Source organism: Alligator mississippiensis, chromosome 4, assembly GCF_030867095.1.
Source record: "Alligator mississippiensis isolate rAllMis1 chromosome 4, rAllMis1, whole genome shotgun sequence".
In the NCBI taxonomy this organism is placed as follows: domain Eukaryota; kingdom Metazoa; phylum Chordata; order Crocodylia; family Alligatoridae; genus Alligator; species Alligator mississippiensis.
The window spans coordinates 121,092,495-121,164,583 of record NC_081827.1 but is presented as its reverse complement, the minus strand read 5'-3'; positions in this window follow the sequence as shown (position 1 = coordinate 121,164,583).

Here is a 72,089-nt window from a genome sequence, read left to right as displayed (position 1 = left end):
GTAACTGAAAAATTAAGAAACTTTTCAGTTCTTTAACAATTCAAAGAATTGTCAAAATTTCAAATCTGGACAATTCAATGAACTGGTGTAGACATAGCAAAAGAGCAAAACAAAAAAGGCAAAATCTCATGTCTTATTTTTAAGATTTATTTCAGAACTACAGACACACTTCAAAGTTTACTTTTCAAAATGATAGTTAATTTGTATAAATAATTTCATTTTAATTAATAGTCAAACAACATTAGCCCTAAAAGTTTATTTTATACATAATTTCTCAAACAAGTGCATTTAGGTTACCCTTTATATGGAATATACAATACTATTATTAAATAAACAACAACCCCTCTGAAACCTACTGTTTCTACAGCTTTACTTGTAAAAGAATAATTTGTGTATACATGACACCTTTTGTATCAGAATAGTAAGCTTCTTTTTAAGTGAGTACCAAGTATGTTACACAAATTATCTGTAAAGGAAATTGCCCATTACAAGTTGATATCAAGGATAAATAGATGGTAGCTATAAAATTTATTTAAGTCCACAACAGGTGTAAACCAAGACACAAGAAAATATGCTTTTGAGAGAAATTACACTAAATATTTATGCCACAATGACCTACCTACAGTTATGCATGAATGGCACAGAGCCTGAAAAACAGACAGAAAAAATTGGAAGTCTTTGCACAGTCATGAAACTATTATGTAACTGGCATAACACAGAATTGGTGAGATAGCTCACAGGACTGGAGTACTGTTATGGATGGGTAGAAACTGTTCAGGAAAGATAGGTGGGGAGAAGAGGAGGAGGAATTGCACTTCATGTAAAAGAGGCATGTGATTGCTCAGAGCTCCAGTATGAAACTGGAGATAAGCATGTTGAATGTCTCTGGGTTAAGCTCAGAGGAGAGAGCAACAAGAGTGATGTGGTGTTAGGTGTCTGGTATGGACCACCAGACCAGGAGGATGAGGTGCAGTAGACAGCTAGCTAGCAGAAGTTTCTAGATCACAGGACCTGGTTCTCATGGGCAACTTCAATCACCCTGACATATGGTGGGAGGGCAATACAGCAGTGCGCAGACAATCCAGGAAATTTTTGGAGAACTTTGGGGACAACTTCCTGGTGCAAATGCTGAAGAGGCCAACTAGGAGCCTTGCTCATCTTGACCTGCTGCTCGCAATAAGGAAAGAATAGGCAGAGAATGTACTAGTGGATAGTAACGTGGGCAGCAGGGACTACAAGATGGAGTTCAGGATACTGAGAAAAGGAAGGAAGGAGGGCAGCAGAGTAAGGACCCTGGACTTCAGAAAAGCAGACTCAGGAAATTCATGGGCAGGATCCCCTGGGAGGCCAGGCTGAAGGGGAAAGGAGTCCAGAAGAGATGGTTGTATTCTAAAGAAACCTTACTGAGGGCACAGGAATTAACCATCTCGATGCACAGGAAGACTAGCAGCTATGGCAAAAGACCTGGCTTAGCAGGGAATTCTTCAATGAGCTAGAACACAAAAAGTGAGCTTACACAAAGTAGAAACTTAGACAAATAATAAGGGAAGAGTATAAAAGCACTTTTTGGGATGAAATCAGGAAAGCCAAAGCTCAACTGGAGTTGCAGCTAGCAAGGGATGTGAAGGGTAACAAGAAGGGATTCTACAAGTATGTCAGAAACAAGAGGAAGAACAGGGAAAATGTGGGTCCCTTACTCACAGAGCAGTCAGCCTAGAGGAGTCAGTCTAGTGACAGATCATGTGGAAAAGGCTGAAGTATTTACTACTTTTTTACCTCAGTTTTCACAGGTAAGGTCAGTCCCAGACTACTACACTTGGCAGCACATTTTGAGGAGAAGATGAGCTATCAACAATGGTGACAGAACAGGTCAGGGACAATTTAGAAAAGCTGAATGTGTACAAGTCCATAGGGCCAGACCTGCGGGTGCTGAGGGAGTTGGCTGATGCGATTGTAGAGCCACTGGCCATTATCTTTGAAAACTCCTGGTGATGAGGACAATTCCCAGACAATTGGGAAAGGGCAAATAGTGCCTATCTTTAAGAAAGGGAAGCAGGAGGATCCAGGGAACTACAGACTGTTCAGCCTCACTTCAATCCCTGGAAAAATCATAGATCAGGTTCTCACGGAATCCATTTCTAAGCACTTGGAAGAGAAGACGGTGATTAGGAACAGTCAGCATGGATTCACCAAAGGCAAGTCATGCCTGACAAACCTGATTGCCTTCTATGACAAGATGACTGGCTCTGTGGGCATGGGGAGACCAGTGGGCATGATATACCTTGACTTTAACAAGGCTTTTGATATGGTCTCCCACCATGTTATCACAAGCAAGCTAAGGAAGTACAGGTTGAATGAATGAACTGTAAAGTGCATAGAAAACTGCCTGGATTGTGAGACTCAAAGAGTAGCAATCAATGGCTTGATGTCTAGCTGACAGCCATTATCAAGTGGAGTGCTCCAGGAGTTGGTTCTGGGGCTGTTTTGTTCAATATCTTTATCAACAATCTGGAAGATGGGATGGAGTGCACCCTCAGCAAGCCTGCAGATGACACCAAGCTGGGCAGAGTAGTAGATATGCTGGGGAGTATGGCTAGGATTCAGAGAAACCTAGACAAAATTGGAGGATTCGACCAAAAGAAATCTCATGAAATTCAGTAAAAACAAGTACAAAGTCCTAAAAGTCCTAATTCAGGACAGAACAATCCCATGCACTGCCATAGGCTGGAGACTGACTTGCTAAGCAACAGCTTTGCAAAAAATGTACTGGGGGCTTCAATGGACAATAAGCAGAATATGAGATATCAGTGTGCCCTTGTTGCCAAAAAAGGCCAACAGCATACTGGGCTGCATTAATAGCAGTGTTGCCAGCAGATTCAGAAAAGTGATTATTCCCCTCTCTTCAGTACTAGTGAGGCCACATCTGGAGTACTGTGTCCAGTTTTGGGCCCCCCATTACAAAAAGGATGTGGATGTGAGGGAACTGGGATTATTTAGTCTGGAGAAGAGAAGACAGAGGGGGATTTAACATCAGCTTTCAGCTACCTGAAGGGTGGTTATGAAAAGGATGGAGCTAGACTACTTTCAGTGGTGGCAGATGACAGAACAAGGAGCAAAGGTCAAGGTGCAGCAAGGGAAGTTTAGGTTAGATATTAGGAACACTTTTCCACTAGGAGGGTAGTAAAGCACTGGAACAGGTTACCCAGAGAGGTTGTGGAATCTCCATCCTCAGAGGTTTTTAAGACAAAGTTAGACAAAGACTTGGCTGGGGTGATCTAGTTAGGGATGGTCCTGCTTTGAGGAGGGGGTTGGACTAGATGACCTCCTGAGGTCTCTTCCAATCCTAATTTTCTATAATTCTATGGGTGCATCTACATGTGCAATTAATGTGTTGCAATAAATGCCAATGCCATTTGAACCGTAGATACTGCTCCTGGATGCAGCATCTACACATACACCTGGGGCAGCAGCAGTTTGAGCCAGGGTGTAGCAGGTCCCCTGCTGGCTGGGCTGACTGGGCACACTTAATACCCATAGTCAGTGCCTACACGTGCATTTCAGCATAGTAAATTACTCTGCTGTAAGATAGTATTGTCAGGGATAGTACTGTTAGGGCACAGTAAATTAACTCCATCCTATCAGTACTAGTTTATGGCAGAGTTAATTAATTTACTGCACCCTAATACCATTGCCTGTGTGGACAGTGACACTTTACTGCAGAGCTAAGTAGTCTACTCTGTAGCAAAGCACACATGTAGATGCTACCTATGATTCTATACTTCATGGTTTGCAGTATCATGGTCTCTTTAGGTATTGTGCTGGGGTTTTTTTTTATAGGAAGAGCCAGGTTACACGTGGTTGATCCAGCCAAATTTCAGTCTGTGTAATTGCATTCCATTTACCCAAATTCCTCCTTTCATTACATCTGTAGATAATATTATTCTTGAGCCCAAAGCTGCAAGGTTACAGTGTCATGAACTCGTATTGATTTTAAGAGGATCATTGGGTACTTCACAACTTTAAGAATCAAGTCACTTCTGTAGTTGCCTAACTATGAATGTAGATGTCTATATATAGATAGCCAAGCTAAAAACATTCTTGGGAGTTTATAGACTGTTTGGGGATGTAGGGTCAGTTTGAAAACAAATTGCCCAGCCAAGATGAAATAGAATATTCTAAATGTTAACATACTGAATCTGTCTCTCCAAGGTATGTTCCTGGTAGAATGGGATATATAACAGAAATAGCAACTAGAGTATTTTAATTTATAGGCATACCTATACTACTTGTTGTAATAATATTCCAGCACCTCATAAACTCTAATGAATTAAGCTTCATGATACTGTACTTTAACAAAACATGTAAAACCTGTCAACTCATCTCTACTGCCACAACAATCAATCAGAATCCACCGATTCTACCCATGTGTCCTGGAATGTAATATACCTCATCCAATTCACCAAATGCCCTCATGGAAACTATGTGGGTAGAAGTGGATTAAAAAATATGCACCAGAAAGATCACAAGAAAAAGATAAAGGGCAAGCACACTGGAAAGCAGGTGGGAGAATATTTCTCACAGAAACCATAACAAACAAACAAACAAACAAACTCCTTTTCTGATTTCACAGTCCTCATACTCAAAGGAAATTTACAAAACTCCTTCAAAAATGGGCCTTGAAACCAAAAGTCATTAGCTTGCTGGCCACTAAAACCCACAGACTTAGCAGACATTGAGTTCATGGCCTGTTATAACTATACCGGATGCTTACTAATCTCTCTGTACTCCAAGTGATAACAACTTTCGTGGTCTTGCTTTTCCACTTTTCAGGTGATCCTTTCTATTGGATTCCACACTTCTGTCAACTAGCTGACAGATGTCTCTCATATCCTGTTTTTACTTATATATGGTATTTTGCACAGGCTTTTGTTCTGCCTCCTTTATAACAGGTCGTGTCTGCTTTCTACTCAGACCTGCATCTGGTACCCAAAAGTCCCTAAGTTCATCCTGGCCATGCAGCTAGTCCAATAAAAGGTATTACCCACAAGTATCCTTGCCATTTCACAACACTCCTATTTGTAGAGAATTTTTACTCCCATTTTTTGACTGGGAAACTGAGGCCCAGAGAGATCAATTTACTTAATCAAGGTCACAAAGGGAGCATGTAGCAGAGATGGATATAGAATCCAGTCACCCAATTGCCAAGCTGGGCTCTGTTTTCCTCTTAACATCATAGTTTACTACCTTTGTTGTGTGCTACAAAAAAGAACAAGCTTTAAAAGCATTTCTTATTTAAAAATAGGCAAAAAGCTCATGGTTTGAATCCACATAAAACAAGTCTAAGAGGGTTTTTTTTTTCCCTTTTGTGATGTAACAGAGAAGAGAAAGAAGGAAACTTGTATATTAAAGGATATAATATAGCACATAATAATAAAAAAAATAACCTATTGTCAAGTAAATTTTAAGCCCCTGACTGCAGAACCAGCTTCCACAATTCCTCAATATTGTAATTGCCAGCTTTATTTTCTTATGCTTGAGCAAAAGACTGCATCTTTGGGAAATTTACAATTTGCACTATTTATTGAGACAGTTCCAATTCCTTTTTTATTTGTTTTCCAAAAGTACCTATTTTTTACCTCTGCTGACCAGTGCAAAATCATGCCTGCTAATGTTTATAAAATACCACATTATTGTTAGATATCGAATCCAAATGCAAGCACTGCAGCTTCTAACCGATAGGAGCTTGATGGAATCTGTCTTGAGATTGCTGCTGTCCAGATTGTCTCTGCACCTATTCTGGTAATAGCCCCTGACACAGAAGTGGAAAAGAGCTCACCATTTTCTAAAAAACTTTCAGAAGCTTTGCCTTTAGTTTTCAGATTCATTATATGCTTGATATTGCACACACACAAGAAAAAAATACATTAGTTATCTACCATATACCTCAGATGGGGCAGAAGAACTATTCACCACCTGCTCCATAATGTTAGTCCATGTTTTAATACAGTACCTCAAACAATCACTGAGTTTGAAACTACTCAGCCAGGCACAAAAAGCTTTCACAAGGCCCTTCATTTGTACCACATAAATAATGTTATACGTAATAATAAATTCATCATTCCTGTAGGGCCATTTTCATCGGTACGTCTCAAACTGGTTTACAAAGGCAATAAATATTATTGTCACTATTTCACAGATAGGGAAACTAACCCAGAGAAGTGAAGGGACTTGCCTCAGTTCATCCAGTGAGTTAGTGGAAGATCTCCAGACCTTCTGGGTACAAGCTTGGTGCTCTGTTATTTAGGTCACAGCGCCGCCTCTCTTATGTAGCTGTGCTAGGAAGAAGGCAAGTGGATTAATCAGAGACAAAGTACTTCACCACTTTCTAAAGGCTATTGATGATGTTCAGCAGATGGCTGGAAAAGGAACAGAGTGAGGGCTGGGATGAAGACCTGTGAACTGTTAATATGTTGACAGAGTGAACCTCGTCTCAAAGGCTGCAGATTTTCTTACACCAATCTCAATTACCTTAGCTTGGTGGGAGAAGAGGGAATGAGGGGAAGGTGAACTTCTTCCTCATTGCTGAGCTGAAAAGCAATAGCTCTTCTGGCTATGTTAAAAAATAAATTTTCTTCTTACTTAAAGATTCATAACCTTAAGAAAAGTTGCTGTGCATGCGCTTTCCTACTCCCAAGTAAACACCATACAACAGGCTTCTCTGTTAGATTCACTCAAGGTCAGAAAGGTATGTACAGTACTCTAACTTTCTTCTTTTACAGATATATTATTCTATTCAATGGAAATAGTACCGGGGCAATTCACCCCCTCCTGGCTCATCTATCTATGTGAGAGCATCTTTGAGAAGTGGGATTAGAGAGAAACCTGCAGGTATATTAATAAATAAACTTCACATGCTGTTAGATATTAAGTAAACATACAACTAAATATTTCTCAAGGGGTTTGTGATCTCATAACCTGTGGACTTCTAATTTGGTTACCTGTGACATTCAGTTCCTGCCCCTGGGGTTCTGCAATAAATTAATTTTAATATGTTGTTAAACTTTCACACAGAGAAAAATAAGCAAATTTGTATTCTTCAAATCTTAGTTTGCTTTTCTTTCAAGCTCACATTAAATCTTAACTCTGGAAAAATAAAAGCTATAAAAAACTGGTGCATTACAGGTACTGCTGATTTAAAGTTTATATGATATAATGAACTTTGGGACAAGGAGCTGGTTCCACACAATTTCAGTTCCTTTCCCTGTAGTGTCTCTTTGCCAAATTGGGTGGGCAGGTCTGAGGCCACTCTTGGATCAAGGTGTTGATCAGGTTCAGGGTGGGTGAGTAGAATCCAGGGACAGGCTAAGACAGGGAGCAGAAAGATCAATCGGAGAGTGGAGTCTAGAATCAAGCTGAGTTGAGGGCACCAAAAGAATGGACAAAGAGCAAGATTACCAACAAGCCAATTCAGGAAGCTGCGAGATCAGTCAGCGAGCAGTCTAGGGGCAAGACAGGACTATCAGCAGAGCAGACATGGATCAAGTAAAGCACTGTTACCTGGACACTTCCTGTTGTGGCTCAGGAGCTCATAGAGGAGAAGTGGAGGGTCAGCTAACCCCCGCTGGAGGGTTAGGCCCTGCAGGAGACTTAGGCCATCATTGATCAGCCTGGCCTGAAGGGTGGCAGGCCAAGATAAGCTGTCCAGGCCGAGGCTGCAGCCTAACACTGTAGTGACCTGGATTTATAGAATAAAAATGCAACAATCCATGTATATACATGTCCATATGCTGTGTATCTTTTGTCAGTACTCTTCGTCTAGTCCTGTCTCTGCCCTGAGCTCTGTATTTCCCCAATAAAAATGATTGAAAATTTTCCATCAAAACTGCGTGGAAAATTGGTGAAAGTTAAATATGTTTTCAAGACAGCATGTTTGCCATGAAAAATTGAGTGAAAAGCTAAAATTTCAGCCACTCTCTGACATGGACCAAAATCTTTAGCTAAACCACATCTCCTATAAAACACAATGGCCCCCATTGATGTCCTATCTCCTTTCACCAAGATGGAATAGCATAGTAGACCATGGGAAATGCAGTCCAACCAGAAAAATATGAAATATGATTTCTCAAGGAGAATTGGAACATGAGGCCCCTGCACCACCATTCCCAAGAATTACAATGGCAACACTGACAAATAAAAAGCTTTATTAAAATAAAACAGCAAACCTATCATATTTCAATCATCTCTTTTCCCACATTGTCTCCTATACAGGGAGCTACTTTTGGTACATTCCTCCAACTGAACAGGAAGGAATTGGCAGATGTCCTTTACATCCATGTCACGTGTTTGATGTCTGTTTAGAAGGAGCTCTGTTTCTACCTCTTTCTGAGTACCTACTAGGAGGAAGAAGTGGACCCTTCCCTTTCATTCCTCTGCCTGACTGGGTGGGAGCTGCTGAGTTGCTCTTAACATTGCTTTTCAGTAGGGGTGCACCGATAGAGATTTTGGGGGCTGATACTGATAGCCAATTTTTAAGAAGGCATATTAGCTGATACCAATCTGATACGACTGTGTGCAAGTAGTAAGTCCATTGTGGTGGAAGGGGAGTGGGGAAGGAAGGGGCGTGTGGGGGGGGTGCAGATCAACGCCCCTTATGGTAAGGGAGGGAGTAGGGCAGGGGTAGATTGCCTAGCCAGGGTGGGGGAGGCAGGGCCCAGGACAGAGCTGCAGCTTGTCAGGAGTGGAAGGTGGGGGGCAGCTCACGCTGCTGCGTGCACCCCAGGAGGGCATGGTGGGGGGGGTGTCCCTTGATCTGCACAGGGTGGAGTGGGCAGGATGCAGCTGCAAGCTGGAGCTGGGGCTGCACCAGGCTCTTCTCAGTGGGGGCTGGGCTCAGGGCAAGAGGTGGTGGAGCTGAAAAGGGGGGCTATGGCTAAATTTGACGTGGCTGCAGCCCCCCCCCCCCCCAGCACCTCTGCCACTCACCCCCACCAAGAAGAGCCTGGCACAGCCCTGGTTTCAGCCCACAGCTGCAGCATACCCACCCTGTCCTGCACAGATCCAGAGGCACATGCCCCCCCAAGCTCTTCCAGAGTGCGTGCAGCAGCAGGAGCCACCCCCCACGCCCTGTCCCACTCCCTCCCTACCTCACTATGGGGGGCGTTGATCTGCCCCCTCCATGCCTCTTCTCTTCCCCTATCCCCTTCCACCACAGTGGACCTACCAGCTGCTCACAGCTCTCCAGGCTGCTGGGCTCTGCTCCTCACTGCCTATGTGCTGCACTGTGGCTGCCAAATTATTGGTCTCATCAGGCCAATTTCCAATGCAGCCAATTTTCTTTATATTGGTGCCAATCTAATATTGGACTGATGTATCAGTGCACCTCTACTTATCAGCTGTCTGGTAACTAGAAAGGGGGACACAAGGAAAAAAAACCTGGGTAACTAAAATACAATATAGTATATTCACAGACAAAGTTGGATAGAAGCCATAAATACAGTCCATATAGAATATCATTTTGCTACAACCCCAGCTACATGCTCTCACCCTTCTTGGGAAGGAGTAGTAGGCACCCACACAAGCACTCTTTGCTGGGAGCCCACCATACCTTGGCAGAAGCCAGACCATTTGGAGGTTGTTGTTTTTTTGTTGGGTTTTTTTTTGGTTGGGGGGGGCAGGAAAGAGGGTGTTAAATTACTCTCAGACAGTTTAGGATTTTCCAAAAAAAGAAATACCTCCACTCCAGAAGAAACATTCTCCTGAGAGTTTACTACTGAGATAGTGTTAAAGGGAACTCTTTATGGCATCCACTTTACCACCTCTAAGATGAATACCAGAATAAATCCTGTTCAAAGCTATTGCTCAAAAAAGATATCACGAATAAGTGCATAGCCTAGAAAGAATGGAAAAAAGAAATGATCAGCAAAATAAAACTATGTCTTGGAGGTCATTAAGTATAAGGATAAAGTGAGAATCAACAAAAGTCATGTTGAGGTAGACCTTGCAAAAAGAAATTCAATTAAATAGCAAAAGGTTCTTCAGCTGTATAAAAGAACACAGAAACAAGTTAGGATGCTACACCACAAGACTGGGTCAGACAGAAACAAACTAGGTTTTACCTTAAAATTAAGTAAATACTTTGCTTACTATCCACAAAGGCATAGGCACTGGGTATATGGGGGTCTGAGGGCCCTGCCTTCACTTGGGGAGAGGGTAGGGTGACCACCCATCCCTAATTAGGTGGGACAGTGCTGAAATGGGAACATCAAATCCTGGTCCTGGACTGCATGACTCAGGTACAGCCTTTGTCATAGATTCTCAGTATCATGCAGGGATCTGGCCTGCAAAAGGTTATGGGGAGTGGGGCACAGAGGGTGCTACATACATATGAGCATCTGCACAGATGTACATGGCCAGGAATACAGCCCCAGGCAGCAGTAGAGAGCATCTCCCCCAGATGCCTGCAGGTAGGTTTATGGGGGGGGGGGGGCAGATTAAGGCCGCCACAGTGAGAGATGGAGTGGAGCAGGGACTGAGGCTGGTCCTGGGATCACTGCCCAGTCAGGGTGGTGCATAGGACCTAAAGCCAGGCTGGGAAGCAGGACAAAACCATGCACAGCTTGTCTGGGGAAGGGCGCCTCCCTGCTTCTGCACGCACCCCCAGGGAAGGGGGCATGAGGGGGCACATACCCCCCAGATTTGTGTGCAAGATGTGGAAAGATGCCTTGGGGCTCCCCACCCTGTTGGCCTCCCCCTGAGAGCCATGCATCAGCTGTGCCACCATGACAAGGTGCCCCCTGCCTGCCCAGGGGCAGCAACAAAGAGTTTGCCCCCTGCTGTTGCCACGCAGGCAGGGGCCACCTCACCATGTCAGCATGGGGCTCCTGGGGGAGAGCAGCAGGGGGGGGAGCCCTGAGCCCACAGCCTACATCTGCCCACCCCCCCCACCACATGGGCTCTGCTCACCTCTGCTGTAGCCATGCCATTTTAGTCCTGTCCCCCCCTCCGCCCCCCGTAAAAATAAAAGTCAGCACCTATGCACAAGGGTGGTGATGGTACACATGGGGGTGAAGGCAGAGTAGCTTATAATAATAAGTATGTGGAAATGAATACTACTACAACTGAGGTAACACACTAAAGGGGGAGGAGAAAGAAGAATAATCTCAATTCCAAAATACTGAAAGAACTGGTACATGAAAATCATAGGGTGAATAGCATGAGATTTTAAGACATTATCAACTGAAGGATAGTGCCCTATGACTAGAGAATTGTAAATATCTATCTATGTTTAAGGAAGGGGAAAAATCATCTGGGCAACTATAAACCCATTAGTCTAACCTCAATAGTATGCATGACTTTAGGACAAGTTTTAAAAGAAAACTAATTAAAGATATGGAGGCAAATGGAAAATGGGATAAAATGCAACAGTATACCAAAGGCAGATCATGCCAGACTAACCTGATATCTTTATTTAATAGAATAATTGATTTACTAGACAATGGAAATGAAGTAGATTTAATCTATCTGGACTTCAGTAAAGCATTTGATTCAGTATCACATGGGAAATTATTAGTTGAACTGGAGAACATGGAGATTAATACAAGGCTTGTGAGGTAGGTAAGAAACTGGCAAAAAGGAGGATAAAAACAAATAGCATTGAAAGGGTAATGATTGAATTGAAGTGAACCTAACAACAGAATTCTTAAGTATTGGTTTCTGGACTTGTTTCTTATTTTATTAATGTCCTTGCCATGAAAAGTAGAATTGTGCTAATGACATTAGCTGATCACACAAAGTTGGGAGATGACATCAGTACAGAGGATAATTGGGATATAATACAGGATGAATTGGATGATGTAGAAGAGTGGAGTTATACAATGAAATTAAACTATCAGGTCACGTACTCGAGTATGAGCAACAAGCTGTAAGTAGGGAGCTTATCAGTTGGAAATGACTAGGGGAGAGAAACACCTGGGTATGCAAGTTAACCACAAGATAACTATGAGTTGCCAGCATGATACAAAAGGCAAATGTGAGCTTAGGTATATTAGAAAAGATATTTTCAGTGGAGATGGGGAAATATTAACTGTATTGCACCTAGCCTGTGGAGGTCTAATTTGGAATATTTGGTACAACTTGGCTCATTTAAATGTGTCATGCCACAATGTGCGTGGCTGGGTCTGGGACCACTCAGGGATCACACTGACCAGGGTCAGGATGGGTGAACAGAATCCAAGGACAAGCCATCTCAGGAAGCCAGGAAGTCAATGCAAAAGCAGGGTCTAGGACCAAGTTAACTCAAAAAACGGGGAAATCAAACAGAAAGTAGAGTGAAGGAGCAAGCCAGAGGAACCAGCAAATCAGTCTTGAATTAAATTAAGCTCTACTACCCAAAACACTTTCTGTTCCTGTGCAGGGTTTTATATAGGGAAAACAGACAGTCAGCTGAAGCTGCTCTAGTGACAGGGAGTGGGCAAAGGGTTAGGTCCTGCTGGAGGCTTCAGGCCAGCCTGAATCATTTTGTGCAATCAGCTAGAGGGTGGCAGGCCAATTGTGTTGGCTAAGCCAAGACCCCATGTTTGAGGCCATGGCCTGACAACATGCAGTTCTTACTGGCCCTCAGCATTAAAAATCATGAGTCAAACCCAGTCTCAATAGCTATGATGGCTATAATTCATATAAAAGCTAAATAAAATCATATATAAGCTACAAGTGAAAAAAGAGTTCCCATGTAATCAAATTATTTCAGGAGCTGATACTTAAATAAAACATTAAGTAACATTGCCTATTGACTTATAAGTCTGAGAGGGATCTCGTGAACTAGCTACTAGCTTCAAAACTGATCATTACAAGGTAAAAAATAAATAAAAATAAAAAAATAATTAGAACTCATCATCAGAAGATTCTTTCTCTGGAAACCTTCTATTTATCTTAATTGAAGTGCTTAGTACAGTTGTGCAAAGCTTCAGTCACTGATTCAATTCTGTGGAGATTCAGCCCAATTCGACGGAAGAATCTTGGAATCCAAATTGAATCAGGAGACCCTTTAATCTCTCTGAATTGAATCGGAAACCTCTGATATTCAGACACAGACACAGCTTTAAATGTATTATATTAATACATAAAATGTATATATTAATTATGTACCTCAAGGAACCAGGCAGCTCATGAATGCTGAGATGCTGGGGCGGATGGAGCATCCCAGGGGAGCATGGGGGGTCCTCAGCGTGTTTGACAGTGGACCCCAAAGTGGACCAGAAGCACTTCCAGTCCACTTCTGGGTCCATCGTGGAGCACATGGGGGACATCCCCCCCGAGCTTGGTGACTAGTGTCCCCCGGGTCTGGGAGGGCACCCAGGGTCCCCCCATGGCCAATTACCAAGCTGAGGGGGGCACAGGGGGAGTCCCCCCGTGCTCAGTGGCAGACCTGGTAATAGATCAGAAGTACTTCTAAGTCCACCAGTGAGCATGGGGGAGGGAGCCCCCCACACTCCTGTGGGACGCTCAATCTGCCCCACCATCTCAGCATTCATAAGCTGTACCTGGTACCTCGAGGTATGTAGAAAAAATATTTAAAGCTGTGTCTATGGCCAAATCACTGATTCTCAAAAGCAACAATGAATCTTCAGATTTGGATTTGGCCAAATCAAATAAGGACAGTGATCTGAAGCAACTAATCAAATCACTGTCCTCCGAATTAGGCTGAATCCAAATTGAATACAGCCCACTTTGCACACCCCTAGTGCTTAGGTACTAGGGTGACCAGCAGACCTGTACAAAATTTTGATGGATATTTCATTTCAAAAGGTATTCCAACATATTTCAAGCTTGAAACAGCAAAATTGAAGCTAAAAAGAAAGAGTTTGGAACAGCTTCAAAATGAAACAAGGACACTCAAAATATTTTGAAAGTTTCAAAATGGTTCAAGTTTTGAAGCCAGGCTTGCTTACAACTAAACAGAAAATAAGGAGAGGGAGGGGATAGAGGGGGAAGGACTGCACTGATATTGACATGTGTAGCTGGCCAGTGACTGTGATCCTTCCCTGAGGTCCCTTCCAATCCCAGTGCTCTGAGGGAGGGATAGAAAAACAGCATAGAGCAGCATTGTTTGAACTGAGCTTTCTCTGTGCCTTGAGGTAAGCTTCCTGAGCTATGCCTTTCAGCAGCTCAGCAGCATCAGAAAGGCTATCACTTCCTACTTGCTAGTCTGTTCCTAGCAAGTGGAATCCAATACTTTTTTCTTTTCTAATACCCTTTATTATTATATTCATTCCTTTCAATTTGTTTCTCACCCAAAATCCTCTTTTTGTATTTGGCAGCAAGGATAAGGGAGCGGTGCCAGTGCCTGAGTCTGCATCCCCTACAATAGAACCAGCCATAATCCCCCAGCACCACCATGACAACAAGCAGCACCAGTATGGCAGCCTCCTCCACCCCCATTTCACTTCCCAGCCTGAGCCTTCCAGTGCCAAAGGAAGAGCTGGAGCTGGATCTGAGTGCCATAGTGAAAAAAATTCTGGGAAACAAGGGGGAATCATCTCAGTTTGTGCCCTACACCCCTCAAGTTTTCCCTACAGCCAGGTCTCCTTCCCCAGAAGGCACTTTGGAGGAGGTTGAGGTAGAAGTTATAGAGGCAAGTGGCTCAGCTGAGTCCACTCTTCTTGTTGCTGTGCATCTGCCTGTTGAGAAGGGGGAAAAGGCAGCATCTGCACATGCACCAGCACTCCAGAAGTGAGGGGGTAGCATGGTCTGGGATTGTTTTGAGCAGGCAGATGATTCCACATATACTATCTTCCTGAACTGCTGAGCCAAAACCAGCCAGGGCAAGGGAATGAAACACATGAGCATCACAGGGATGCTAATACATCTCCACAGGCACCATCCCACCCTTGCTCCTCCTCAGCCTGGCACCAGTGGGAGCATGCCCAAAAAGAAGTCCCTCTCTCACTCAAAAGCCCCCATCCCTCCAAAGCAAAGGCAAGCCACTCTGGAACAGTGGGGGAAAGGTGGGTACACAGGGGGGGCACATTCCCACGGCAAGCAAGGTCACCCAGAGCACTTGAAAGATGCTTGCTCTGGATGGCCAGCCATTATCTTTTGTTGAGTGCCCAGAGTTCAGGCAGCTCATGGCACTCATGGCCTCATTGTACAGAGTGCCCACATGCACCACCTTCAGCAGGACAGTGGTGCCCTCCCTGTATGAGTCATGCAGGGAGTACTTGAGGGAGGATCTGTGCAAGGCAGGTCCACAAACAGCCTTATACTTCACCTCAGACATCTGGAGCAACTGGGGTGGATATCACACCTACCTCTCCCTCACAGGGCACTGGTGCAACCAGTCAGGCCATTGGTGGGGTCTCCTTCAAGTCAAGGTGATGGATGAGTCCCACACAGCAATGAAGTTGGTATCACAGACTGCCTTGACCATATTGGCCCCATTGTCGCGACCACAAGTCGGCAAGTGAGCTTGCCCTGCCCAATGAGCCACCCCTACACCAGGCAGTTCATGGCCCCCATGATCTTGGTTGATCTCAGTTGCTGTGGACCTCTTTGCATCTATATGTGCATCCCTATTAGACTGGAGTAAACTAATTTACTCTACAACAGGATAGTACTTGTAAATATAAGTACTATCCTCCTGCAGACTAAAAAAATACAGCAGCGCACATGTGGATGCTACCTGGCTGGCTGGGGCAGAAGGGTGTGCCAGTATGAGTGCTGCCTGCTGGCTAGCCCTGTGCTAAAGTTTCCTCATGACACAGCCACCCCCTCCACAGCATGCTGAGCTGGGGAGGGCAACCCCAGGCTGGCAGGCTGAATTTTGGAGCCCCCTGCCGTCCAGGGATGCTCTGACCCAGCTCAATGTGCTGCACCTGAATAAACTGTGGAGCTTATTGCTCTGGTGTTAGTTGCTCCTGGGCATGTGTTCAAATGGCACACCCAGAAACAATCAACTCCAAAGCAATAAGCGCCACAGTTTATTTGGGTGCGTAATTACACGTGTAGAATAACCCATTGACAAGGAACTAACTTAAGAGCCCTACAATTTCATTTTCTGAGTCATTTTAACCACCAGGAGAGAGGTGAGTGTGGTTAAATTCTGATCTACCTTTCTATAGTTCCACTGAAGTTAATGGCATGTGAATATGCACCGTTTGGTTTTTGTTCAACTTTTTTTTCATTTGAAAAGCACATAAGTAAAAAAAAAAAAAATGCATTTCTTTTCCTTCCTCCCCCACCTAGTCACTTCCCTGTTCTTTAAGCTCTTCAATACTCTTCATTCACAGGGCAGTAGAATGATATTCCAATAATTTCCCTTCAGCAGCAGGAGACATACTGCTGTATATTATGCCCTTTAGCTAAAAGAAAAATTGATTCTGTCATGTATACATTTATATCTCATCTATTTTTTTAAGGAAATTTTTAACACTTCTTACAAGACCAGGATAGGAAATAATAAGCTACTGACACACATGACATGATTCTACCATCTCAGGAAGATTGTCCATCTTGGGCAAACAGGAAATTCATAAGCAAATCTAAACAATAGTTAAGCACTGTTTCTTTTTTTCCCTTTGTTTTGTTAGTGTTTTTCTTTTTCTAACTAGACCTAGTACAGTGGCAACACAGTATGGAGACAAATGCAAGAGAGCTAAATCAAGGGTCTGAAGCACCAGCTTTTCTGAACTCCTTTCTGAACCCCTTGAGTTCTCTATAAAGGGCCAAATGCTGGGTCCAGTTCATAAGAGATTCAAATGGCAATGCATTCTCTCCAGATGGATATTATTTTGGTAAAGTAACTGGACCCATCAAGCTACCATAGTTTTGTTTCTGACATTTCTTAGGTAATACTGGTTCTCTGAATTAATCTTAGTGCCTTAATCCTTACTCTGAAGAACTACAATAGTACTTATTTTATCTCACTAGGGTGATGTGAAAACAATTTTTTTAATGTTTGGGAGGCTGAGAATGATCAGAAATATAGTAAAAGCTATATTTCATTTGCTATATTTAAATGCTATATTTAAAGCTATTACAGTGTGGTCCACGTAAGGGTCTGTTAAAACAAAGAAACACAATAATCATCAAAACGTTTTTTATTAATAGAACATTCAATATTTACAAATACTATCCTGCTGCAGAGTAAATTAGTTTATTCTGGCCTAATAGGGATGCACATATAGATGCTGAGCTGTTTACTGTGCAGCTAATTAGTCATCCACACAGTACAAGTCTCATGTAGACATGCCCAATGATTTCTAGATCAAGCTTGCTTACCAACTCAGCCTTGATTCTAAGGCTAGAGGCAGACATTCAAAAAGTCTGAGCCTGAATTGATTCAGTCTTTGCAGGTTAGTCTACTTAGTTAGGCTGAATAACTTTGTAACTGTTCAGACAACCCAGAAATGCAGACACGCCTGCAAGGCTCAGGCTAGAAGCCGGAGGGCACTAAAGCAGCCGTCCCTTCCCTTCCACAAGGCTGAGCTTAAGCAGGTGTGGCCAGGCCCCGGCAGGATTAGGGAGAGGTTCCCCCCCCCGCCCCGTCCCCCTTGATAATAGAGCATTTATCAGCTCTGTTATGAGCATTTATCACTCCATCAGAAAACAAACCACCTCTCTCATTAGTTCAAGCTCTTCTTAAACAAATGAATGGAGGGACATTACCAGCTGAGCTGTTGATTAGCTCCAAAAGCCCTAAACTGACACTGATGTTCAGGCCATAGTGAGCATGTGGGCTGCTAGCTAATGCTCAGGTGTCTGTGTAAGGCAGAGGGGACAGTGAATTCCTGCTTACCAGGATAGACACTGCATAAACTAGTTTGAGTGAAATCAGTTAACTCTGATACTGCATTCAACCAGGTTTATCCCAAACCAGTTTCAGCCATTTTCAAATCAGTTTATGTGCACTGAACATCTGTTCTGTAACAGGTATAAACCAGTTTCTGATCCTTAAACTGGTTTATGTGTAATGTCTATCCCTGGTCCAAGGAGTCAAGCATGGGCTCAAGCCACTTTGTGCACCATAACTTGTAATAAAAAAATCTACAGACCAAATGTGATTTATAGGAACACTCATCTTACTCTAGTGTCTCTGCTAGGGATGCCCAGTTGTAACTTGTTGTAGCTTCATAAACAATTATGTTCATGCACAAGAATTTGCTTCTCCTTTGCTCTTAGACTGTTAAATCTGCAGGGTTGAAAAGAGTGAAGAGCCATAGAAACTTAATTTTTTTTTAGGACAGGTGACAACTATGACTCTACACAAAGAGAGCAAAGATGGTGCTATCCTGACATAGTTAATTTCAGGGCACAACATAACTTTAAGGATACAACAAGTACATAGAAACAGAATCAAAGAAAAGATGAAAAGTTTAAGTCCATTAACAATAAGAACCAAACTATATACAAATGGATCTATATCTATAAGGATGGTCTAAAATACTTTAACTTGCCCCAATGATGTACAGAATTTAGGGCTATTATTTGTTTTAGAACCCCATAACTTCCTTCCTTTTGTTGAGGGGATTAAACAGAGCCATAACATCCTTTCAGTATTTGTGGGAGAAGGTAGGGTAGGCTGGCACTGCATAGATTAACAGGTTCAGAGAGACACAAGCTTTGGTAGGCAGCCACCTTCTTAATTGGATGCTATCAGTTAAAATAGTGTCATCCTAGGTCTCACACAACAAATAAATAAATGCTTTAGCATCTGACCAAGTAGATGGTTTCCTAAGAAAATTCATGCCCCCCTGAACCAGTTAGTCTAGGAGGGTGCATGCAGACAAGCACTCATGTGTGGTTTGTGGCACCTCAAACCTGTTTCTGGCACCGCAAATCACACACAGAAAATGTGGCACCAAAACTTGATACTGGGAACTCCCAGTATCACCAAAAACATTTTTAAAAAGTGCCCCAGATTTTTTTTTCAATTAGCTGTATGGCATACCCTCCAAGAGCATGCACTGGAGCAGTTACAGGCTGGGTCCTCCAGGGAGATGTTCTGGCTGCTGTCCAGAACATATCCCCTCCTCTAGGTCTGCCCTGGCTCCTCCGGCATGCCAGGAACTAGGAGAAGCAGAGAACAGGGAATTTGCCTGGAGCCAGGCATTTTCTCCTGTACTGGAGTACAAATGCAGGGGCATGTGCGGCAGCAAAAAGTAGCAGCACAAATTTGTGCTGCTACTTTTTGTGCAACTGCAAGCACATGCCCCTGCATGTGTGGATGTGGCCTAAGATGCCACGCTAGCCTACCTCTAGGCTAACATAGCTAACCACATTTGTGTTAAATATTTATGTAAATATCTAGCAGGTTAGATCTAAACATGTTAATGACAAAATTTATGGTAAAACTTCACAAATTCTAGTGGTATTAATTTAATACGTTTATATTAAGAAAGGATTTTGAAAATTTCAACCACTGAAACACATATAAGTGAGCTGCTATTGGGGTAGATATCAGGGGTATGTGAAACAGGCTGTATTCAATTCGTATTCAGATTCGGCCTGAATCGGCAGACAGTGATTCAATTTGTTGATTCAGATTGCTGTCCCAACTCGATTCAGCCAAATCCGAATCTGAAGAATCGATGCTGATTTGGAGAATCAGCGATTTAGCCATAGACACAGCTTTTAATGTTTCTTCTACATACCTCGGGGTACCAGGCATGGCTCGTGAACTCTGAGATGGTGGGGCAGATGGAGTGTCTCACAGGAGTGCAGGGGGGCCCCCCTGAGTGCTTGGGGACAAACCCAGAAGTGGACCGGTAGTACTTCTGGTCCATTTCTGGGTCTGCCACTGAGCACGCAGGGGACACTCCTTGTGTCCCCCTGGCTCAGCAATTGGTTGTGGGGGGACCACGGGTGTGACCCCAGGCCCCAGGAGGCACCAGTCGCTGAGCCGTGGGATGGGGTGGGGAGTGATCCCCTGCACGCTCCACAGAAGACCCAGAAGTGGACTAGAAGTGCTTCTGGTCCACTTCTGGGTCCACTGCTGAACGTGCTAGGGGCTCCCCTGTGGGATGCTTCATCTGCTCCAGCATCTCAGCATTCACAAGCTTCCTGGTACCTTCAGGTATGTAGAAAAAACATTTAAATTTCTGTCTATGTCTGAATCATCGAATCTCTCCAAATCGATTTGGAGTGTTCCAATTCGATTTGAAGAGATTAAAGGGTCTGCTGATCCTATTCAGACTCAGAGATTTCACAAACCTGTGCTGAACAAAATCAGCAACCAAAGCTTTGCACAGCCCTAGTAGATATATAATTTGAAAAATCAATGTGTATATACACTGGAACATATTTTAATATGCACAGGATTCAGAAGATAGCATAAGTATGCATGCAAATCATATCAAAATATGGAAACTTTTGAACACAGAAAATTTGGTACACCTTTAGGCTGTGCAGACCAGATGAATGGCATGGGACCCATTTATGGGCTGGATCAGACCCTGGGACCTGGCACTGACCCCTCCCTGCCCCACACAATGGGATTGGGTCCTGGGGGCCCAGCACCACTCCCTTATACCCCATGTATGCCAGAATTGGCTGTCAGGGGTCTGTCACTGCTCTCTCCTGCTAGAATTATGTCCTGGGGGCCAGCACCATTCTCACATAGTCCCCCCACACTGGGATTGGACCTTGGGAACCAGCACCACCCTCACCCAGCCTTGTGCACTGGGAATGAAGCACTAGATCCAGCATGAAGGGCTTATGTGGGGAGTCCTGCAAGCTGGATGACATAGCTGGAAGTTGAATATTCCTGAATAATTGCAATAGCTTATAAGAGGTGGCAGCAGCACTGTTTCTGCCAAGTGAAAATTGCTGAGAGTAAAATAATAGCTAGTTATCAGATATTGCTTTACACGTTCAACATGATCTACAAACAGAACATAAGTAATCCTAAACACCCCTGTGACATAAACTACAGTTATGAACCTTCTTTCTCTGATAGGAAACTAAGGAAAAGAAATGAAGGGACTTTCCTCAAATTATACTAGACTATACATAAGCAACAGGGAAGAGATACAAACATTTTCCATTTAAATACTCTTTTTCAATGGTGGGGGCAGAAGTAGAAGGATGAGTTTCATTCCCACCCCCCACCCCCCGCCCTCCATGGTTACAATAGGCTTTTTTATACCTTCCTTTGTCCCCCTACCCTTTCTTTTTTTTAAACTAATGTTGATTTCCCCAGATCCACACACAATAGTGTCTTCTGACTGTTTTCAATATATTACTGGAACTAGATGAAGAAAAAGAGCCAAAAAAATATTAATTCTGTCAAAACATTTAAACAAAGATCTATTCACCTTATGCTCTGTTTTGTCACATTGCCCCCTAACTTTAGTAAAAGCACACTGGTGGAGGGGGATGAAATTTTCCCAGGGAAATCAGGAGGATATTTGCCTTTGGCTTTACTGGGAACAAAACTTGTCACTATATCATTGTAAAAGATACCAAGTCAAACTTCAAGTCGCCATGCCTCTGCTCACTAGGGGAAAGAGAGATTTTGGCACAACTTCATGGCCTCCATTTTTATAATGAGCTTAAGGAAAACCTCAGATCCCAGCATTTTAGGAAAGTTCAGCTCTACTAATGAACTTATACCTCCAGTTCTTCTCTAAATAGCAGGTTTAATAATGCCCCCCATTTAGCATTGCAATTCTTTCAGTTTCAAGGGACAATTCAGAAGAAATAAAATTTAATGAATCTCCAAAGCTGCACTTTGACTTATTACATTAGCAGACCCTCTCATCTGATTGGGAATTTTGAGAGAATCGCAGAATTCATTAAAGCAATTTACTGTATAATGCTAGATGGCTAAGATAGAGCCCTACTAATGAGATGAAGAGCATTAATTAAATAAATTGTAGGGTGGAAGTGAGCTGTTTTGCTGACTTACAAAAGCCTGACAAACAACCCTCTCAAAGTCTGTAAGTTACACTTCCATTCACCCAGAGTATGTGCTAGTTTGCCTTTTTCATGAGAATGGGAGTGAAGCCATTAGGTTTGCAATGGAGACCCATGTAAACATGAAATCTGAAATGTCTTATCAAATGAATAGAATGTACACATCTTTCTAACTAAAAATCTAAAAGGATTCATGTTGGAAAACAACAACTGCAAACACAAGTGAAGATTCAGGCCCTGGACTTTTGAAGTGCTTCAAAAGGTTAGTGGAAAGTTGTGTACAATGCATAAAGCACTCAAAAAATTATCCTACCTCCTTTCCTCCAAAGTAACTCAGGATCAAACAGCAGCTTCTTTCAAATGCTTAATTTAGCAGCACTTTCAGTTAACAGACTACACAGATCAAGAAAAGAAGTTGCACAGTTCTGAGGGATAACACAGTGCTGCAGTTGCACCTTACCTCCCTATAGAGGAGAGGGAAAGCAAGGCAGACAGCCAATGAGTGCTCTCTTGTGCATTTGGTCACCCTCAGCAATTTCCAGAACCTGAGATCCATGCAAAAAAACATTCACTCCGGCCCCAGGGCTGGAAAGTGGGATTCCGTGCCTGCCACCTTCTCTGCCTCCAGTCTCATTGTTAAAGTAGATGGCACAGTGTCTGCCATGTCCCAGAGGGAAAATGAGAATTCAAGCCTCCTGGCTCAGAGGGGCACTCTGCTGTCCTTGGCAATCCCCAGAGCCCAAGAGTCATTCAAAGAATCCTTTTCTTCAGTCCCAGGCCTGGAGAAAACAATTCCTTGCATAGTTCTAGAGCTCCAGAACCCAACCAGAGTGTGAGTACACATGAGAGCTTTCCTGGGTTGTCTGTTCTGCTTTACCCATTTCCCAGTTGGTGGAGTGGGGAATTAAGCAGAGCCACAGAACCAAGCAACCCCTTATGTGCCCTGGCTGAAAAGCACACTACTGCATGCTGTCATGGGAGTTTTGAAGTGCTCCATGGGGAGGATAAGGAGTCCAGTTGGGGGCTACACATATGTCCATGACCTGAAGTGCTTTCAGATGCATGTCTTTCCATGCTGTTAGTCCTGATGTGATATCTGTGGTCCCTAAACCTGCATATCCTTAAACACTGAAAATCCAAACTATACAATTTTGTCCTACATTGTATGTGTGTGTTTTTAACTCCCAAGTAATGACAACCATGAAGAAAAGGGAAAGAAAATACTGATATCTAACTTTTAAAACATATCTTAGTTTTACATTGTTGATGTTGTTTCCAAAACCATTTATTCATTAGCTGTTAACCATTAACTGTGTATTTGGCACTCTACAAGACACAAAGATAATCCCTTCCTTGGAGAGCTTACAAACTGAAAGACAAATGGTAGACAAGATCTCTTAAGAGACTTAAAACATGGTGCTAATTTAGTTTTTCTAAGGGATTTGAAGAAGATAGTGAAGATTTGATAGATATTTTATCAACTACAGCTTGGTAGACTGGAGGGTGCTGGGATGTTGAAAATGAGAGAGGGGAAAATACTTCAGTAAATGAGGGTAACAGTATCCTTTGGATAGAAAGGAAGGTTGAGTTTTCAAGATATTGTAGTTGGCTGGAGGGCTGCACCCAGAAAGTGGTGGTGGATGGGTCATTTTCAACCTGGAGGGATGCAGGCAGTGGGGTTCTGCAGGGCTCAGTCCTCGGGCACACACTGTTCAACATCTTCATTGGCGACTTGGACAGGGGTGTAAAAAGCACCCTGTTCAAATTTGCAGATGACACTAAGATGTGGGGAGAAGTGGGCATGCTAAAAGGGAGGAATAGGCTGCAATCAGACCTAGACAGGTTACAGGGGTGGGCGGATGAGAACAGGATGGGTTTCAACACTGATAAGTGCAGGGTACTGTACGTGGGGAGGAAGAACCAGCAGCATGCCTACAGGCTGGGGAGCTCCCTTCTTGTCAGTGCAGAGGCAGAAAAGGATCTTGGAGTCATTATTAATGCCAAAATGAACATGGGCCGACAGTGTTGGGATGCAGTCAGGAAGGCCAACCACATCTTGTCATGCACCCACAGATGCATCTCAAGCAGGTCCAAGGAGGTGATCCTCCCCCTCTATGCGACACTGGTAAGGCCACAGTTGGAGGACTGTGTCCAGTTCTGGGCACCGCACTTCAGGAGGGATGTGGACAGCATCGAGAGGGTCCAGAGGAGGACCACCCTCCTGTGGTCAGGAGTCAGCAGGGCAGGCCCTACAAGGAGAGGCTATGGGACCTGAACCTGTTCAGCCTCCACAAGAGAAGGCTGAGGGGGGATCTAGTGTCTGTTTACAAACTAGTCGGGGGGAGCAGCAGGCATTGGGGGAGTCCCTGTTCCCCCGAGCACTACCAGGAGCGACAAGAAATAATGGTCACAAACTGGCACAAGGCTAGATACCAGGAGGTGCTACTTAACCGTCAGGGCGGCTAGGATCTGGAACCAACTTCCAAGAGAAGTGATGATGGCTCCTACCCTGGGTGTCTTTAAGAGAAGGCTGGATGAACACCTCGCCAGGGTCGTTTGACCCCAGTACTCTTTCCTGCCATGGCAGAGGGTTGGACTTGATGATCTGCTCAGGTCCCTTCCGACCCTATCAACTATGAAACTATGAAGAAGCAGCAAGACTTGGGAACAGTGAGGATGTAGACAAAATGGAAAACTGAGGAACCAAAGGTGGCCCTGAGAGAGCAATCATGAAAACTCATGAAAGACATGGAGGGTGACTGTACCGCCAAAAGCAGTGGAGAATAAAAAATTCTGGAAAGAAGATTAGGGAGGTCATGTTTAGTCACTTTGAGGATAAGCTGGTGGCCAGCCATTCAAGATTACGAGATATTAGGAAGACATGTGGGACTGTATAGCAGAAGACAGAACAGGTGTGCTGATGTACATTTGCCAGTCATCAGCATGGAAATGATAGATGAGGCAAAACTATTCAGGAAAAGCAAAAGTTGTCCACTCAAAGGCAATCACAAACTATATTTTAAAACAAGCCAGCACTATGGATTAAAAGGCTTTTAAGAATGTAGGAATGTAGCCCCGGAGCCACTCTAATTAAAGCGTCCTGCCCCCCTGCCCCAAAACACATATATAAAAGCCCTGATTTTGGAGTTACTAAATTTAATGCGTATTAGGAAAAGTGACTTAATACACGTGTAGATGTGCCCACAGTTTCTTTAAGAAGAGAGTTAGTTAAATGTATGTTTCAACCCAAATTGCCATTGAGTCAATCAGAATGTTCCATTTTGATAAGCTCAAACTCATTCCAATTTTGACTTTCTGAAATTTTATCTAATTCATAATAGAGGACACATTTTAAAGGCATCTGAAATAAACAAACAGGTGTCCAAATGAAAAAATACAAAATGTTTTCTTTTAGACTTAATCAAAACATTGATCTTTTCCACTTAATCAAAATTAATGTGTTCCCACAAAGTTTCAGTTTCAAAGGGCATTTTTTAACAGAAAAGCAGTCTGTCCAAAAATATTTGACCAGTTTTAGTATTATGTAACATAAAGACTGAAGAATCAAGTGCTCTGTATACCACATATTTCCAACTACTTGTATTATCCACATAATTTGTGATGTGTCAGTTGCTTCACTTAAGATAAAAGAGAACAATAAGGGTAAAATATTCCAAAGCACTAACAGTTAACTAACACATTTATTTCAAATGTTCCCTTTGATTTTAAAAGCATATTTAATCAATTCCTTCACCTTCCAAAAAACCCCAAAACAAAACAACCCCCACCGCCCCCCCAGTTTATTAGCATATGAGCAAGCTTGGAAAAGACTACCTGTATAATGTCCTATTCTTCAGTTTATATCTCTAGAGAATGTATATTTGAGGTGTTGACAGTTCCAAGGATTTGTAATGCATTATTGGAGCCTTTCGCCCTTGCATCACTCACTCAGATCTAGCGTACATTTTTAATATTGAAACTGATCATAAGTTAGATGCAATTGTCTTGGTCCAGTTCCTAGTTTACAGAGTTCACATATCAAAATAGGCATGCATGTGGGCAGGCCCAGAACTAAGTTGAGACAGAATTACCCTCTGTATGGTCCCTCCAGAAAAAACCTGAGACACCAGGTCTATAAGAAAACTTCCACTGACACTGCCTGTTCTGTGGATAAATAGAGGACTCCAGAGTTGTCAATACAGCACTTTTACTACCACTTGATTCAGTGCAAAATAAATGAGGATATTTTCCTCTTGCAGCATGTATTAAATCCCATTAGCATTAATGAGGGTTACACGTGAGTGTGGAAGAGAACACATACAAAATGCAGAGCAGACAGTTTCTAAATTCTCAGCCCTCCCTTATATCTTTCAGGCATCTTTTCCTGTGTGAAAATGTTCCCACATGACACACCAAAATAAAAACAGTAAATCATATTACTGCATGCATAGTATGCATAGATGACGGGGGGAAATCCTAGAAGATGGACTACAAATTATTGTGCTTAGATCTAACAGTTTTAGGAGTCAGACTCACACAGACGGTGCTAATATAGGAACAAAAGCTTTAAGTTGTATGAGGAACTTTTCAAAGCACAGCAGTAAAATAATGAATCATGCTATGACCGATAACATTCACTAATTTCTCTAATATATATATTGCTACAGCCACTCTTTCTACACTATAAAGCTCATATTTCTCTGTCATATTAGTAATTTCCATATTGCATTTCAGACCCAGACTTAGTAGGTAAAAGTACATCAAAGCACTAACAAAAGGAAGCTGACTGTTCTTTAAAAGAAAAAAAAAAATAAAGGGAGACAGTGAAAGAGGAAGATGACAGTAAAAATATATATATATTTTGGTTTTACAATACTCCAAGTGATGACTACAGGAAAAGAAAAAGACAGCAGCTGCTACAACACCACTTCATTACAGATCCAGCAGAGTAAAAGCAGTGGATCCATTTTGCCTTTTTTTTTTCATTGATAATATCACTAAAGCATTAATGGAATCCTTACATGCTATGGGTACAGTCTGAATTTATCTACAGTTCATTCTTTACTGGTTTGAGTACAGATATGCTATTTTTGTGTATGGAGGAAACAAGGAATGAGGTTATGTGATTCTTTTAACAAAAATATATGTTGTATTAGTGGCAAACCAAAAAAGAAGGTTGGCACTAAATAAAACAATACTGATTTTCAGGTTAAGTTATAGACATAAGTGAAACTCAGAATTCAATTGTTATCCCAGCTTTTGTGGTTCATTCTTAAACTACCCAGGCTGCCTCTAGTGAAGCAAGTGATCCTATCATAGCATCACAAGAAACTATTACTGGAAGGGACTTCACAAGGTCATCTAGTCCAGCCCCTTGCTCAAGACAAGAAAAGAATCTCTGACTAAATGAGCCCAGCCAAGTGTCTGGCCAACCTGCTCTTGGAAATTTCCAAGGATGGAGATTTCACATCTCTAGGTAGCCTGTTCCAGTGCTTGACTATCCTCATAGTCAGAAAGTTCTTCCTAATCTCCAAACTAACTTTCCCCTGCTGTGGCTTGAGACCATTGTTCCCAGTCCTGTCCCCTGTAGCCATACAAAATAGTTTATGTCCATCCTTTCTATAACCTCCCTTCAGGTATCTGAAGACTGTTATTCCCTCAGCCTTCTCCAGACTAAAATACTTTAGCTCCTTTCCTCATAAGTCTTGTTTCCCAGGCCTCTAATCATGCGTGTTGCTCTGCACTGAACTCTTTCCACTCGTTTCACATCCTTATTAAAGTGCAAGGAACAAAACTGGACACAGTACTTCAAGTGAGACCTCGCTAGTGTTGACTAGGGAAAGAATCACTTCCCTTGATTTACAAATAATGCTCATTTAATACAGCCTGGTATGCTGCTGGCTCTCCTTACAACAGGAGCACACTTTTGACTCAATAATTTACATTATTGTTATAAGTAACACTTTATATATATATCAGTTAATAAGGAAATATCTGCTTTAAATACCACATACGTTTATAACAAATTCAGTTGTATAAATATAGAATGCCAATGCACATATTCATTTATGAAAAAATTAAATCTTATTAACAAATCATGTGTAAATCTGGTATAATATTTTTTAAAATGAAACTTTCCTTGCAGGATATGGCTTAGAGTGTGATTTTAATGTTTGTTTTTTTATCAAAATGTTGTTTTTTAACACTTTAACTCAATAAAAGATACTTTTTAAAGCAAGACATGATTGCAATTATGCCCTACCCTGATAAGCAACCCACACAAAGGTATCTGCAAACTTCTTTAGTTCAGATGCACAAAATCACATCTGGCTGAGTGAAATTTTCCGCCCACAATTTTATTCTGAACTTGGCAACTGGGTTCCCTGTTAGAATTCCCAAAGTCCCTACACTCATCAATACCATTCACCTTCCAAGCACATGCAGTGATAATACTTAGCATCATTTTACATGTTCAAACCAATGGGTAAACATTAAGGACTAGATTATATTCTGCCTTAATAGAGGGGTGGCACAAGGGAAAATGCTCTTCCTTCCATTGGAACAGAAGCAATGGACCCCTCTCTAGGGTGCAAGCACAGTACCAAGTACCTCTTGTTAGGAAGGCTAGGGCATCCCATGGCTTCTAAGAGACATGGAGGGAGGTGAGGAAGAAAGCACAGCCACACACACAAACCAGTCAGCAGAACAAATGAAGAAAGGAAGGGAACTTTTACTCCATATACTTAAATAGTAGTACAATGGCAACATATTCTTCACATCATGGAGCATAGGCTCTGGGTCAGTATGAGATGTTGCTGCTGACAGGAAGAAAAAATGTCACACTTACAACCAGTGTCTTAGGGTGTGTACAAACATTACATTTCTATGTGGAGATTTGCCATTCTCCTGGTAGAAACCACAAGTGTGCAAGCACTCTCATGGTTTCTCCCAGACCAAAAATGGTGGTTCTGAGAGAAAAATGACCCAACTTTCAACAGTTAGAAGGGGTCCTGGGAGAGTTTTTCCCAGATGAATGAGTAATTGTATGCTTCCCATGGCTGTGAGAAAAGCTCTCATGCCTTTTGGAGACTAGGGTCACCTGGTCTGGAGAAGGTGCAGAGGGCAACTGCTCCCACCCCTTCAGTAGATGGGGAAGGAAAGGGAGGAGCAGCTGCCAGCTGCTCTCCATCAGCTCCTCACACATGGGGTTTCCTAATGTGAAGAGTGGATAGGGGACTTTGCTGCATTGCTCTTCACCTCTCTTGGACTGGTTTGAGAGTGGAGGGGAGCATCAACCACAGCTCTCTGCCTCCCCGCCAAACTGGCCTGTCCCCAGTTTTGGGGAAGAGGCTGGGGGCTTTGCCAGCTCCCTCTGGCTTCCTCTAGCTGCCCCCAACACCCACTGGACAGCAGGAGCACGGATTGCAAAAGCCCTGGGGCCAGGAACTGGAGACAGAAAAGCTCTTCTCACTCCATTTCCCAGTCCTGTGGACTTCAAATGCTGCCCCCACAGCCCAGATGGGCAAGGATATCAAAGCTTGTGTAGCTGACAACCAGGGCTAGGGATGCTCTCCCCATCCCAGTTCACAGCCTTACAGGCTTTAAATGTCACATAGGCTACCCAGCTGAGTGGCGCACACAGGACACATCTACAAAAGATGTTAAATGTGTATTAGATTAATTCTACTGCGCATTAGCATGCTTTTTGCGTGACGTGCTAATGTGCTAATGAGTAGTAGACTGTCTAATTAAAAAAGCGTTCATCTGCACTTAGTCTAAGAAAAGCATTCATCTGTGCTAATGTGCAGTACTGCCAATTATAGTACATTAAGTTTAGCATCTATTACAGGTACTAAATTTAATGCACTGTAATTACGGCACATTAATGAATGCATAGACACACCCACAAAGATTTAAAAGCTTGGGGTCAGGGAATCTGTACCTGGCACCTCTTCTTCAAGCCTCTAGATTTAAATCACCCCATGAGCAACCCATCCTATGATTCTAAACCTGGGTGTGGGCACGGAAGAGGGGGCAGAGCCTCTTGACAGCCTGCCCCCTTCCAAGGCAGGGGAGAGGACAGGCTGTCAAGTAATGGAGCCTCCTAAGGGTGTGGGTGATGGGGGAACAGCCCTCTAGTGACCCCTTCCTAGAAGGGTCACCTGTGACTCTCTCCAACCATGGGGCTGGAACGTATCTTTGCTCCAGCTCCAAAATTCTTACCAGTAGAAATGAATACCTATACATGGTCTTAGACATTCTTCAAGGATTCAAGAGCTTTACATTTGTTGTAAATAGGGCAAATTTTGTGAAAGCAATACAGACATCTGTTATCACCTATGAAAGCAGCAAGACTCAGTGTTGTAGTAAAGTTTAAAGCATGCAAGTAATTTCAGCAAACATTAGTGGCCATTTTAGGGGTGGGCTTATGGTGACTGATCTTTTATACACAATAAGTAATGTTTAAAATTTCATTGCAATGAGAACCACTGGTTGATGGAGTCACAAGAAGCTAATTTATTTATCTAAGGTCTTGTCTAAATGAGTGAATTGACTTCAAAATGAGATGCTTCATTGCAACAGCTTCATACTAACTGAAACATAGTAGACACATCCAAATGGACAGCTGGCTTTTATTTCACTATAACTCATAACTGAGTCTTGTTGAGAGCTGGGTAGTAGAGCTGTGCAAAACAGCTCTGCTCCGATTTGGATTTGGTCATTTTGGAAGGACAGTGATTTGATTCAGTGTTTCGGATCACTATCCCAATTTGATTCAGCGGAATTTGTTTTCGAGTTATGACACTGATTCAGAGATTTGACCATTGACTATAATGGGGAATTCACTAAAATAGCTATAAAGTTGTCATTTTTTGATGATTCAGATGAAAACAGTAGGGATTGTAGCCCCTTCTGAGGGTGTGAATCCTGCCAAGCTTCAAGGAAATAGGTGTAGGGGTTTCTGGGAAACCCCACCTTAAACTGTTCAAAGCAAAACTCATGTCACTTGTGTGCATCTTAAGGCAGAGTGGGGTGAAAGCAGCAGAGATGGTAGCCCCTTCAAAGGCCATGAAGCCTGCCAGGTTTTGAAGAGATAGGTGCAGGCTTTCCTGTGAAAATGTACCTCAAACCGTTTAAAGCAAAACTCGTGACACTTGTGTGTGTTAAGGGGTGTGTGTAGGTTGTGTAGCCATGTTGATCTAAGGACACAGGCAGGCAAGGTTTTTTGGGTCCATGAACAACACATTCCCCTAGAGGCTGGGGGGTGGCATGGTGACCACCCACAGGCAGCAGCAGTGGTTTCCGCAGCAGGGGCATGGTAGCAGCAAGTGGGGAGCTCCCACAGGCAACCGTGGCAGTGTTGGTGGTGAGGGCGCCACCAGTCTCAGGGTCTGCACGTGCAACCATGTGCACCCTCTATGTGGAGCCAGTGTTTGGGTCAATCTGATATCTTTTATTAGACCAACTGAGTAGTTGGAGAAATATATCTTAGCAAACTTTTGGGTTTAAAAACCCTTCAGCAGGCTGTTGGTGTGTGCAGTTGGTGTGTGCACTCTTCCTAGATGGAAGGAATAGTAAAGAAGCCAGATGCTGGAATGCAGGCAAGAATGTGAGTCAGTGAAAATGTAAATTGAGGCACCAGGGGGAAGAGACAGGTGAAGGGGAAAGGGGGATGTAGCAGGTAAGATGGAGAGGTATCTGGGAAGTCAGATGTTGTACAGGTTATAGTGCATCATAAATCCAATGTCTATATTTAGTCCATGAGTTTCTGTATTTAGGAGGCTGATGAAGTGAAGTTCATAGGCTCATCTGTGAAAAGTGGTTTGTAAATTCAAACAAGCACCAAACCTCATTAACTTCATCACCAGAAGCAAATTTCCTACAGCCCAAAACATACCAAATGGATGCATACCATGCCATAACAAGAAATATAAAACCTGTCAACATATCTCCAGTACCCCCACAATTACTACACCCCACAACAGAACCATCACCACTCCTGGTTCTTACAGCGGCACCTCCAAAAACGTTATATCTCTTATCCAGTGCACCAAATGCCCTGATGGAAAATACATGGGAGACACCCAGCAGCAACTGTGCACTAAAATGAATGCACACCAGAAATATATTACAGAAAAAAATACCCAACTACCTGTCAAGGCACATTTCTCACAAGAAAATCACTCTCTCTCCAATCTCTCAGTCCTGATCCTCAAAGGGAATTTATAAAACACTTTTCACAGATGGGCCTATGAACTATGAATGAACAGTAAAGAAGTTCTTCCTTATGTCCAGCCTGAAACAGTCCTGGAGGAGTTTGTGACCTTTCAACCTTGTCATTCACCAGAGCGCCCCAAGGGATGACAAGGTCAAATGGTCACAAACTCCTCCAGAACTGTTTCATGCTGGACATAAGGAAGAACTTCTTTATTGTCCAAGCCCCCAAGGTCTGCAATAGACTGCCACTGGAGGTGGTTCAAGCACCTATTTTGAATGCCTTCAAAAGAAATTTGGATGCTTATCCTGCTGTAATCCTATGACCCCTGCTGACTTCCTGTCCCTGGGGCAGGGGGCTGGACTCAAAGTTCTTCTGTGGTCCCTTCCAGCCCTAATGTCTATGAAATCTATGAAAGCTATGAAACTTCACTTCATACAGAAACTCATGAACTCAGTATAGACATTGGATATATGACACACAGAACAGTGGCTCCATGTCCTTGGCGAGATAGGTAGCCACCAAGGCCTTGGCGCTAGCTGGCCGATGCTGGGGTCTGGTTCCCCTGTCTCCACATCCTGCAGCCTCTCTATAGCCTGGAGCCCCCAAAATGCATCTCTATAGCCTGCCGGGCATCCGACTCCCCAGGTACCTCTCCACTTTTACCTGCTACATCCCACTCCCCACCTCCCCTGCCCCCCCAGCCTCTCTCTCACCCCCTGATGCCTCAATTTACATTTTCACTGACTGGCTTTCTTGCCTGCATGCCAGCCTCTCGCTTCTTTACTATTCCTTCCATCACGGAAGAGCACACACCAACTGCAGATGCTTCCTCAGCCTGAGGAAGGGTTTTTAAACCCAAAAGCTTGCTAAGATATATTTCTCCAACTATTCAGTTGGTCTACTAAAAGATATAAGATATCTTGTCTGCCTTGTGTGTGTTAAAGTAGAGTGGGATGAGTGCAGCAGGGATGGTAGCCTGTAACAGGGGGCCTTCCCAGTGCTGGCTAGATCTCAGCCCACCTACCTGTTTCTGGACCAACTGCCCACCCCTCTTTCACCTTACAAGCCTTAATGGAAAACCAATTCAGATGTTACCCAGGCAGGAGGCTGCCCATATCACGCAGGTTTCTAACTTGTGTACAGGTCCTCCACCTGACACAGGAGGTGCATGGTCCCACTAGGGGGAATGCCATACTGGATCTGGTATTGGCAACGGGAGATGACATGATAGGGGACCTCCAGATCGGTAACTATCTGGGAGACAGTGATCACCTTATAATAGAATTCAACATAAGACGGCGAGTGGGTAAGGTAACTAGTAGGGTGAAAGTGCTAGACTTTAGGAAAGCTGATCTCATTGCACTCAGGCGATTAGTCAAGGAAGCACTGCAGAGTAGGAGTTTTGATGGGATGGGTGCCCAAGAAGGGTGGCTGTGCCTAAAGGAAACGATCCTTTGGGCACAAAGCAAGACGATCCCCGAGCGAGGCAAAAGAGGGAAAGGGGCCAGGAGGCTTCCATGGCTGACCAGAGAAATCCAGGGCAACCTAAGGGCCAAAAGGGGAGCACATAAAAAGTGGAAACAGGGTGAGATCACTAAAGATGAATATACCTCCTCTGCTCGTGCTTGTAGGGAGGCAGTTAGGCGGGCCAAAGCTACCATGGAGCTGAGGATGGCAACCCAAGTAAAGGACAACAAGAAATTGTTTTTTTAGATACATAGGGAGTAAAAGGAAGGCCCAGGGAGGAATAGGACCCCTGCTAAATGGGCAGAAGCAATTGGTGACAGATAGGGGGGACAAGGCTGAACTCCTCAACGAGTTCTTTGCCTCAGTGTTCCTAAGAGAGGGGCACGACAAGTCTCTCACTGGGGTTGTAGAGAGGCAGCAGCAAGGTGCCAGACTTCCATGCGTAGATCCTGAGGTGGTGCAGAGTCACTTGGAAGAACTGGATGCCTTTAAGTCAGCAGGCCCGGATGGGCTCCATCCGAGGGTGCTGAAGGCACTGGCCGACGTCATTGCAGAGCCACTGGCGGGAATATTCGAATGCTTGTGGCGCACAGGCCAAGTCCCGGAGGACTGGAAAAGGGCTAATGTGGTCCCCATTTTCAAAAAGGGGAGGAAGGAGGACCCGGGCAACTATAGGCCGGTCAGTCTCACCTCCATCCTTGGTAAAGTATTTGAAAAAATTATCAAGGCTCACATTTGTGAGAGCCCGGCAGGACAAGTTATGCTGAGGGGAAACCAGCATGGGTTTGTGGCGGGCAGATCGTGCCTGACCAACCTAGTCTCTTTCTATGGCCAGGTTACGAAACGCCTGGACACAGGAGGAGGGGTGGATGTCGTATACCTGGACTTCAGGAAGGCCTTCGATACGGTATCCCACCCCATACTGGTGAACAAATTAAGAGGCTGTGATGTGGATGACTGCATAGTCCGGTGGGTGGCGAATTGGCTAGAGGGTCGCACCCAAAGAGTCGTGGTAGATGGGTCGGTCTCGACCTGGAAGGGTGTGGGCAGCGGGGTCCCGCAGGTTTCGGTCCTTGGACCGATACTCTTTAATGTCTTCATCAGCGACTTGGACGTGGGAGTGAAATGTACTCTGTCCAAGTTTGCAGATGACACAAAGCTATGGGGAGAAGTGGACACGCCGGAGGGCAGGGAACAGCTGCAGGCAGACCTGGATAGGCTGGACAAGTGGGCAGAAAACAACAGGATGCAGTTCAACAAGGAGAAATGCAAAGTGCTGCACCTAGGGAGGAAAAATGTCCAGCACACCTACAGCCTAGGGAATGACCTGCTGGGTGGCACAGAGGTGGAAAGGGATCTTGGAGTCCTAGTGGACTCCAAGTTGAACATGAGCCGGCAGTGTGACGAAGCCATCAGAAAAGCCAATGGCACTTTATCGTGCATCAGCAGATGCATGACAAATAGGTCCAGGGAGGTGATACTTCCTCTCTATAGGGCGTTGGTCAGACCGCAGTTGGAGTACTGCGTGCAATTCTGGGCGCCACACTTCAAGAAGGATGCGGATAACCTGGAGAGGGTACAGCGAAGGGCAACTCGTATGGTCAAGGGCCTGCAGACCAAGCCCTACGAGGAGAGACTAGAGAAACTGGACCTTTTCAGCCTCCGCAAGAGAAGGTTGAGAGGCGACCTTGTGGCTGCCTATAAGTTCATCACGGGGGCACAGAAGGGAATTGGTGAGGATTTATTCACCAAGGCACCCCCAGGGGTTACAAGAAACAATGGCCACAAGCTAGCAGAGAGCAGATTTAGACTGGACATTAGGAAGAACTTCTTCACAGTTCGAGTGGCCAAGGTCTGGAACGGGCTCCCAAGGGAGGTGGTGCTCTCCCCTACCCTGGGGGTCTTCAAGAGGAGGTTAGACGAGTATCTAGCTGGGGTCATCTAGACCCAGCACTCTTTCCTGCTTATGCAGGGGGTCGGACTTGATGATCTATTGAGGTCCCTTCCAACCCTAACATCTATGAATCTATGAATCTATATAGGCCCCTGATATTTAGGGGTGACATCTGTTCTGCAGCTCCGTATCTCCCCTACACGGTAGCCCATGCTTCACAGATGGCATCCCAGGCAGCTAAGCTCACCTTGAGCCTCACAACTCCATTGCAACCAGCAAGCCTCAGGCCTCTCAAAGATCTTACAGGTCTGGGCTTTCCCTAGCCAGGACTGTGCATGCATGTGGTAGCTGGAGGTTTTCAGGCACCTCCTACCTGCCTTTCACCAGGGATGTTTGTGGTCCTGGTATTTTCAGGGTGCTGCCAGGCCTCCTCTTTCCCATACCCCCAAGTTCATCCTGGCACAGGAGCTCAGCAGGGAAATGTTCTTCCCCTGCTGGCTGCTGATACAGTGAGTGCTGCCTCCAGCTCTGAGAGTGGGGCATTAAATGGTTGTTAAACCAAAGCAAATTAAAAAAGGAAATAGGTGCAGATGGAGTGTGGAGGGTGGCATTCTGTCTGCATGTGGAGCTTGGGGAACCCCAGCAGCAGGAGGTTCATATTCAGGAACACCAGCTGCTCCACCAAATCAGGATCCAGGAGGTGCGCTGGAGTATCACAACATCCCCAGCAATGTTGAACACTCTTTCATTCAGAACACTGGTCGGTGGACAGGACAGGTGTTCCTGGGCAACTGTGACCAGATCCTGCCACATGTGGCTGTGGCTTGCCCAGTAGGCCAAGGAGTCACAGAACAGTGGCTCCATGTCCTTGGCGAGATAGGTAGCCACCAAGGCCTTGGTGCTAGCTGGCCGATGCTGGGGCCTGGTTCCCCTGTCTCCACATCCTGCATGATTTTGTGCTTTGGGACACTCAGCTCTGCCTGTTTGTCCTGCAGCATCTTGCACCCCTTGATGCTGCAGTGGAAGTAGCCCACCACCTTCCTCCATTTCAAAATGAGCTGTCTAGTTGTGACACCACCCTCACCAGCAGCCTTGTCCCACTTCAAGGCATCCCAGACTATAAGGTGAAACTTGTGTACCACACAGAGGATGCCAACAAAGTTGGCATCACAGACTGCCTTGATCATATTGGCTCTCTTGTCAGTGACCATGAACCCGTGGGTGAGCTCACCCTACCCAATCAGCCACCCCTGCACCATGTGGTTCATGGCCCCCATGATCTTCCTTGATGTTTGGGACTCATCCATCACATCCATTTGAAGGAGAGTGCACCAATGTGCTGACTGATTACACCAGTGCCCTGTGAGGGAGAGGTAGGTGTGATTTCCACCACAACTGCTCCAGATATCTGAGGTGAAGTGCAAGGCCACCTACAGACCAGCCTTCCACAGCTCCTCCCTCAAGTACTCCCTGTGAGCCTCATACAGGGATGGCACCACCATCTTGCTGAAGGTGGTATGTGCAGGCACATGGTATGATGGGGCCATAAGCACCATAAGCCACCTGAACCCTGGCTGCTCAACTAAGGAGAAGGGCTGGCCATCCAGTGCAAGCATCTCCCCAATGATCTGGGTGACCTTGCTTGCCTTTGGAACACACTTCCTCTTTGTGTCCGCCTTTCCCCCACTGGTCCAGGGTGGCCTGCCTTTGTTTCTGGGGGACAGGGGCTTTGGAGTGAGAGGAGGACTTCCCTTTGGGCACACTCCCACTGATGCCAGACTAAGGAGGAGTAAGGGCAAGGGGTGGTGCCTCTTGAGATGTATCAGCATCCCTGTGGTGCTGAAGTGTTTCGCCTCCTTGCCCTGGCTGATCTTGCTTCAGCAGTGCTGGCAGATAGCATATCTGGGATCATCTGCCACCTCAAAATGATTCCACACCACATTACATCACACTACCCCCTCACTTCTGAGGTGCAGGTGGAGATCCTGCCTTCTCCTCCTCCTCAGCAGGCAGAGGCACAACAACAAGAAGAGCTGACTCAGCTGAGCCACTTGCCTCCACAACCTCAACCTCCTCCTAGGTGCCTTTGAGAGAAGGAGACCTGGCTCTAGGGGAACTTTGAGGGATATGGACCACAAACTCAGATTCCTCCTCCTTCCCCAGAACTTCCCTGGCAATGGCACTCAGCTCCCCTGCTTCCAGACCCAGCTCCTCCTCTGGCAGTGGAAGGATTAGGCTGGGAACTGAAATTGGGGTGGAGGAAATTCTCATGCTGGAGCTCGTGGTCATTGTAACTGGGTGTTAGTGGAGGTGGTGCAGGTGCAGACACTGCTCCCACCTCCTTGCTGCCACTAGCAGCAGAAGCTTCATGCCTGGTAGAAGAGAGGGTGCATCTGTCTAAGTTTTGGAAGTGGGGGGGGGGGGGCAGGATTTACAGCTCTTCCTCTGCCACCTCTCATTCCCCTGCCAGAAGACCTGACACCTGCCTTTCCATTCCATCCAGGAAGAGCACACACCAACTGCCGAAGCTTCCTTAGCCTGACGAACGGTTTTTGAACCTGAAAGCTTGCTTAATAACCATTCTCCAACCATTTGGGTTGGTCTAATAAAAGATATCAAATTCACCCAAGGAACCTTGTCTGCCTATGTCCTTAGACCAACACGGCTACAACCTAAACCCCTGCCTTTCCAGCACATTTCATGTTTGGTGTGCTGGAAAATGTGTGTCTGTGTATATATATGTGTAGTGCTTTTTTGCACAGTGATGAGACACTGCCAGGAAAAACACATTTTTCCCCCAAACAAAAAGAAAGTTAACAAAAACAAACAGAATTTTGGTGGAAGAAAGAGTTGAAAGGGATACCAATAGGAAGAGCAGGGAAGGGTAAGTGGGAAAGGATTGGCTCAACTTGGTAGGAAGGGACTACCAAGCTGCAAGCTTCCAGATGCTGCTCTCTGCTGCTGTTCATGCTGCAAACACAAACACAGCTGAGAAATGGCAGAGAGTGCACTGGGATTGGAAGGGACCTCAGGGACAGATTGCAGACACTGACCAGCTACAGATGTCAATATCAAAGCAGTGTCCTCCACCTCCCTACCAATTCCGCCTCCCTTTTCTCAGTTTCTGTTTCCCTGCCAACCCAGCTCTGAAACTGAAATTTTCCAAAATGTTTCAAATGCTTTTGTTTAGTTTCAGAGCTTTTTCTTGGTCTCCTATTCCAATTCAGATTCAGTGTTTCAGGCACGAAAATGGTCCAAGAAACCTCTGAAACAAAATGGCTGCCAAAGCTTCACACAGCCCTACTGAGTAGATTGACAGTTGAACCTACTGTAATAGAGGTGTACATCATGACCTCCTCCAAGACCCAATTGGGCATTGTGGTAGGTTTATCAACATTAATACAGGGTGGGCAAGAAAAGCTCATGACTCTAAATCCTTCAAGAATTCTCACCCATTTTCTCTAACGAAAAAAAAAAACCCACTGATTAGCACAACTAACACTATCAATGGACATAAATGGTATTCACATTCCTTCTGGAGCCCTTGCCTACCTATTACCTACCATGGCTAATTAAGCCTTTAAGTGAGCATCTGAATTCTAGAAAACACTGTTTAACCTGAGCCTATGCGGTTGCAAAATTACAGTTGCTTTGGGAGATTTAAGGGTGTGTGGTGGTCACTAATTGGAAGGCTTAATATGGCCAAGAAATATGTGTTTTAAATTATGTCTTATCAGCAAAAATCCTGGTTTTCCCTAATAAAAAATTGGAAATTCTCTGTTAACCACCCCCAAAATCCATGATTAAAATGAAAGGCCCCTTACTCCCCACAACAGCCCCTCTACCACTGCTTGTGCCCCTCACTTACAGCCCTGATGGAGGGGGCCCCCAGCTCCCCCAGGATACGGGGCCAGGGACCTGGGTCTGTAGCCCCCCTGTCCTTGGCAGGATGTGGCGGCTGCTATAGAGAAGCAGAGCCTGGCTCCCACTCCAGCACCTGCTGTGGGCTCAGGTGGCAGGGGGGCAGCTGCCTGCCACTGTAGGCAGTCCCGGAGGGCACAAGGGACGCATGCCCCCCAGTTCTGTGTGCAGGGCCAAGGCAGGGCCAGGCTGTCTGCTGCAAACTCAGCTCCTGCCCTGCTGCCCTCCCCCTGGGGACTCCATAGCCCTGCAGGTGTAACAGTGATGCAGGGCAAAGCAGAGCAGGGCCGCACAGGGATCTCCTTGCCACTGTGAGCTCTGCATTGCCCTGGTGATGTATCTCCTGTGCATGCAACAGCAGTAAGGGGTGCAACCCTGTACTTGCCCTTGCTGCTGCCAAGCACAGGGGATGCATTGCCAAGGCAGCACAGAGCTTACACTGGCAAGAAGATCCCTGTGCAGCCCCACTGTGCACTGCAGTGCCAGGTCACAACCGCCAGGCTGTGGAGGGCAGCAGGGCAGGAGCCCAAGCCCACAGCAGGCAGCTCATGCCTGCCCCCAACCTCATGTACAGATCTGGGGGGCACGGGTCCCCTTTGACCCCAGGGAGTGTATGCAGCAGTGCAGAGCTGCCCCACTCCCCAAGATGAGTCACCCACAGCTCTGTCCTGCTCTCTGCCAGGGCCCTGTGATGGCCCCAGGCCCCAAACCTGATGCCACACCTGGCTAGGAAGTAGCTCCAGCCCTGCTCAATTCCCTCTCTCTCTCCCTATGGGGGCCTCAGTCCCTCCCCACCCACACATACACACACAACTTACCTGCAAGAGCTGTTCTCCAAGCTGCCTGGCAGCCATGTGCATATACATACACAAGGTGCCCACTGCCTAACCACCTTCTTCCTGCTCCCTCCCAGCCCCTTGCAGGCTAGAACTCTGCCAGCCCTCAGATAGCTCTTTGAAAAATTGGAAAAATCTATGGGTTTCTCTGCTAAAATGAGAAATCTGCATTTGTCTCCACTAAAGGATAAAATCCATGATTTTCTCCATTTTTCCACGGGAAATGGAAAACCTGGATCCCTACTTATCAGAAACTTGGAAGTAGAAGTTCTGGAACTCTCAAGTTGCTCTAGGAGCCTTTCAAATGCTTGCATCTAAATGACAATTGCAAGAGGTATGTTATTAAGGGATGCCTTGCACATATACTTTGAGGAAAGGGCATAATGTTTTAGGTTTTGCCTTGCCTAGTACTTTGATTTGCTTATCATGGTTTAGGATGCCAGGCACTACTAGCATAGTTCTGTGGTCTGCTGAACTAGGTGGGATTTATTTTTGCTTTGTAATGTTGGCTGTGCCTGCTCTGCACACCTTTATTAATTTTAAAAAGAATGGTGAATATCAACTGTGGGGGATGTCTCACTGTTTGTTCAACACGATCTCTACACCTTTATTAATTTTACATAGAACGATATATATGATTTCGCTCAGCAAGGAAAATGCGAGTGGTAGCACAAGGCCTTGCCCTGTAGGGCAGTGGTAGCTGAATTTTTTTCACTATGCAGCATTGCTTTGTATTTATTGTGTGCCTTCATCAAACTTCTAAAAGCATGGTACTGAGACTTTCATTGGCAATTTCAGTACTGGTGCTTAGCAGCCTACGGATGTTCATTGTCTATATACAGGATTTGTTACACATAATTTTTAGAATTCTGTGAGGCTTAAGAACCGTAGAGGATGGACTTTTACCAGATGAAACAGCAATTCTCAACCAGGGTGCTGCAAGACTCTTTCAAGGGCACTGTGGAATACCACACACTATAAGCATTGTTAATTCTACAAGCATCTATACATGATTCATAAGATAAATGTAGAGATTTCAAACAGGAATCCATAGAGGCAAAAAGATATTGTGACCTGTTGTAGTCTTTGAATTCTTTGCAACAGAAAAAAGTTGCTTTATTGGTTTTCAATAGCCAAGAAATTAGTGAAATCTAAGAACTGGGATTCTTTTTGGAGGAATGCCATGAATCTAACAAGGGTTGCCATGAGTTTAAAAAAAAAAAAAAAAGAGTGAAGGTCCACTGATCTAGAACCACTTTGGCTTATGACTGAAAAAAAAACCCTCCCCCCAAAATTCCTTTTGACTTATAATTTTTGTTCAATGTATATTATTTGTTTTCATGAAGTGAAAATACTTATGTATAGTGCATAAATTAAAAGTTTAAATAATGGAGAAAGAAAATTTCAGTTCAGGAGCTTAAAACCTGGCTCACTGGCAAAAGGTTCACATCCATTGCTGCCATAAGTTCTGCTCTTGATAACCACTCAGGAATGCTGGGGCCTGGAACAGTGGGGCACCAATACCAATGTTTGGCTTGCAGGGAGGAAAGCAACTCAGCTCCTCACAGTGTTATGTTAAAGGAGCTCTGGTTGGGGGTGGTTGTAACAAACTCAATGCATCTACACATGCCATTAAGGGGGCATGACAAACTCTGGTGCAGTTTGTGCCAAAGTTCATCACAGCACCTTAATGGCATGTGTAGATGCTCAAACTCCTGCGATCCAGGGCACACATGTAGATGCTGTGCCTGGGACCACAGCAGTTTGAGCTTAGGCAGTGCAGACCCTGAGGGGTCAGCCTCAGGCTCCAGATGGCAGTGTCAGGCAGTGAAGGGTCACCATCTACACATGTACTTTGGTGCAGTAAGTAACTACCATAAGATAATACCATTAATTAATCTACTGCTCCATAATACTGGCACATGTATAGATGGTGACACTTTATTGCAGAGCTAATTAACAGGGTTTGAAATATGGGGGCCTGAGCCCCACAAAAGAGGTGAGAGCCCCCACATAGAGAAAAGCCTGGCCCACTCCATGCCTTTTCAAACAGCTCAGGTGGCAGCAGCTCCTTCCAGCTGCCACCACCATAGACTGCCCCCAGGAGTTGGAGTGTAATTTGAACCCTGCTAATTAGTCAAATGCAATAAAGTGCACGTGTAGACACACCCACTGTTGCTCTCAACAACAGTCCTTTCTTGAGTCCGTAGAAGAGAGGCTGGTGAAATCTGAGTTCAAATGACTGCAACATGTCAAATGACAGAGGCAGAAGTCCAAACAGCAGCTTTGGAAGCACATGCTTTCCAACAATATTTGTCCATTCATTACATCCATCAGCATTGTCTGCAGTACTCTCTGACCAATTCTATAGTTTCCTTTATCACCACAAGACTCCACTTTATCTCAAGGGTTGTTGGTTGTAGTTGTGTTGGTCTAAGGACATAGGCAGACAAGGTTCTTTAGGTAAATGTGATATCTTTTATTAGACCAACTAAACAGTTGAAGAAACTGTTCTTTGCATGCTTTTGGGAACAAACACCCTTCTTCAGGCAAAGGAAGAGTCTGCTGGTGTTGTGTTCTTTGTGCTAAAATAAAAGCTGTGACAGGGGGGTAACTACAAACTCTGCCCTTGGGCCACTCCCATCATTGGGCCACTCTCTGCCTAGGGGAGTCTGCCACACTTTTAGTGTTAACATAATGGTTGTTAAATGTGGGAAGCTGTCCTAATTGCAGCCCTAGTGTGCTGGGCCAATTACATGGCTCCAAACCACACCTAAACCATGTCCCATGCCTCACAGATGGCATCCAAACTGCTGACAAATCTGGACCCTTGCTGGACCTCTAACATTTTGCCCTTTGACTGGCATCAGTCACTCCACCCACTCCTGGGCCTCACCCATTCTGCCCCTCACAGAGCCTCACTCTATGCAACCCTTTGGGTCCCTCCTAGGCCCTGTTCTACATTGTCCTTCAGGTGTCATTGCTCTCATGCTCTGGCCAACCTACATGCAATCCTTCAGACCACCCACAGGCTGTACTCTACATGACCTCTGGCTTTCTGCCCCACACCAGGCTAAACTCAGCCTCTAAACTCTGCCCCTCACAGAGGTCAGTGGGCTTCATGCCCCTTGGGCTTCAGGCCCCACTCTGTGAACCAGGACCCTGTGCATTTCTGTCAGGGTGTACTCCCCTAGCCTTTCCCCTCCATGGGGTACCCATAAGGCAGCAAGAGCTGAGGCTTTATGGTGCCCCATCCTCACCTTTCACTGGGGAGGCACAGGTGTGGCATTTCCTGGCAACTGCCCTGCCACAGGCAGCCCCACCACACCATCCAACCCCAGCAGGGTGCAGTTTCAGTTCTTACCCAGGACCACAGTAACCTCCTCCATCCACATAGTTCCTACCTAACCTCCAGATGTTTCAGGAGCTGCTCTCCTAAGCTGCATCTCCTGTGCAATGTTGCTCTACTGGTTCCCTAGATTTAACTTCCAGCTCTGCTCCTAGGACCTAGGTTTATGCCTTGGCAGCCCCACCCTCATCCAATCAGGTGGCCCCCTTGCAGTCATATGACCACCTAATTGGACTTGACTGCACCTGTCAGCTGTTTCACAGACTGCTTAAGCCTCTTAAAGTGGCAGGCACAACTTTAGGTCTGTTCTCTTGGGTTGTAATCTTGCTTTTGTAGATTTGCAAAGCAGACTTGGATGCTATCCTGATGTGGGATTTTGGTATATAAGCTGGTGACATCCATGGTGGCTAGGAGGGTACTGATGGAAAGACCACAGACCTGGATTTTGCATATTGGCTTCTATTCTACCATGGAAAAAAAAAAAACACCAGCAGATTCTCCCTATGCCTGAAGAAGGATGTTTGTGCCCGAAAGCTTGCAAAGAACAATTTTCTAACTAGTTGATCTAATAAAAGATATCACATCTACCCAAAGAACCTTGTCTGACTCTACCTCAACAAACTTCCCTGCTAGTTGCCTTGTCATAGCAAGCTCTTTCACTGCCAGTTGATCATGAAAAAGCCCACACTTTTGGCTTCTGTTATTTTGCTTCTCATTCTGTAGGGCCACCCTCTACTTCTAAATAGTTCTTCCTTGGGTATGTCTATGCATGCAATTAATGAGACTGAATAAACTCTGGTGCAATTTGAGCCAGAATAAACTAATCCCAAACATCACTGTCTACACATGCATTTAAGCACAGTCATTTACTCCACCATCAGATAGTACCCATGTCTGACAGGACTGTCCTGCACCAGAGTAAATTGTGGTGCATGTGTAAACAGTAATGCTTTACTGTACAGTAAATTAGTCTACTGCACAGTAAAGCACAGATGTAGATGCACTCCTTGTTTCTCAAAGACTTCCTTTAGGTTAGTGAATGTTTTATCTCTTGTTCTTCTGTTTGTTGCTCTGAAATGTACCAGATGCTGGGCAATGGTTAATAATGTGCGGAGATGGGGAGAAAAAAACAAAACAAAAAAAACTGGGGGGAGGGGGGGAGGAATATGAAAGAAAAAGTTTTTTTAGTTTCCATAGTAAGAAATAAAAATCACAATTTTGGAGATACCATCCCCAGTGGCTCTTTCCAGTCTTAGAAGACGCTGAAGACATTAGTTGCTTTTTCACCTGCCTTTGTATGTTCTTAGGACTACAAGAACAAGAGGTTCTGGACTGCTATAGCTCAATTTTGAGTATCAGTAACACGCAGCTGGCTAAATGTTTGCTGCACAGAGTATGCTGTTTGCAGTTTGGTGGTATTGCATTCCACATTCCTTCATGGGCCAGAGAACTAATGAACAGCAATTTGATTATTGCTATTCATAAGCGAACAACCAAGTGATTATATTTACACTTCTCCCAGCAGAGCCCAAACAGAAAAATGTTCTCCTAACCCAAGTGACCAAACAGAAAAGAAAACACCTTTCCATTAAGTATAAAAGGAAACCCTTTTCATAAATGTAAGGGAAAGCCAATAAAACTTATACATTTCTACTATCAGCCAGACTAGTATTTCCTGACTTAGGGTTTGGTTGGAGGACTATACCCATCTGTTCAGAAATTTGTGAAGGCACCTTTATATATCCCTGTTATAGCCATGATGAATCACCTTCTGGATCCAAAAACTCCATTTTGTATCCCCTGAAGACATACTCAAAGTTTTCTGTGCCATTAATGCAGTTTTGCAATGGATCTGAGACACACGGGGAGTCCACAGTGTTAACCATGCCTCATTAATATCACTGTAGAATGTGCTATCTACCAACAGTTTGCTTATTACTGCAATGTACTTTAAATGTGTTAGTACTAGTAAAATGCTTAAGATTTGCAATGAAAATAAACTTGGTTTCATTAACTTCATTAATGAATTGCTTGATTAGTCAGAATTCACTGCACATACGACCCTGGACCCACAGAACACTCGGCTTTCATTGAATCTGGCACAGTTAGGATTTGGATATAGGATTCAGGTATAGAAAAGAATGTGTAGCCAAGCAAATAGGTTGGCTATGGTGGTGTCAATATCCTGAGTGAATCGAGGGGGATGTGGGGGATGGGTGTGTTTTGGTGGTTTGATTGGGAAAATGCTAGAGAATACTGGGAAACTGAGGGAGATGGGCAATGACTGACAAACTGACCATCCCAAAGTAAGTGGTCCAGCTATTTCATCCTTGCAGAATGTGATTACCATTTTTAACACAGAGACAGAGACTGTAAACTTGGAGGAAGGGGAAACAGAACTCGGAAAAGATATTAAGTTTATACCCACCCAGGATGGCGGCATTCAGCTGTTGGAAATAAAAATACCATGCAAATATCACAGCCTATAATACCAATATATTATAAGGATGACAAATGCAATTATGCTTACCAGTCTTCTGTGCATTGTGACCAACTTTCTGAGTTTTTTCACACAAAGAAAGGAAACCAGCAATGTAGCTACAGGACTGGGTGTCTGGGTCCATTCATACATGGTTTCAGTTAGGCTTCTGTTGATTAAAGGCCTCCTGGCTCTCAGGCAAATTTTTCCACAAGGAGTTATAAGCTTGTGAGTCCTTTGTGTCCCCTTGTGCATCAGTCATGTCCGAAACAAAGTGCAGACAGCTGTCCCATGCTAAAATCCTGTCTAGTTCATCATAATATAAACAGAGGGTTCTAGAGGTCCCAATTTTGCCTTTGCTTTCTGGTGAGCCACCACCCTATCCTATTTTTAGCACTGCTAATGTTGCAGTTGTAACTCTGTTCAGCTCTCAGTTTAGCAATTCTCTCAAAAACATTCTTTATTTGTCTATACCCTATGTTTTTTTATACCTTTGCCTCTCCCCAGAGGGCAAGCTCCAGTTGAAAATTTGACAAGATGGCATGGCAGAGGGCAAAAACAAAATGCTACATCAGCACCTAAGTCTGCTTACTTCTGGAACATGGAAGTACAAATGGACCAAATCTGCACATATGCTAGTTTTTTAAACAGGCATGTGACATCCTATCACTGTGACTCCAAAGCAAGGGGCAAGATTGGGGCAAAGTACAAAGTAGTGTGGGAAGGCATCCAGAGGACTGCCAAAGTAATCTGAAGCATATACACAATCACATTTAGCATACATTATTACAGTAAGGTAAAGTTATTGCTGACTCCAAATGGAGCAAACACATCCAATTTGCAGACTACATCCTGCTAAGGAATTGCATTGTGTGAACACAGATCTTTTTACATCAACAAAATTTAGTTTAAAGTAAAGTAAAGCACCATGTAGACACCCACAAAGTTTTGCTTATGGAGACAGTCTCCTGAGCTACACGTTTCATCATTACAGTGATGATTACTTTTTCCATTCTATTCTCTGTGCTCATATTTTGAGAAGCATAATGGTTTTTAAAAAAATTAAATAAAACCAAACTGACAGTAAAGTAAATAGAAAGAATCATCTTGGCAAAGATATCGTATTTGTTCATATCCCTCATGAAACTTTTCCCCAAACAAAGGGTGTGTCTTAAATGAGAAAAGTGATTTCCATGCAAGAAAGGAAGCAAAGGGGTGCTGGTGTGATAGCAGGAGGATGTGCTCTGCACCAACTTCCCCAGTGCTGAACACTCCACCACATGGAGCAGGGGCAGAGTCCCCTCATCTGTATCACTCTCCCTCCCCCAGCTGCTCTGCCAAAAAAGTTAACCCTCTCATAACACTTAATTTGCAGCTGCTGTGAGGGTTAAACCTGTAGCTGTCAGGAGAGCAGAAAGGAAAAGCAAGAGTGAGGCTGAGGAGGGGACCCCACCCTTGCTCCACACATCCAGAGCATGGGCAACTGGGGCCTCCTGAGTCTGGGGGTCATAGCTCACCATTACCCCCCCTATGCCCCTCCCTAAGCTGCCCCTCCATGGGCCTATGGTAGATGACACTCATTACAGCTTTGGCAATAAGGTACTTGTGGTATGCAGATAAATATGGGTACTTGATTTATTATCCCCCTCTTCCACATCCACCCTGCAAGTATCTCTGTGCATACCTACACAGTTTCTTATAGGCAGGACTGAAAGATGCATATTATGAAAAGTGTTGGCTAAATTTAATACATTTTCAATTACTTATAACTTTGCAAACTTTAATCATTTAGGATAAAATTTTACATGCTGTGTGCCTCCCTTAATATGAATAGTTTGGGGTTATTTCAGACAAAAATGGGCACAACTATCTTCAGGAGCAAGGGGGTTGTTACACATTACAGTTTACATGTGCTAAATCTATGGGATGTTATGCAGTGTTAAAGTTCGAATGTGCTCCAAGCAGTTGCATATTAAGGATTCATGCTCCACCTCCCCTCCCAGCAACTGTGGCTACATGCTTATGGGGAAAGCTGGACTCACGTGGAGCCATACTTCTTCCCCTCCCGGCAGGTCCATTTTCCAACTCAGCCATGTCCCCCAGTTATGGGTGAGTCCAGCTGCCCCATGAATCCAGAACCACAGCCACCTGGAGGGAGGCTGGCGTGGCAAGACCATGGAGCAGTAGGGCAGGCATGTCACCATCTGCCTGCTCAGTTTGGGGTTCTTGTGCACAGGGGACCTGGCTGTGGCAGCCTTAGTACTGCCAGGGTCTTGCCTGCCCCTGGGTAGCACCACCCCTTAGGCAGTCGTGTTTAGGAGGGAGGACATATCGCCCATAGAACAGGAGTGGGGGTGGGCTGGCAGTGGTGCATCCTGGGATGCTGGAAGACTGCAAATTGCTCACTTTATTTCCTTGGAACTGGAACAAACTGAGGTTAGCAACACAAATGCTATTTAACATGAGCTAGAGATGCTCCTCGCTCAAAATGGTGCAACTTTGTAATGTTCTCAGCACACTTGATGTGCGTTTTCCTCCTTTAATGTATAGGTGCTCATGTTTTAAGTGCATTTAACGCTTGCTAATAGTAACATGCAGCAAAACCCTAAAGATAGGGAAAACATGCTGTTATACCGATGTTAAAAATACTTTCCTTAGAAAACATTTAGTGCCTTGGAGCAGAAAGACAGTCATTATATGAGGATTGATCTTTCCCGCTCCCCTCCCCCATGAAAACATTGTTTAGTTATGCACAGTTGTGTACCTAAGATAGGGCAACCTGGGCAGCATCCCCCAATGCAAACTCAAAGGTGGCAGCAAAAACAGCCACTGCCACTACTGGCCAGCTGTGCTACTGCCACAGCTAGCCAGGAGCTATTGCTGCCCAGGGCTCAGAACTGCCCTGTTAATATGCCTCTGATTACATGCCTTTGATATAAAATTACAGTTTGTTGGGGTAACTGGAACTGAGTGCACAGTTAACAAATTCACAGGTAATACCAAGTTGAGTGGAGTTGCAAACACTTTGAAGCCTAGGATTAGAATTCAGAATGACCTTGATGCACTGGAAAAATGGTTCAAAAGTAACTGAATAAAATTCAAGAAGGACAAGGGCAAAGTCCTTTACTTAGGATGGAATAATTAAATGCACAAATACAAATTGTAGAACAGCTGGCTAGGCTGCAAAACTTAAAAAACAAACCCCAAAAAACAAGACATTGCGGTTATACTGGACTGTAAACCAAACAGGAGTCAAACTCAAGGTATTAATGGGCACCCAACAAAAGAGGTACCTTGGTAAATAGTCTGATTTTACAGAGTGACAGTTGAGACAGAACTAAATGCAGAGGGGGTCCTGCAAAAAATATGATCATGTAGTTAAAGACTATATCATAAATCTTGCAAAGGAGGGGGTCAATTAAGTTTGCCCAGACACCATTTGTAACTGAACTAAGTTCCTTTAACATAGTTTTAATGTGTATTTCTAAATACTTAGAGATGCAAACTACAATCACTGAGAAATTTCACTGTGTAAACATCATATTTACACATTTCATCAGCAGACTTGGAACCTTTACAGTCACTTCACAAATATCTGACAAAAGAATTAATGGAGTAACTCTATAGGCTGTCATAGTTCATGTGGACCAGCACTGGATGTACACAGTGGGTTTCACCAGAGGTTAAGCAGTGAATTTAAACACTGGCTGCTGCTGCTGCAACATGGTTTTCCTGCACAACTGGATGTTTTCACAGCTCCGGGATGCCTGGGGGCCACTATTCTGACACCCATCTAAATCAGTTCCTGGGATTAGTACCATTCTCACCCCCACCCCCCCCCCCCTCTTAGTTACACTACTGGGTTTTTACAGATACAGCTTCTCATCCTTATTCTTGCCAATCTCCATTATCATTCCTTACCCCAGTGTTTTGTCAGATCCCTCCCCTTTACCATGGACCTTAAATATCAGGTCTTTAATAGGACAGTCAAAATTAAATGTATATTTTGGATCAAGCTCCTCATCTGTAACATGGGGAATAACGCTTAACCTCCACACTTCACAGAAGTGTTGTGAAGTTAATTTAATTGTTTATGAAACACTCAGAGACATTATATAATGCGTCTCAGAGAAGTCTATAAGGAAATTTAGAATTATCTTCAGAACATGGTTTGAACATGGTGCAATAAATAAAACCTTGGACCATGCAAGCAATGAGGATAGAACAAAATATTCAGTAACTTCTCCTGACATGAGTACTGTTCATTCTGTGCACTGAATGAGGCAAAGAACCTGTAGGGAAAATAATATGAATCAGGTCATTAAAGACTGCATTATAATAAATACACAAAAGGGAGCTAGATTAAGGTTGCATAGGCATATTTAATACTGGCATTTCCATATATACATCTTAGTTTAATCAATCACTGTAGTTATTGTAAATAAAAGCAACTTGTACTATTTTATAATCAAAACTGAAGTTAAATAGAAAAAGCCTGCAACCTGCATATTTGTCAAAGAAATGCCCATAGTTAGGCAACAATTGCAGTGGATAACACCAGACCCTTTCCTCATTACATTCTTCTGCATAAGAGGAAGACTTAGTGCTGCTATCAGCACTCCCCAGGCACAGGGGAGAGCTAGAATTGCTAACAGCACTGAAAACCACACATACAAAAGTCTGCCGGATGAAGCATGGCCATAGCATCATCACCCTGCATGCTAGCTGGGTAGAACAGAATACAACGTACAGCAGTGGAAGGCAGCGAGCACACTCCCTGCGATCAAACCCGGAGGTGCTATGCATGTCTCTCAACCACTGCCTGGGTACTGACTCCAGAAGCCTTAAGTCATCACTTCTCTTTTAAAATAAGCAGACAATATCAAATAATGAAGCCCTGAAACTAGTTGTGGTAATAGTTGTACATTGCCTTTGATCTCAAAAAATATTCTGAAGCACTCTATACTTAATATGTACATAGAGAAATTACTTTTCCCACCACTGAAATGTAACCACGTCTTGGACAGAACCCAACATCATGTTTCTCTCTTAAAAAAAAAAAAAGTGTTTAAAGTTTACTTTATTTGGAACAGTCTCTACCAATGTGTATATTTTTGCAAGATTCTTAGAGGGTCAGTCAGGGCGCTTGTCCACATGACACCTCTCCTGTTTCCACGTTACACTTTTCCTGCATCCACGTGACAAAAATCATCATTAAGCTAGCTAAATAGCATCTGTGTATCCACGTTGTCAGCCGATTTGTTTTAGATTATTTTTATTGTGGTCATTTAAAACACCTCCAACATGTTTTATTTTCAGTTCCCCAATTTTTTTCCATGGGGGTGTTTTTTATCATTTTAAATATTCAATGTGGATCTGACTTACGCCCGAAAACATGATTTTCCCTGCTTTGCACCTATTACACCACCAGGTTCCACTTGGGCTCACTCGGTAATCCATGGAAACCCATTGAATTTCTATTGCAATACTTCAACAAGACTCCAGATGCTAATCTTGCAAATTTTTACCGTTGATTTAGTTCAAGGTTCAGATTAGTGAAAGAAATAAACCTTTTTTGATTCCAAAAAAAATTTGTTCCCTGTGTTTGCATGCACTTTGTGGTAAAGATCAAATTGTTATGGGTCTGTCACGGCGGGGTCCTCACGGAGGGCCGTGATCTCCTCGAGGCCCTCTCACCACGCTACTCCGGCCCGAGGGCACCCTCCATTCTCGCCCGCCACGTCTTGATGGAATATATAATAGGGAGGGTGCCTTGTGTTTCCTCGGGCCTGTCAGCTCCTGGACCCCTCGTGGGTCTAGCCTCATGGGCTATGCGTGGCTCCTACCTTCCCTGATACCACGCCCCAAGCCTCGCAGATGTAATGGACGTTGTCCGGTCTATACGCCTGCTTTCTGGGCCTCCTCTCTAATGTGGCCCACTCTGGGCTCCCTCTCTCGTGCCCAGCCTCTGGCTGGGACTTTCGTCTTGCCCAGCCTGGGCCTCCCCTGCCGGTGTGGTTCTGCTCAGGGACTCTCTAGCGGGCCCTGGCCCTATGGGCCAACCGCACGGATACCCTCCCTGACTCTGGCTCACCGCGCTGCTACTCCCTGTCTTCTCAGGGGCAACCGCAGCGCCCTGCCTTGGTCTGAGGGGTATTGCTGCACTAGCCTGCGGCTGGGCTCGCTATGCCCGTGCGCCCACACTGGGCTACTCAGTAATACACAATGGCGTTCCCCCTCTCTGGGGCTCGCCGCGCCCACACTGGGCTACTCAGTAATACACAATGGCGTTCCCCCTCTCTGGGGCTCGCCGCGCCCACACTGGGCTACTCAGTAATACACAATGGCGTTCCCCCTCTCTGGGGCTCGCCGCGCCCACACTGGGCTACTCAGTAATACACAATGGCGTTCCCCCTCTCTGGGGCTCGCCGCGCCCACACTGGGCTACTCAGTAATACACAATGGCGTTCCCCCTCTCCGGGGCTCGCCGCGCCCACACTGGGCTACTCAGTAATACACAATGGCGTTCCCCCTCTCCGGGGCTCGCCGCGCCCACACTGGGCTACTCAATACTGTACAAGGGCATTCCCCCCTCTCTGGGGCTCTCCGTGCCTGCACTGGGCTACTCGCGCAGTGGCGTGCGAGCTGCGCCTTCCCTGGCGCTATACAGGGGGCTATGTTCCCCCACACGCAATCCGGGGTCTAGGTCCCCGTCTGCAACCTACGGGTTGCACCCGTGACCTCCTGGCCGTGCTCCTCGCCGCCAGTTGCTCACGCACTGGCGTGCGAGTAATTGAGGCCTCCTCCAACCCCTACAGCCTCGCCCAAGCCTCCGGGTGTAATAACACAAACACAAAGCAAAACCACAAGCCCCTAGGCTGTAACACAAATGCAAGCCGCCTGGCCATAACTCCTCATCATAGCTCAAGCCTCCAGGGCTATCATGAGCTGTACTTGCAACTTAGACTCCTTCCCATATCTCGGCCGAGGGAGCTCCTGCCTCTCCGGCTGCTGGCAGAGAACTGCCAGCCTGGCCTCAGCCCTGAGCTTTATAAGGGCCAGGCCCTGCCCCCTACAGGCAGCTGGCTCTGCTTGGTTGCTCCGGCAACCCTCAGCTGCGCTCATTACCTGAGCCAGCCTCAGCTGGGCTTGTCATGTCAGGCCAGGGCGCGCTCACTTGCTCCCTGGCAGTTCCTCCTTTCTAGGAGCAGGGGTACCGAGGTGCCCTGCGACAGGGTCAGGCAGTTCAAGACTCAGGTTAATTAAAATTACTTTTTGTTGGTCTGGGTTTTTGGTTTGGGCGGGCTGGGTGGGCAGGTCAGGAACGAGGGGGACCAGCAGGACTGGGAGGGTAGGGGTAACCTGGGTGGTAAATGTCATCTGGGTAGTACTCAGATGAGGTACCCCCTCTCCAATTGAAGGGATTTAGCAGGTGTTAGTGCGCTATGTGAGGGGTAGCTGCTTATGGGGGAGCAGCTCTCTTTCTATCCCCTATAGAGTAGAGCTGAAACCAACTAGAAAGTAACCATATATGGGTTTAATAGGGAAAGAACAGGTGGAATATAACATATGTGGGGGGCAAGGGGACCCTAGGAGATAATGGTACCCTCCCCCCAGCACCCGGGAGGTGGGGGGCAGAACCAGGAGAGCAGAGGGGAGTCAAAGGGATTTTAGGTGAACATACATATAACAGAGACAAATCAACACTACAGACTTGAGGCGCAGGGTTCACAAAGTATAAGATGCAAGGTTTACCAAAATATGAAGTGCAAATCCCACAAAATTTGAGAGACAGGCACCCCAGTGGGGCAGGGTAAGAGAGGGGAGAGGAACCCTCTACCCAGTGGGGATTCCCTTTTACAAGCAACTCAATCCTCTGGTGCCCTGGCCAGAAATCAAACCTAGGTCTCCTACATGACAGGCAAAAGCTGTATCATTGAGTCATCAATGCCTGGGCTGCTGGCTGCAGCTCCAGGCCCTAGTGCCTCCGGGATCCTCCATGTGCCATCTGCACGCTGAGCTGCCTGGCTTCACCCCAGAGGGGGGTCGGAAAGAACCCAAGCTGCCACCTGCAGCTTGGAGTTTTGATCCCTCCGAGACCCACTGCACGCTACTCCTGGGAGGGTAGGGGGCTGCAGTTCAGGACTGAAGGGCATTGGAAGCATATGGTGTGGGCTATGCTAAACTGTTATATGTGGCTGTTGCACCCAGCTCTGGGGTGCACCACAGCCCTCCCCATACACTATTATGTCTCTGTTATATGTAGCTGTTACACCCCAGAGCTGGGCACATATCTGCCATTCCCATGCACTATTACATGTGGCTATTACACCCCACAGTTAGGGCTACCACATGTCATGCCTCTGTGGCACCGGGGGTCTCTCTTGGACACCCCTGACTATGGGCTGGATCAGGGAGAATTTCTAGCTGTAATCCCAGCCCCCAAAAAGACCCAGTTTTAGGAAAACCAAAAAACTAGAAAAACCACAGAGGCATGGCATGGGGTGGCCCAAGAAGGATTTCCATCTCTAATCCCAGCCCAAAAGAAATTCCTTATTTAGGCCTGTATACTTAGTACAGTGGCCATGTGGTGGGGGGGGAGGGGGGGGACTGCCAGTTGAGAGCCTGGCACACACAAACTGTGTTTTGGGCTGGGCAAGACTCTGGCCAAAAATATCCAGAAGAGTCCACCAGTGCCACAGAGGTATGCCATGCGGTGGCCCAAGAATGATTTATATCCATACTCCCAGCCCCAAATGCAGTTCCTTATTTGAGTCCATATACTTAGCACGGTGGCTGGCATGCTGTAAGTTGGCAGCCTGGCAAGACCAAACTGTGTTTTAGGCGAGGCAAGACTCTGGTCACGAATGTCCAGGAGAGTCCCCCAGTGGCATACAGCATGGTGTCAGATGGCTCAGAAAGGAGTTCAATCTGTAATCTCAGCCCAAAAGCCAATTCCTTATTTGAGCCCATATACTTAGTACAGTGGGCATAGGGAGACTGTCAATTGGCAGCCTCGCATGAACAAATCGGGCTTTGGGCCCAGCAAGTCTCTGGTCAGAGATGTTCAAAAGAATCCTCCAGTGCCACAGAGGCATGGTGTGGGGCGGCCCAAGAAGGATTTCCAGCCATAATCCCAGCCCCAAACCGGTTTCTTATTTGAGCCCATATGTTTATTACAGTGGGCATGAGGGGGTCTGTCCGTTGGCAGCCTGACATGCACAAATCACGCTTTGGGTTGGGCAGGACTGTGGCCCCCCAAATTTTCATCCTGCTCCTGCCCAGAGTAGCAGGACTCCCAACCAGTCTGTCCCCATCCCCCGCCCATGCCACCTCTCTGAGACAGGTGGTAGTGCCGCCCCCCGCTGCCACTTATCACAGCCGGCCGACCACCCACCCTCAGTCACTACCATTCAACACAACCCCCCAAATTTTTATCCTGCTCCTCTTCCACCACTCTTTGCATTTTTTTTTTCAGTTCCAGCAAGCACACAGAAGGCCGTATTGTATCCAAAAGAATTAATAACTTAATTGTTTTACAAACCAATACTTTAATTTAATCACATACTTTCTTATTAATTTGTAAGAGAGACAGACAGACAGTCAGACAGACAGACTTTTTTGACTTTTTATAAAGGTTTATTAAGGGGAAAGGTGGGTAACAACCCAACAAAATAATAAAACACTGCCCACACAGGGGCTCAGGTACAACACACAGGGCCTAGGGCTTTGGCCTGCAAGCCCTGCCCTCAGTCTAAAAACAAAAATATGTAGTGCAACATCAGCCTGCTGAGACCCCTGCCAGTACCCCAGGAAGGCAGGGAGCAGTATCACAGTGCAAGGACTAAATGGCCACCCTCAACACTGCAGAGCACCACTTGAATTGCCCAATGTGCCTAGAAAGCAGGCACCATCTGCTGGAGGACAGCATGCTCAAACTCCAGCAACAGGCATGCCCACACCAGAAACTGGAAGAGCCACAGGGCATAGTCTGAGCCAGACCCAGCAAGCTGGTTCCTGCAGCTCTTGAGGATGGCCATCTTAGCCTGGCTGAATAAGAAGTTGGCCAGGCAGATGATACCCTCACTGGCTGCTCGGTAGGAGAGGAAGAACAAATCAGTTGCCTCCGAGAAGGCCAAACCTAACGCCTCAAGCAAAGCTGCATCTGAGGAAGGCATAGATGAGGTCCTCCTCCACTCCACACAGACAAAAGGAACAGGCTACTGACACAGCTGGGTCCATGGGGCAGACAAGAGTGCTGGTGGCCAGTATCCCATGTAGCAAGTGCCACTGGAGGTCACCGGTCTTTTTGGAGATGGGAGGCTTATAAAGCGTGTGCCATGCAAGGTGGGCTGGCATGAGTGCGAGTGCTGCTACGTACCTCTACCACACCGTGTCAAGCCAAGTGGCAAGGATGCAGGTGTGGCAGACCCAAATCACCTACAGGTACAGGGCCTTCTGGGGGAGCACATCAAAGTGGATCCCGGTACCTCTGCCAGGAGACACAGGGAGAGCCAGTAAGGTGGCAGGCCCACCACACAGGTTACTAACAACAACCGGGACAACGGGCAGTGATGGAAAGGGCTCACCCAGGACATTCCCAGCAATGAGGGCTCTCTGTGCTCAGAGGTGCTCCTCCAGGGTGGCTACCACATCCTCCAAGAGAATGGCCTGCACATCCCTGAGGAAGTTGGCAGCACAGGAGACTGAGCGCATTCCCAAGCAGGTGGCCAGAGCCTCAGCTGACAACCAGTCTGACTGGGTCATGTCAAGGAGATGTCTCAGCCAGATGGTATGCGACTGGTCGAGGGAGTCGACAAGGCTGCTAGAGGTGAGGCTTGGCAGACTGTGCTGCAGGGTTAGATTATGGACCAGGGGCTCCTGTAGTAACTGCAAAAACTGCAGATGCCTGACTTGGAGCAGGAGGCAGAAAGCAGTTTGCCAGGACTGTACCAAGTTTCAATAGAAGGGTGGAAGGACACCCCAGTCCAGGAGGGTGGGGTCCAGAAGGAACAGCTCCCAGTCAAATCCAAGGCCCCTACCTGGTGCAAAAACAAATTAGCTAGCTGCTACCAGGGGAGGCAGTCCTTACAGTAGAGGAGCCCTTGGAGGGCCTGTAGGCAAAAGGCTGCCACCCTGCCCACCAGGTCAACCAAGCCCTGGCCCCCCTGAGCCACCAGCAAATGAAGAATAGCTTGGGTGAGCCAGTGACATCCATCCCAAAAGAAGTCCACAAGCAGTTGCTGGAGCTTCTGAAGCAGGTCTGGTGCGGGAGTCCAACATGGCGCAATGGTGCCACAGTGCCACAGCTGCCAGGTTGTTGATAATAAGGACATGGTAGGACAGGCTGGGCAGACACCAGCGCTATCACTACAGGTGTGCCTCTACCTCAGCACCAAGGTCCTCCCAGTTCTGTGCCAAGAAGACCAATGGTCTGAGGAATACCCCCAGGGCCTTGAGGCCCTCCCGACACCAGGTAAGACCCCTGGGCAAGTCTGGGGGGGGGGGAGGGTTTGACCTAGGGACTGAGAAGGAGGGTGTCACTCTTGATCCAGTTCATATGAGCTGAAGAGGCAGGCTCATAGGCTTCTTGACAGCTGACCAAGGACTGCAAGCCACCCTGGGTGCTGACAAGGAGAGTTACATCATCTGCATATGCTGTCAGCTTGACTGACAGGCAGCCCGCTGAGATGGGTGGCAGATGGAAGAGTCAGTCCAGCCAGGTGCCACTGCAGTGCTTGGAGTAGGGGCTTGATGGACAAGGCATACTACATTCCCAACAGAGGGCAGCCCTGGCAGATGCCCCTGAAGACTGGGAACGGGGCACAGAGCATGCTATTCACCTTCAAGATGTTTGAAATGTCCCGATACAGGACCCAGAGGGCAGAAGTGAAGATAAGCCTGAAGCTAAAGGCCTCAAGGGTCCAAAACAGGTAGTCGTGGCCGACCCAATCAAAGGCTCTCTCCTAGTCCAAGGAGACAAGCCTGATGTTGAGGTTGAAGAGGTCTGCAGCCATCAGCAGGTCTCAAAGCAGGAACAGATTGTCCTGGATGGTCCTGCCCAGCATGCAGTAGCTCTGCTCAGGGCTGATGATGAAAGTCATTACGGTGCACAACCGGTTAGCCAAAGCCTTGGCCAGGATCTTGTAATCAGCACACAAGAGGGACACAGTTCTTGATGCAGCCAAGGTCTCCTTTTTTAAGCAGCAGGGTAAGGACCCACTTGGTGACAACCGGTTGGCATTGTCAGGTCCACGAGACTCTCATGAAAGACATGCAGGAGGCAGGGGCCGAGGAGAATCCAGAAGGTCTTATAAAATTCAGAGGCAGTCAAGGAAGGCATGAAAAACATTCACTTCCTTCGCTCCCAGGCAGAAAGGGCAGGCCCCCAAGGCCATCAGGACCAGGTGGCACACAAAGGTGCCAGTGGCCAGGATGCCATGCACCAATTTCCGCTGGAGGTTGCTGGTCTTCTTGGTGGTGGGCGGCTTGTACAGTGTGCACCCACACTGGGGTCCCAGGCAACACCAGGTGCTGCTGCCACAGAGTCAGGGCAGCCAGCCAGCACCTGGGCATGCCAGGTGTGCACCACCTACGCATGGAGTCCCCTCCATGGCAGTGTGCCAAAGGGGCAGCCTGTGTTGCTTCCAGGGAGCACAGGGAGCCTCAGCAGCATGTCGGGCTGGGTGAGCCAGCTCAGTGGCTACAACTGGAATGATCAGCAGTGGCAGGAAGGTGTTGCCTGTGGCATCTGCAGTGGGGAGGGCCCAGTGGGCCTGGAGGTAGACTTCCAGGGCGGCCACCACCTCCGTTGGGATGTCAGCCCTAACAGCCTGCAGAAGGCGGCCCGCAGTGCAGATGGAGCGCAGGGCCAGCCGGGCAGCCAGGGCCTCAGCTGACAGCTACCCCAACTGAGCGGGGTCCAGGAAGTGCCCCAGGTGGGTAGTATGCACCTCGATGAGGACGGCCATGAGGCTGGCAGATGCCAAACTTGGCATGACATGTTGCAGGCCTGGGTTGTAGACCAGGGGCTCCTGAAGCAGCTGCAGGAACCACAGGCGCCTGGCCTGGGGACTAAGATGGAAGGCAGCCTGCTAGGCCTGCACCATGCTGTGGTAGAATGGGAGAAGGACCGCTCCATTCAGGAAGGTGAGGTCCAGCAGGAACAGCTCCCGGTCAAAGCCAAGGCCCCCCCCACTCAGCACAGGAACCAGCATGCCAGCTGCCGTGATGACAGGTGGCCCTTGGCATACAGGAGCCACTGGAGGGCTTGCAGGCGGTAGGCAGCCACCCTACTAGCCAGGTCGATCAGGCCCTGACCCTGCTCAGTGGTTGGCAAGTAAAGGGCGCCACAGAGGAGCCAGTGGTGCCCGTCCCAAAAGAAGTCCACTAGGAGCCACTGCAGCCTTTTGAGCAGCTCCGGCGGGGGGTCCAGTACAGCGCAGTGGTTCCACAGGGTCACCACCGCCAGGTTGTTGGTGATGAAGACCTGGCCGTGGTAGGAAAGGGCAGGAAAGCACCCGTGCTGCAGGTTGGCCTCCACTCCTTCCAACAGGTCCTCCCAGTTGAGGGCCTAGGAACACTCCCAGGGCTTTGAGGCCTTCCCAGTGCCAGGCAAGGCCCCCTGGCATGTCCGGGGGGGGGGGGTGTGCCAGCCCATGTCCTAAGCAGGAGAGTGTCACTCTTGCCCCAGTTGATGCGGGCTGATGAGGTGAGCTTGTAGGTATGGTGGCAGTCCACCAGGGCCCGCACGTCCTCCTGGCTCCCCAGGAAGATTATCACGTCATCTGAGTACACTGTCAACTGGATCGGGGGGCTGGTGGTCAGGCCCAGTGCCGGTGGCAGGGCTAAACCAGTCAGGTGATGTCACAGAATGTGCAGCAGCGGTTCAATGTCCGGGGTGTGTAACATGCCCAACAGGGGGCAGCCATGGTAGATGCCCCGACACACTGGGAATGGGGTGCACAGCATGCCGTTCACCTTCAGCAGGCTGGAGGCATCACAATACAGGACCCAGAGCACCGTGATAAAAAGGGGCCCAACGCCAAAAGCCTCAAGGGTGCCAAGCAGGTACTGGTGGCTGACCTGATCAAAGGCCTTCTCCTGGTCCAGGGAGACCAAGCCGATGTCCAGGCCAAAGAGCTTTGCAACTGCAAGCAGGCTGCACAGCAGGAACAGGTTATCCTGGGTGGTCCTGCCCATCACACAGTAGCTCTGCTCAGGCCTGATGACAGAGGCCATGTCAGTGCAGAGCTAGTTTGCCAGTGTCTTCACCAAGATCTTATAGTCTGCTCACAGAAGGGAGACCGGCTGCCAGTTCTTAAGGCAACCAAGGTCCCCCTACTTGGGCAGCAAGGTGAGCACTGCCTGGTGGTAGCTGGTCAGCAGAGTCCCATTGGTGAGGCTCTCATGGAAGACATGGAGGAGGCTAGGCCCAAGGAGGGGCCAGAAGGCTTTGCAGAACTCCATGGGCAGTCCCATGAAAAATGAAAGAAAGATGTGAAAGAATGAAAGAAAGATTTTTTACTTTTAATGAAGGTTTAATTAAGGAGAAAAAAGTGGGTAACAAATGCTGCAGCAGGACGTTTCTTGTCTTAAAGCGCCACCTGGCAGTAAAGTAGTACTGAAAGGGCAGGAGGGTAAAACTGTTCTGATGTGCCCCCTAGTGCATTTTACTAGTTATAGCATAATAAGCCTTTACGTGGTAAATCATGACCGTGTTACTTAGTTAGCCATCATAAACTAAGAAAGGAAATTTAAACCAGGAACATTTTTAGCAGGTAAATGCTGATTACGTGGACAAGCGACCTCATTGCACAATTATACAAGCTTAGTTTAATGCACTTCAAAATGTACAATGCAACAAAACAACCAATGTGATACAAACATGGCAACACCACATAAAGAATATCATATCCAACAAAACAGACTGGGAAAGTTTATTATGTAATTACCTCAAATTGGCACTGAAAGGACAACACTATATATTATCATTTACTTATGAGAATAAATAATAAGTGACAATCAGAATCATACAAAAGGTAGGGCTGGAAGGGACCTCGGGAAGTCAATGAGTCCCATCCCTGCTCAAGCCAGGATCATCCCTGACTAAACCAAGCCCTCTCTCCAAATCATTAATGAGAGAGTGGACCAGAAGAGCCAAGACAGAAAATGAACTCAGGCTAGCCATGGGAATCAAGGACAACAAAAAGGCCTCCTTCAGATAAGTGGGAAGTCAGAGAAAGAACAAAGGCAACATTGGACCCTTCCTAAATCAGATGGGGCAACTGGCCTTTTCCTGAGTGTCAGACATCAATCTCCTCAATGATTACTTTGCATTGGTCTTCCACCTGACCAAGGGGGTCACCCTGTCAAACAGGATGCAAAGCATCCAGGGCATAGGAGATGAGGCCACAAGTGACACAGATCAAATGATGGAAAACAACAAGAGGCTCAACAACCATAAATCCCAGGCCCAGATGGAATGTAACCGGGAGTCTGGAATGAACTAGCGGACATCATAGCACACCCTATGATGAAGACATTTGAGAACCTGTGGTGCTTGGGAGAAGTACCAGAAGACTGGAAAAGAGCCAACCTGGTCCCAAACTTCAAGAAAGGAAGGAGGGAAGAAGATCCAGGGAATTAAAGGTCAATCAGTCTGACATTCATCCCTGAAAGAAAGATCCTGGAGGAAAATCACCAAGGTATTATCCGTAACAGGCTAATGGAAGGCAACTTTCTGAGTGCCAGCCAGTAAGGCTCCATTGCTGGAAGGTCTTGCCTGACCAACCTTGTCTCCTTCTATGACCAGGTGACACATTGCCTGGAGAAGGGATAAAGGTTTATGTCATATATCTGGATTTCAAGAAAGCCTTTGACTTGGTCTCCCATGATGTTCTCATGGTTAAGCTAGGGAACTGCAGCCTTGACCATCTTGTGGTCCAATCACTGGGGAACTGGTTCTGGGGTTGGACCCAAAGAATAATAGTTGACAGGAGCAAATCAACATGGCACAAGGCAACCAGTAGTATCCCTCAGGGCTCAGTACGTGGGCCAGTACTGTTCAACATCTTCATTAATGAGCTGGATTCAGGCATCAGTTGCAGACTGGTGAAGTTTGTGGTCGGCACTAAATTATGGAGAAAGGTGGTCACACTGGAGGACAGGCTGGGGATACAGGCTGCCCTGGACAGGCTCGCAAGGTGGGCAGACCAAAACCTTATGGCAGTCAACGTAGAGAAGTGCAGGCAGAAGTGCTCCAGTGTAGAGAAGTGCTCCACCTTCGGAGGAAAAACCAGCATCATAGTTATAGGCTTGGAAGTGCTATACTCACTAGCAGCATGACCGAAAGAGACTTGGGGGTCTTGATCGACCACAAGATGAATATGAGCCACCAATTCGATGTCATAACTGGCAAAGCAAACCAGACTCTGGCATGCATCCACCCATGCATCTCCAGCCAAACCAGGGACATCATCCTCCCATTTGACTTGGTCTTAGTGAGGCTGCAGCTGGAGTACTGTTCCAGTTTTGGGCCCCCCACTTCAGGAAGGACGTGGATAAGCTTGAGAGTGTCCAAAGAAGAGCCACCCACATGATCAAAGGCCAAGAGAGCAAGCCTTATGAGGAGAGACTGAGGGACATGGGACTCTTCAGCCTGGAGAAGAGAAGGCTCAGGGGGGACTTGGTGGCAGCCTATAAGTTAATAAGGGGGGGTGCACCAGGTTCTGGAAGAACAGTTGTTCACCAGGACTCCCCAAGGGATAACAAGATCTAATGGCCACAAACTTCTGGAAGGTCAATTCAGACTGGGCATAAGGAAAAACTTCTTTACAATCCAAGTGTCCAGGGTTTGAAACCGACTTCCCCAGAGGTGGTGCAAGCACCTACTCTGGACTCATTCAAAAAACATTTGGATGCTTATCTTGCTGGGATAATTTGACCCTAGCAGACAGGGGAGCTGTAATTAATCTCACGAGGTCCCTGCCAGCCCCTAATGTCTATGAAATCTATGAAGTTACACTATCCATGACAGTACTGATCATGCAAACTATCCCACAAGGTCTTCACTATCCCAAATTACATCATACTTCTGCAATTGCACTAGGATTTCCAATTTTTTTTCTGTTTAGTTCCCGTGCTTCTCACACTAGTGTATAAACCTCTTAGACACTGGGGTGCCTATAGACATGCGGGGAGGCTGCTCCAATGTGCTGTAATTACAATGCGTCAGAACAGACTTGATTAATCAAGTCTGCTAATTAGCGTGCTCCAACTTCTACTTCTCATGCATCAGCCTCCCCATGCTTCAAAATGGTATCAGGGGCACTTTAACTATAGTTTGTTCAATGAGCTTTAGTTAAAGCACTGCTGCCACCATTTTGAAGCATGGGGACACTGATACACAAGATACTTTAGATGCTTTAATTAGAGAGGCTCTAGGAGCCACTCTAATTAAAGCAGCCTCCCCGCCGCCCAGAGCATGCTAAGGCTTCCCATGTTGACTCCTCTTACCTGTGTTTTTTCCACATCACCTTGCTCTTTGTTCACTGATAGCTGTCCAGCCATCATAGCTGAACATTGTACTGTTTATTTCATCACAAAAATAAAATACAAAGCATAAATTACCTCATTTACCACCCACATACCTTGGCCCATATCTCAAAGCACATCTTTTCAAAGGCTATATCAAATAAATGGGACCTGCAGCACATCTGGAAAATAAGCAGATGTAGCATATTTTGAATCAACAGCAAGACAATATTCCAGATTCCTGGGGCCCTTATGACTGGCAGCTACTCTTCCTTTACTATCCGGGGCAATGCAATACCTCCCCTCTGCTGACTGCAAACTGTGGTATACAGGAAAATCATGGTTGTGGGGAAGCAATTCTTAGTGTTTGGTTCCAAACCATCTCTAAAACAGAAACAACTATCAGCCTTCCCCATTCCTATGCGAGATCTCCAAGTACTCTCAATTTCTATCCACAAAAATCAGTACTCCAGTTTGTGAAGGATAAGGCATAAGGATCTGAGTTAAACCTTTCAGTGCAGAGTGGATGTAGTATTCCTGTTCAGATTGTTTTAAATAGCTTTCAAGTTAAATATTGTCTTCATTCACCTACTCGACTAAAAGGTACCTCCTTTAATTGTCTTTAAAATTGAAGGACTAGGAAAAACAACAGATGTTTCAAATGGGTGTGAGAGGTCTTCAAAACTAGTGCAAACTGGTCCCCACTCTGGTTGTTAATCGTGCCAGAGACAGAGGAAGGCAGCATTCATAGTTGGGATCATAGTGGTAAGGCTGACAGTCCATAACAACATACAAGACAGTTACTGGAATTTTGCCAGCTCCTGGGACTGAGACCCCTTTTGCTACGCAATGCAATATTGGATCTTTAAGAATCATAGGAGAACAGGCTATCAAACACCAGTTTTACGTCATGTCTGAAAGGCAGTACTTCTAACACTAAAGAAAAATGCTACCTAAAAGTCGTCTTGGACATTAGGAAAGGAGCATCTCAGAGGAAAGAATTATAATACACTGGTGATAAGGTAAGTGTGTAGATTCAATGGTGTGTGTATTGACTGAATTACGGAAAGCAGCATAAAGGTTATGGCACAGCACGTAATAGCAAATAAGTAGTTTGTTTTATATGACTGCTAAAAACCGAGGAAGTGTGGCGACTGAAGAAAGCAGTATTTCAGAAGGAAAAGGAAAAGAAAAAAAAATACAAGGTATTACATGCTGGGAAACAAAAGGTTAGGAACTAAATAGCTTTTTGACACTTTTACCTGAAAGATCAGAATTGGAGGTATGCTTGAGGTCCTAGGTGAAATGAGTTTGATGGATTACTAGCAAGTTACTAGCTGTCAGTGAACTGCATAAAAATACTGCACACACATAACATAGCTTAGTATAAACAGCTGTTCCCTGCTCAGGTCAATTTCTGATGAAACTAACATGAAGGCAAATTAGCACCTACCCTCAAAAGAAAGGTGCCCCTCAATGAAGCAAACCATACATACTAATACAAGTGCTCCAGTGGACAGGATAGTTGGTCTTCATGTCCTACTGTCTTCTGGAAACCACATGAAAGAGAACAATGTCTCAGTGATGGAGAAAAAGATGAACATTTTAAAAGGAATCCTTGTGTTCCATTTTTAGTACCATAGTAAGATGATTCCATTTTCTCATATTTCGTGCCACATCCTAAGCCTCATTTGGCTTTAATAGAGGTAGTGACTGACACAAGGTGCTGTTTCTATCAAGATGAATTTATCATCATGCTCCTCCTACTGTTTTTTCATCTTCCCTTTCTCTGTTCTTCCCTTCCCCTCATTACTTTTCCTCTCATTCATTTTCCTCCTTGAAACAAATTTCAAAAGCGATAGGCTTTATCCATTCTACTGATGTTTGCTTTATCTGTCAGTCACTTGATCATAACAGGATGTTAGTATTACAGTCCCTTGCCCAGCAGTTAATTCTACTAGGAATGATATTCAGAGAAATTTGCACTTGAGCCCATCTGCTTGTGCAACAACTTCAAACACAAAGGCCTAAGCTTCCTATTGTACTTAAATAGCCAACTAAATTGTATGTTCTTGCAATAGAAGTGTGGCCCTTGTATCAAGAGATCTCAGCAATAACAAGGGCCAAATTTAAAAAATAGAAAACCATTGACCCAAGTCCCCAAACAGAATTCCAGGGATTACCAAATGCCTTCTTGGGCAGGCAAGAGAGAGAGACCTATGCACCTAGCAAGAATATTGCATCTATAAAGCACACCAACAAAAGACTTTATTATGGGAAAAAGGGAACCCAGAATCAACCTAAGAAAAAAGCAAAAATATATTAAAAGATGTATATAAACATAATCCTCCATGGTAACTTAAGTAGTAGTCTTAATTCAGTTCCCTGTTTACTGATAGGAGGCAGCCCAACAGGCCAGTATACTTTCACCTCATCACTTCTCTTTTCTCCTTCCATTAAGCTCCATCCATGGCTAAGTGAATGCGAGTAACATAGTCCTAGAATCCTAAAGCCAGTGAAACAGTCTATTCCTAAATCCTTTGGGAAGTGCTTCCTGATCCTGCCCTGAGGTTCAGCTCTAGTGATTTTTGTTTTATTTATTGGCTTGGTAAAAGGGACTTCACAGATATTCACTGCATGTTGCTCTTGTTTTCTGCAACTTCAAAAAAGAGATCACTCTGTGGTGCTCCTTACTGAGAAGCGGCATTTACTATCCAAGAGTCCTTCCAACGGTACCAGATGCTCAGTAGAGGGGAACCATTATATGGACTCTGCAGGAAAGCCCTTTGGCCAAAGAAGACTTTCCCTCTTCACCTCCCTTAGTTTAGTTCTGTAACACAAGGAATCTTACATGTGTGCTACATTATGGTGACTAAGTGTCACTGGAGATATTCTGGGTAGGAAGTTCACACAAACGAACCTCTCTCTCTAGTTTCCAACAGATGAGACCAGAAGTGTCCATCCTTTCTGCCTATATGGTGTTCTGGGTAAATAGCTTGTCACATCTCTGTAGCTGACATTCCCCTGCTTCACCAAAAGATAGGAAGCTATTTGGCTATTTTCATGACTTAGCCCCAGAAAAATACAGTACTGTAGCACAGTAGTGTCTTTAGGTTAGTTTATCACCTAAGACGACACTGCCTAAATAACTTATTTACAGATAAAATTAGACTACTTTATCTGTCTTTTTGTGCTTTAATCAGTGCCTAATTAAATCCCCATATCAAAAAGCATGTCATTTTTCTATATATATATTTCTCTATTCCTGAGGAGCCTGGCAGTGTCTTCTACATTTCAATCATTAGTCATTTTGATCCTGCATTTAGTTTGATGTAATCTTCAGGAATCACAACCCTTCTATTAAAGGCAATCACTGCCACACTTTGTGGTGATTAATACTGATCACATTGAACTAGAAATTGATATACAGTACAAAATGTGGATTGCCCAAGCTTCCAGGTTTTTTAATCCAAAAGTTCTTTGGCCTGATACATGGAGACAAACATGTGCAAAAGTGCATTCTAGATCTGTACAGAATAAGGACATTCCTCTTCGCACCTGAATTTAGGGTATAGTCACATCCAGGATTTTGTTTTTATCTTCTCTAACTGTTCCTACTTGACCACTAGCTATGTGAAGTTGACTTCTACTTGCTAAGGACTATTCTAGTAAATTGATTCTGGTGCATAGCATCAACGTAGGATCAACAGGATTCTATTCTAGTTAGCAGAATCATCCTAGTCCTCTCGACTCCATTCTCTATTCACTAGGGAGAATTCTGACCAAGATGATAAAAGAAAGAGAGCTTGGGGATGATAAACCACAATTAGAAATACTTCCAAAGAAGGAAGTGGCTTGTTCTGTGTAATTTATACTTCTGTTCAGAAGTATTAACACAGTAGCTCCTCACCTTGCAGCAGAATAAAGGGCTGTACTAACTACAAAAGGAGAGTAAACATCAGTAACACAGGCCCCAAGAGGAGGTTTTGACAGACTCCACGGCATGCCATTTTCCACTTAAATAAAGACGTACTCATGGGTGGATCCAGGAGTTTGTGAAAGGGGATTCAGGAGCAGCTGTGGCTGTACCCCCACTCCCAGAACTGTTCCCCCAGGCAGGCAGACACTTGTTTTTAAAGTCCTCACTGTCAGGTAACAATCCCACCCTCTTGTACCGCTAGCCCTTGGCACCCCCTCTCTTCCCCTCTGTCCCCAGCAGCATGTCCCCTCCCCTCTCATTTGCCCGCTGTCCTTCTCACCATTGCTACTATCTGCAGCCGACTGGAGGGCAATCTCCAGTCCTGGTCATGCCCTGCTGGGAACAGCAGCTGCCAATTCGACAGGTAGGAAAGGGCTCCAGAGCTGCTGCAGGTTGGTAGGACAGCAGCAGCAGCAGGAGGCAGGTTCCTCTGCCCCACTCTTGCTTGCAGGCTGACAGGGAAAACCCAGGGGGATTGAGTAGGAAAGAATAACCCACACGCTATTCTACTCCCCACCCCCCTGATCAGCTAGGAACACTGAGGACAGTAGCACAGGTGGGCTAGAGAGGGGGTGAATGGGAGGGACGAGGAGGGGATGTGCTGCTGGGGATGAAGGGGAAGGGAAGGGGGTGCCCACAGTGGCAAGGACAAGTATGTGGGAAAATAGTGTTCTTGAATCTGATGTGGGGACTTAAAGTCCCCACTGCTGCTCCCTTGGCACAATCCAAAAGAGGGTGCATCCTCACTCTGCACCCCCTGTAGGTCCACTAATACACTACATGCAAACAAATAGTTTATGGACTGAATGTAGCCACTTTGAAAGGCAATGAGAGGGTTAACATCTTCCTTCTCAAATCACCATGCCCATGCCATATGCTCTGTGAGCTGCAAAACACAGCATCCTTCCAGTCTTATGGATACACAAATCAGCTACTTATTTCTATCTGAGTAAGAAAAGTAGACTGGATTGGTACAAAAGAGCACCATATATTGCATACGTATGTAAATTATTAAGTGACTTTATTAGAAACAATCACTTCAGGCAGAGATTTTTACAAGGATGTCCTGGAAAATATGCAAGGCACATGCAAACCTGCTGACCCAGAAACTGGGACTCTCCACCTAGCAGTCACTGGCAAGTTTGAGAAGGAACCCTTGAAAAATTTCGTTTGAGGACAACAGGGGCTGGCAGCTGTCAACCTTGGTAGTAAGGTCAGTAGGGAGAAAGACTTGGCTAACAGTGTCAGAGCCTCTCCAGTCCATACTGGCAAGGGCTCTAGCCAAACCTTTCAGCATATGGGCTGTAATTAATGCAGAAAAGGCCTTTGCCCTGAAGCAGCCTGAGAAGGGCTGATATAGATGCATTGGCATCATCTCAATTTTGTTCATAGATGACTTTACTACAACTGCACACTTGTGAAATAAGATATTTATATGAATGAAAAGGAAAATAGAGTTTCATATTATGCATGGACTATGCGACAGATATGCTGATCTGTTGATGTATTTGATTTAAGAACATATGAGGTTAGCTAAAGGTTTTGTTTAAAGAGTGAAGACTAGAGATTGATGACATCTCAGGAAGCAATGGAGTTTGTTATTGATGGTGTTGTAGGTACAACAAAGGTGTAAAGTAGCCAGGTGTCTTTTCTTTTTACTTCTCTATGTTGTTAGGTTTGAAGTGACTCAGTGTTCTGCTGCAACTTTAACTGTAATAACTCAATATAGCTTTTTGTTTGTTTTCTTTGGATAACCAGTTATATCCCAACCAATGCCAGAGATCATAGAGTCAAAAACATTCTGACTAGCTGTGATCTTTGGGTTCTTTGCCACAAAAATGAATTGTTCTACAATTTTCCATAGTCAAACAATGAGTGAAAATTAAGTGCTGGCATTTTCTGAGGAATGTCTTGAGTCTTATGAGGGGCGTTTGATTCTAGAAAGGTTGAGAATAACTGTCGTGTGATATACAGACAGAAGATAACTTCCATCTATACAAAGTGCCCAGGATCTGACTACTAAGTTCTGAGCAGACTCTCCAGTATTTCTCTTCACTGGGAAACCATCATACCTGACCAGCAGATGGTGAGATTGGTGGCAGCTTTTCCAGCCAAAAGACTAACAGAGAAGATCCCTTCAGCCTAAGCCTGTCTTAGGGAATGGGTCCCTAGGATTCAAACACCAGGCCTCCAGTTTGAAAGAATACCAATACCCATCAGCCAGTGTCAAATAAAGCATGCATGACACATGCCCCTGCACAGGGCACAAATGTTCAAAGGTGGAAAATGGAGCAAACCAAAACAGGAACTCGCAGATGTACTGGTATTCAGATATATATGCAATTACATTAAAAACTGAAAATGCCTGTATCCATGCTCAAACACAGTCATTAATCACATGATTAAATATACACAAGCCCCAAATCTACACTGTTCCCAGGGCTTTCAAAATCCTTAAAGGGACCTTCCTTCAGTCCTATACAATGCTCATCTAATATACATAAACTGAGTGCTATGATTTGCCTTGAGTGCACAGTATCTTTAAAATGCTGAACAGAAATGTTTGGGAAGTAATATTAACTTAATTTTTAGATGACAAAACCAAGAAACAGAAGGGTTGTGTGACAAAAGTATTCAGCCAGTCCAGGTAAAAATTAGGACTACAGTTTAGAGGCTCCTGGTATAAAATCCTATACTGTATCTGAGGGTAGAAACAGATGTCACCTTTCATTGATATTGTGCCACCATAAAAATTCTTATGGCATAAAAAAAACCCCAAAACAAATAGATGTCCATATGCCTTAGCATGCCAAAAACAACCAAAATCTGTGGCCAAAAGGAAGTAATAAATGATGTCATTCTTTTGAGGTGGACATCTGTTTGTGTCCAAAGAGTGCAGGCAGGCCAGAGCTGCCCATACTCTCCAGCCACCCTGGACAGGAGACTCAGGCCCAATCTTACACACTGGCAATTTCTGAGCAGGATCAGACCCCTCAAAGCTTGGGGGCACCTAGCTGGCTTTCCCTGCTTACCTAGACATACCCCTGGGGTCTCTAGGGATATGTCTAGGTAAGCAGGGAAAGTTAGTTTTTCCCTGCTTGCCCTGATGTGCCATGTAGACCCTAGGGGCACCCCTGGGTAAGCTGTGAAAGCTTCTCTTTCTATGCTTACCCATATGTGTTCCTAAACACTCTGGGGGCACATCTAAATAAGCATGGAACTCCTATGTGGTATATGGAAAGTACCTTTAAGGGGCCTGTGGTGGAACGGTCCAGTTTTCCCCTTGACACCATGTGGGTGTGGTTTGGTGTTGGTGGGTGGTTCTCCCTGCAAGCTGAAGTGTGTGTTGCTGAATCCTGTTTCCTAAGAAAAATGAAGCTGTTTTTCATCTCACCAGTCTCTGATAAATGATGACTTACGTACAGAACTCCAGGGGCATGGAGGTCTGAGTGAGTACCCAAACCCTGGAACCCAAGGGCCTAGGAAAAACACTATATCCTAGAGTAGTGGTTACCAACCCAGGGATCGCAATCGACCGGGTGAGCCTCGAGCCTCTTCAGGTCAATCCTGGACTGGAGGGACAGCTGGGCACATGTACATGCACACACACATTGCCCCCAGCTCCAGCAGGTCAATCTGTGGGGGAGGGAAGTGGCCAGATCAAGGACCCCATGGTGAGGGACTGACCTGCACCTGAGCTAGGAGCAAGGGAAGGTAAGTAGAGCCCCAGCCCCATTGGGTTGGGGGGGAGGATTGGAACCCCAAGAGGACTCCTCCAGGGGCACAGGGGGCTCCCTCCCTATCTCTGCAGGGGTGGAGGTGGAGACGGCAAAGGTGGCTCCAGCTGCACCTCGAGCCCTGCTGCAGCTGGCCATGTGTGGCTCAGCTTAGAGGGGATTCATGTGGCATTGGGCCCTGGCTGGGTCTGGGATTCTCCACTTCCCAGCGGCAAGTCAGGGGAGGGGGAGGGAGGTCCTGCTGCTAGGCACAGGCCAGCATGGGTCCCAGGGACCCGTGCCCCCCCACCACCACCTGTGCTCTGACACAAAGCAGCCACTGCTGCGGGCTGCCTGGCATGCCTGAAACACAGAGGAAGAGGGGGCACGGGCCTCCAGAGCACAGGTGGGGGGGGACACTGAGGCCTCCACTGGGCCGCACCCAGTGGCAGAAGCCCCCCCCCCCCACACACACACACAACCCTGGGTGGTGGAGAGTCCCAGATCTGGCCAAGCCAGGGCCCAGTGCCACATACCTTTGGCTGCTGAGCACAGCAGGCAGCCCACAGCAGCAGCCACCTCATCCCAGAGCACAGGGGGGCAGGGCAGGGTCCTTTGGAGCACAAGTGGCTGTGGGGGGCACAGGCCCCTGAGGCCTCTGTCAGGCTGGGCCCAGCAGCGGGAACCCCCCACCCTCCCCCCACATGCCCCTGGGTGGCGGAGTGTCCCAAACTGGGCTGGGTTGGGGCCCAACCTCAACTCCCTGCTGCCACTGGGCAGGGGGC